At 36.2% G+C, this 72,089-nt stretch overlaps 4 protein-coding genes and 1 pseudogene across 4 annotated transcripts; 4 read left to right on the top strand and 1 right to left on the bottom strand.

Annotated features, from left to right (window-relative positions):
• Nucleotides 1-4,365: 4,365 nt before the first annotated feature.
• LOC109678608 (olfactory receptor 10A5-like) lies at nucleotides 4,366-5,373 on the bottom strand. The gene has a single exon (XM_020154107.1). The coding sequence runs from the start codon at nucleotides 5,362-5,364 to the stop codon at nucleotides 4,366-4,368; it is 999 nt and encodes a 332-aa protein (XP_020009696.1). The 5' UTR covers nucleotides 5,365-5,373.
• Nucleotides 5,374-26,524: 21,151 nt separating this feature from the next.
• LOC109678609 (galectin-1 pseudogene) lies at nucleotides 26,525-29,842 on the top strand (annotated as a pseudogene).
• A 20,646-nt stretch (nucleotides 29,843-50,488) lies between these two features.
• Or6a2 (olfactory receptor family 6 subfamily A member 2) lies at nucleotides 50,489-51,472 on the top strand. The gene has a single exon (XM_020154103.2). It carries the CDS (start codon nucleotides 50,489-50,491, stop codon nucleotides 51,470-51,472), a length of 984 nt encoding a protein of 327 aa, XP_020009692.1.
• A 7,044-nt stretch (nucleotides 51,473-58,516) lies between these two features.
• Nucleotides 58,517-59,461, top strand: LOC109678610 (olfactory receptor 6B9-like). Its single transcript, XM_020154109.2, has one exon. The coding sequence runs from the start codon at nucleotides 58,517-58,519 to the stop codon at nucleotides 59,459-59,461; it is 945 nt and encodes a 314-aa protein (XP_020009698.1).
• A 10,503-nt stretch (nucleotides 59,462-69,964) lies between these two features.
• On the top strand, nucleotides 69,965-70,936 carry LOC109693780 (olfactory receptor 6B9-like). Its single transcript, XM_020175335.2, has one exon. It carries the CDS (start codon nucleotides 69,965-69,967, stop codon nucleotides 70,934-70,936), a length of 972 nt encoding a protein of 323 aa, XP_020030924.2.
• The last annotated feature ends 1,153 nt before the right edge of the window (nucleotides 70,937-72,089 follow it).

The raw sequence follows: 72,089 nt of genomic DNA, 5'->3' as shown, positions 1-72,089 counted from the left end.
CCCATTGCCTGCCAGCAGGAGTTGCCATGGTAATCATGAAGGGAAGGAGGGGATGGAGTGGAAAGTGAGCAGAGAGTCCCTGATCGCCATGGGGTGGCTGCCCACCGGCCAAACAATAGTATATATAGATATAGATATACATGGAAATGTCACAATGAAACTCCATGTATAGCTATCTGAAACAAACAAAAATGTCTTTTTCCAAAAATAAAGTACAAGAAAGTAAAATCAGTCATGTCTTGGGGGTTCATACTTGTGGGAGTTGGGAGGATATAAAGAAAGTCTATAGAAGAGTGAATATCATAGAAATATTATGTACTGAAAATGGAAGAATGAGACCTGTTGTAATGATTCTAAGAAAGGGGGAAAGCAAGTTAAGGAGAATGACAGATGGGGTGAATTTAATGAATATATTTTGTAAGCACTTTTGTAAATGTCATGATGTACCCCAAATACATGAAAATTAAATAAGATGAAAATTAAAAAAATTAATTAGAAAAAATAAGAGAGTATGTGAAGTAAATAATTAAATCATGAACCTAAACAGCTTGGTATACTTTAGATATTAAATATCATATTTACTATTCTTACAAATTATGATAAAATGAAAAATAATTTATGATTAGGATTAAGACCTTTACATTCCTTACCCAATTTAGCTGTCACAATTCTGTGTAGAAGTTATCAATGTTATTTCCAGGTTTAGACAAGAAGCTACTCTTGTGTTTTATTGGGTGCCCATTCTCACAACCTTAGTTATGATATTAACCAATTAAAACAAGCATAAAGATGTACATGTAGTATAGCTCCATCAGTATGGTATATCAGATATTATTAGAAGTATGGTAAAATGGGGTATCATCTGTTTTTGGGTAATAATAATTTAGTGATTCTTTTCTTCTTTGTACTTTTCAGTTTTTTCCAAATTGGAATGAGAGCCATTGCTGACTATATAACAACAAAATTCTAATTATATAATTATATCAAAGATATCATTCAGAATAAATTAGAAAGAATACCCTGCATAATGATACATGAAAAGTGGTTAGTAAATTTCTTCCCTTAACTGTTTTGTGATAAAACTATTTACTTAATTTTTTAGAAGTTTATTTTAGAAAGTTCTTTATTGCATTGGTAACATGACTCACATTAATTTACGATGGCAGAACAGTATACTTGGTATCAGATTATCAGCTTTAAGTCCTAGTTCTACTATTTGCTCAAGGTATGATCTTTGGATTATCTGAATGTGTTTCTGCATTTAAAAATGAAAATAATAAATGGGATAATTAAAGAAATTGTGGCAGCATTAGTTTAAATAAGGCATGAGGTAGTTGGGAGGAAAAAAGAGAAGAAGTAAGGTAAACAGAAATTATGTATAGTTTCTGTGTGTTTATACCTGAAGAAAAAGAGAAGATATTGAAGCAAATTAGTGTTGGGGCTTGGAACTTTAGCATTTATTTCATGGAGGTGATAAATTGAGTCGAATTGTTTCATACTTCAGCGTGGGTCTCATTTAGGTTACACAATGTTATGTATTGAGCAAAAGTTGTGAAATCAGTTCCCTTGTAGAACAAGGTAGAGTTTCTTGGTTTGGGTTTATTAGTAAAGAGAGTCCCAGTTTTCATGTATTTCCAACATACATGTTTAAATTATTCAGATTCATAGCCAATTATTATGAGAATGTGAGAATTGACAAAAATCTATTCCTCCATATTGTTGAGCACAGAAGAGTGCTTAAAAAGTAATGATTTATTTAATTCTATCCATTTATTCTACTCCTTAATTTTGAAGACAACATTGAGACATCTATATTGTCTTCTCTGTTAGCCACATAGTTGAAGATAATACCTAATCTCTCTGTCTCCCTCTCTCGCTCTCTGCTTGTCATTATCCAGAAATTTATTATACATCCTGGTTCTAAACGCAAAGTAAAAATATAAGTAGCAAAAGTTTTGTGAACTTCTCAATAGACAGACAACAGCTAATATTAGTAGAATACATGATCTAATTTTGTACTTTAAGATTATATGTTACAATGGAACCAGAAAACACACAAAGACTGTCTTCTATCAAAAGTCAAGTTCTTCAAGGTTTATGCCTGATTTATTAAACAATACATACTTTTTTACAAATTCATGGAATTTAATATTTTAGAGTACATTTGATTGATAACAACAAGGTGACTAAGACATAGAATGATTAAGAGATTCAACTTTTGTTAAAATGATGAGGGCAAAATACGCATCTCCCTCCCTTCCTTGCCCTTATCCACACATCCCTCACTGTCTTCACCCATCTTCCTTTATTCTCACAAGACTTCTCATATCTAGTATTTTCTCTTGTCTTGCCTAGATTTGAACATATCCTTACCCAGTATGTTCTTAGCATTTTTTTACTTTATATTGTGAAAAAAATCAGGCTTTATTCCACCACATTTCAAAGGTAATGAGGATCCTGACTTCTAATATCACAGATTAGTTTTACATATTTTCTTAAAAGAAATATTGCTCATGCCTTCACTTGAACTCTTATGGACTCAAGGTCTGAAAATGGTCTGATTATCCTTTTATCAAAATTTTCCAGCTTTCTAGTTCACAAAAATGTGTCTTTAATGGTGGATATTCCAAATATAGTCTAATCATTCTGGCCTGGTGTGAAGCTATTTGTTTTTAAATCCCTATAAATCTAGTTATATTCCTACCAGTGCACCATAAAGTCATAATAAATTTATACTGTTCACATCTTTCTCAAATATACTAATTCTGACTCAAGTCTCTTCCATTCTGCTCTTATTAATTGTTCTTTTACTTAGAATCTGAATTGATTATTTACTTAAATTGTGCACACTTTGTTACTGAAAAATTTTGAACTAAATGTCAAGCACTTGAATTTTAGTTCCAACTATTTTGTCTGAATCTCACTTTCTTTAGCTATAAAATGAATTTTCTCTTAGCAATAACTTTCATCCGAACATGTCAATGTTAATTAAATTATTAACTTGTGATGGCAGTAATTGTGCTTTATTTTCTCTTGTATTTTCATATTAACAATATTTAAAAATTTAAAACTTGAAAGTACTAAGCACAATATAGAAAGTTTGTAAAGGACCCAGTAAGATCTATAGCAAGCCTTGAAGAAAACTGCACTAAGATAGAAATAGGAATTATGGACATGAATATGGAAATTACTTTAATAAGAGTTAAGAACTTAAAAATGAGAGAGAAGTAGAGACTCAGCCCATTTCACGAGGGAAGATGAGCTTGAGGAAGGAGTCAATTAAGACTGCTGGGATTGTAAAGTAGTATGTATGTGGATTTGGGATGCATTTTCTTTTATCTGTGCTAAATGCCAACAAACTTCAGCTCTAACATTGTCTAGCGGGCATGGGAAATAAAAATAGAGAACAAGAAGTGTGTATTGGAGGATTATAGGCTTTTTTTTCCCTGATGAGTAGAGTCAGACCAATCCAAAACAAAATAAAGGACTACTATCCCTTTTGGTAATTTTTGCTGTCTTTTCTAGTGTGTGTCCCCAAGTACACATTATAAACAGTTTCATACTATCTGCTACGTATGTCACAGCTACAAAAGTGGTTAAAATCTGTTTTTCCTGAGGAAAATTGAGTTTTACTTGGGCCCAGTTATTAACTAAAGGCAGGAAACTGATGATTGTGACTCCTGTTTTCCATAGAAATGGAAGGAATAAATAGACAGTGGGGAAAATGTAACCAGGACTACAAAAGGGAAAAAAATGCTAAGAACATACTGGGCAAGGATATGTCCAAATCAGGGCAAGACAAGAGCCAGTTTGCATGCTGACCAGTTATGCATCTTGTTACTCAAACTGTCATTTCCCCCTTTTTATCTACATGCTAAAGAGTTCAAGGTTAAGACCCTTTACTTTTCATTTAAGCCAGGCAGTCTTCTACCCATTATTTCTCTTTTACCACTAGAGGTGTAAACTGTCAGCCAGCACATACAGCCTCTGAGATGTGGCACCAGGGCACTTGAGGAACCAAGGCCGGCACCTCCTCTGGGACATGCATTTCATCATGTATGCAAACTGAGTCCCTGAACTCAAACTCCCATTTCAAAATCAGACTTTTTCTCTCAGAAGGGGACAACAGGTCTTTGAGAAGTTGACTGTCCCTGTCCTCTTCTTCATCTGATGAATAATAAACCTTTTTCCTTTTCCTCAAAACCCTCCTCTCATTACTTGTGAATTGAAATTGAGGCCAGAGGACTGACTTTCAGGTAACACATTCATGTCTACAACAGGAAGCACAGACATTTGGCAGAGGGTACCAATAGGTATAAATGACCTTTGGGCTCTTTTCTCTCTACTGAGCTTCCAGTAGCCATTTCAACAGCTGGGTTTCAGTCTAATGGATGTGTAAAGAGGAGAGAGGATGACTATGAAATGGGTTCTGAGGGTTAGGGCCTTGTGGAATGTTCTCCTGAGGGCATTCTTCACCTCATTGTTTCTCAGACTATAGATGATAGGATTCAACATGGGAGTCACAACAGTGTAGGACAATGATAACAATTTATTGCTTTCAGGAGAATTATTTGATTTAGGCCGAATGTATGTGAGACTTGTGGATATATAGAAGAGAGAGACAACAAGCAGGTGTGAGCCACAAGTAGAGAAGGCTTTATGCTTGCCTTTAGCTGATGGAATCTTGAAGATGGCAATAGTGATTCTAGTGTAGGAACACACGATCAGCAAGCAGGGTAACATGACAAGCACTATGGTTCCAACAATGGCATAGATTTCAAACAGGGCTGTGTCTGCACAGACCAGCCTCAGCACAGGTGGGCTGTCACAGAAGAAGTGGTTCACTTTGTTGTCACAGAATGGGAAACTGAAGAGCCATGTGGTATGCAGTGTAGCTATAAGGAATCCTGGAAACCAGGAAGCAGCAGCCAATTTGGCACGTGTCCTTTGGTTCATGATAACTGGGTAATGCAAGGGACTGCAGATGGCTACGTAGCGGTCATATGCCATGGTGGCCAGGAGGAAGCATTCAGCCACTCCAAAGAAGAAGAAGAAGTACATCTGAGTGGCACAGCCAAGGAAAGAGATGGCTGTGTCTGGGATAAGCAGAGTACTCAGCATTTTGGGCATAATGGCGAGGTTGAAAGCAATCTCCAAGAAGGACAAGTTTCTGAGAAAGAAGTACATGGGGCTGTGCAGCATGGGGTCAGCCAAGGTAAGCAGAATGATGAGGCTGTTTCCCATCAGGGTGACCAGGTAGATGGTTAGGAATGCCAGGAAGAGCGACAACTGTATTTCAGCAGGCAGGGAAGAGAAGCTCATGAGGATAAATGCATTTATTCTTGTCCAGTTTCCTGTAGCCATAGATATAGATATAAATCCGCAATGTGGTCATGGAGAGAAATTTTTGATTCTAAGTGTCAGATTCTGGAATTGTTATTTTTGATTCCTCCTTATCGTCAGGTAAAGAAGTAAGGTCAGGATCTGAAGAAGTGTGTTTAGTTGTCTAAGAATAAAGACATAAGAAAACATATCCTGTGCTTAAGCTTTGATGTATTAGATGGCTTATCTTTCCATAATCTTATTATTTTATGATCTGTTTTCTACTTTATGACCATTTTTGAAACAAATTTTAGCATTTTCATGCATAACCATTTTGCGCTACACCCTTAAAATACTTTGTTAATGGGGTAAAATGAATAGAGTACTGAGACAAAGGAGTGAAATCAGATGGAAAAGCTGTCGAAAATTTGCATTTACATATATTTTAAATCTCCCATAATGAAAGATTAATTGCTTTCAAGTTTTATCTCTTGCCAAAATTAATAGTTCCCAAAACAATTTGACAGAGTATGCAAGGAAAAAAGTGTGTTGTCTTACTATATTTTCTTTTGAGGTAATTTCAGAATAGGGAAATGTGGTAAAGGAATGCAGGGAAATGATTGCTACAAGATGTGATCAGTTTACTGCACAACTTCCAAACCAGGCAATGTAAGAACTATAGACTACTTAAAATCCATAATAATTAATCTTTCTTGCATACCCACGTTATAGGGAGCAGTCTTAGGCACTTCTGCTTTTGTTCAACAATGATGTAATTGACAATTGATTGTCAGTACTCACATATTCCAGTGGCTTTCAAAATTAAGATACTGAGAATTATTTAACACAAATAAATAATAAGTAAACACACTTATGGTGTTTTCAACTCTTTGAAGAAGGCAAAAATTAAAAAGTAGCTCCTAAAACATTTTAATAAATATTATGTGGAATATTAGAGTGAAACTTCAAAGAAAAACATCAATAATTAATGTGCACTTAGAGAAATAAGAGTTGTAATCTTTTCGAATCTGCAGGGTTGAGCTCAGGGCCTTGGGCTTGATTGAGACACGCTCCAGCTCTTTTTGCATTGATTATTTTGAAACAGTGCATTACTTTATGCCCAGCGTAGCCTGGACTGTGATCCTCCTATTTTTGCTTCTCTGAATAGGTGGGATGACAGGCACACACCACCATGCCCAGGCAGACCTTGAACTGTGATCGACCTGAGAAGCTAGGATTACAGGTGAGCTGAGCTACTCAAATAATCTTAATCAATCAATTATAAATCACAATGAAGTTCATGACATAAGAAACATATTGTTCATTGTCAGGTACGAGGGACAGGGACACCTAATGGAATTAATAATGCTTTTCAGGCAACAGCAATAGAGAAGGATTTGACAAATGGTGTACAAAATAGGTTCGATATATAATTATGAAAGTGTAACAAAACTGCAACAGTAGAGACAAAACTTTCACTGGAATTAGGAAAGCTTAGACTTGACTCTTAACGTAGAAAAATTAGATGATCAGGATTATAATGGTTTTCTACAAGTACAGAAGAAGGGGAAAATGGGAAATAGAAAACAGAAACCAAAGTAACAAATAATTAATGTTCCTAAAGAAGTCAGCCAAAAAAAGAATGACAGTAATAAATAATAAAACAGATGAGCATGATAGTAATCTAATAAAAGTCCATTTAATAATAATAATTCATTAAGCCACAAGCCAAATCAAAGAAGAAAGGCTAATAACCAATCATGTCCTAGTGAACAATATGGTTTTCAAAATATATTCAAACTTTATAGTATTTGTGCACAAAAAACTCATTACTTTAAAAAAAAATCTAAGCCTACTTTAAATCTATTTTTAATTATACATAAAATATAAAATTATGCATATAAAATTTAGAATACCAAGTGATATCTCTATACATGTGTCCATTGTGTAATGTTGAAAATTATTTCTTAAAAATAACACCACAATTACTTGTACACAATGAAATTTTACTCAGCCATGAAGAAGAATGAAATCTTATCATTTGCAGGTAAATGGATGGAACTGGAGAACATCCTTCTGAGCAAAGACAGCCAGGCTCAGAAGACCGAAAATTGTATGTTCTCCCTCATACGCAGACTTTAGATCTAGGACAAATGCAGCAATGTGGTTGGACTTGGATCACATGACAAGGGGAGAGCCCATACAGGAGATATAGGAATAGGTAGAAAACCCAAAATATGAAAGCGTTTGATGTCCCCACTCCAGAGGAACTAATACAGAAACCTTAAAGTGACAGAGGTTACATGAGAAGGGGATCAGGAACCAGTGTAAAGATCAATTAGAGATGAATCAACATGGGTCATAACACATGGGTACATGAAAGCAGTGTTAGGAATCTCTCTGTATAGCGACCTTAACTCAACTCGCAAAAACATTTTGTCTTCCTTATTATGCTTGTGTCTTTTCTTCAACAAAATTAGTGATAAGGGCAGAACAGGACGTGCCTGAACTGAGGGGGGGAGGGGAAGAGGAGAGGGGAGGGAGGCAGGGTGGAGAAATGACCCAAACAATGTATGCACATGTGAATAAATGAATAAAAAAAACCCCACCACATTAAACTTGGAATTCTCTGAAACACTAACAAGTAAATAAAACAAAACATACCAACACATATGATTTGATTCCAAAAATGGTTAGTGATGTCAGCATTCTATTTTATCTTTATTTTCTCAAGCTCACATACACAAAATTAATCCATATTTTTTAATGAAACCAAAGGATCTATGATAGAATAAATAGCACATAAAGTAGAAACTAGTGTTGTATTATTGGTGAATCCAGTCCCTGTATACAGAATATGTAAACCGAGTAAAGTCATGGAATATATGGAGACTGGAGTGTTAATTAATTGGAACTGTTTATGTGATCAGAGATGACCGTCTTCTAGAAAACTGGAAGTTATGAGAGCAACATGTAGGCATGTGTATCTTGTATTATCCATTACAACAAATATCTACTACTGAATTTTAATCATTTCAATATTAGTGTGTGATTGTGTGTTAAATTTCTAAATTATTCACCTTAGCTGGGTGCAGTGGATCATGCCTGTAATCCCAGGTATTTGGGAGGTGGAGATCGGCAGTATCCTGTAAAACTAACCTTATAATAGTAATTTCAATATTCAGAAAAATTAGAAGATATACTAATATTCCAATTTTAGATATATGTGCAGAGGAAAAAAAGGTGAAGGAATATGCAGAGTTTTAGCAGTAATCACCTTCATGTGCAGAAGAGGGGTAAGACTCCTTCATTTAATTTTGTGGTTTTCCAAACATTCTGCAGTGAGCTACATTTATTTTAGAGTAGCAAAAAAGTATAAAGATAAAAATGAAATTATGAACATATGTTGGGAATATTTACTGTATAATTGCATTATGTATTTTACACTTTTTTTCATTTTCTTCTCATATCAACAGTTAGGTTAGACATGATTACTATCCTGCGGATATTGCCAGTGGATGAACTGAAATTTAGAGAGGTTTAGTGATTTGGCAGTTAAAGAATTCAGCAATGTGTTTACACGGGCAGCAAAAGGCAGAGCTTGCACTAAAAGCTGTGATCAGGAAAAAATTTAAAAAAGAAATCTTTGGGTTTTCAGCAAGGGATAGAAGGTAGTCTTACCCTTACTTTTTATATTTGGTTTCTTGTCATCTAGACACCTTCATCTCCAGCACAGCTGAGCTTCATACTCTTTCTAAAACCAATTATTTCTTTTCATTATTCTATACCAGGAGTCAGCAAACTCTAATAAAGACCATATACAAAATTATTTTTGCTTTGTGTGCCAGGTGATTTCTATCCTAACTACTCAGTCCCTAAACTAATATGCACACACGATACACACATAACTGAAGCACTTAATACTTAATGTATGTGATATCAGTACACCTGTAAACAAGATCTATGCAAAGGAGTATGACTAAATTTTTGGAAAATTTATACATATCATAATATTCTTTGAGTCATATAATTTTCTGGTACCATTTAAAAATTTTTAAAACATTAAATAAATGTAAAAGCCATTTTTATCTTATGGACCATATTAAAGAGGGAGATAATCAGATTTAGCCCATGAAAAGGAGTTTGCTGATCCTCACATATACCATTTTTCATGATGTCCCCACTTAGCTCTCTGACTTCTCCTCTTCAGTGTCTCTCCTCTGTGAAGTTTTGAGATAAGGTTCTACTTGTATGCTTTAAAACATACTTTAGTTATTTAATTGTATTTTAATTATCAATTGACATCTGAATTTTTCCGGTTTAACCAGAAAATTTCTTCAGACCAGAAACAGAATTAAATAGGAAGAATATATTATTTGAATTGCATAGGAATTTACATAGAAATATATATAAGAATAAGCACAATGCCTATCTAGGTTATGCTACTAATATGTACTTTTGATGAATGAACACAGCATAAATACAGGAATTTCTAAAATGCATTACTACTGAAGTTTCCATTGGACTTCATATCCACCCACATCCTTTTAAGTCACTTTCACTAGAAACCCCATTTTGTGAGAGATGTTTATTGTGTGGTGCTGGTGAAAAAGATTAGATAGGAAGAAGGAGCAGAAGTGAAACAATGGCTGGATTTCCCATAAACCTTCTGGAAACTACTGGGGAGGAGGAACTGGTGCCCCGTCTCTGGTGTTAGAAACACTGAGAAACTTGTGCTCTACATCTGGCTCATGTGCTCCTTGTCAGTGTCCCCAGAAGTTCCCAAGGAACACCCCTTTGCACCGCTTTGACTGACTGACCCAGGAATAGGCATTCACTCTTCTAAAATGTGTATAAACAAAGAATTATCATAAGGAAGTAGTGTGGCCTGATGTCCTCTGCCTCATGAATACTTCACTAGGGCAAGTCTTTCTTGAGTTAACCAGAGGAAAATTAAGACCTGGAGGAGGTATGCATCCTGTGGAAACTCCCAGGAATGCAATTTTCCTGACTCAGGATTTACAGGAGATAATATGAAAAGCAAAATTCTGAGTAAGGTGTTTTATCTGTCGCCTTAGATCTCTTACTGTATGACATAGGCAAAGAAAACAGAGGCCAAGAGAAGAGAGGAACTAATGAGATATTCTCAATGTGGATATAGGAATAGAATGAAGATTAGGTGTCTCATGAAATAAATGGCCGAGCCTTGTCAAATTGAGCAAGTGAATCTGGAGAGGGACTCCTGTTTGCTTTGGCCCTTGGAAATGAGTCTTACCTGTGTCCAATAGGGACATCTTCCTTGATCAGCTCTGTGTGGCATTCATGCTTCATGCATGTTCTTTAGTAGTCTGAGAGCTCCGTTTCAGAAGGGCCAGAGGTGGAACCAGGGAAATCTTACTCCCTTTCCTCACTGAACTGTGAATGGCTGGGCCTGGAACCAGGCCACTGCCGCTTTCTGTGTAAAACATGCAGAACTCAGTGTGTGGGCTTGGCACGCTCCCTGCTCTTAACTTTGGGAGAGTTATTCCCAGCGGTTCCTCTTTTTCCTCAGGGCTGGTTGAAGGGTTGAAACCTCTTTTTCCCCCAGGTGTTTCTGATCTCATGTAAGCTCCTCTTTCCTCCCTTCTTCATGGGGACTTGACCTTTACAGAATCTACTGTCCTTTGAGGCCCATAAGAATTTCAGATGGCAAAAGGATGCTCTATGGATGTAGGATTTTGTAAACTAAAGCTCAACATTTTTAATTCTAGGTGACCAAATTTTAAAACCAGCTCTGAAGCCTGTGGATATAGTTCAGTGCTTACCTAGCATGAGAGAGGCCCTGAGTTCCATTCCCAGCACAACAAACAAAAAAACCAGCTCTGAAACATTCTGTCTTGTGATATTCAGTGACTTGTTAAACTTTGAGTTTCAGTTTACATATTCTTTAGACAATGATAGACTTAGGCTAGACATCTCTCAAGAGATAGAGGGCCTGCCTAGCAGACATGAGGCCCTCAGTTCAAACCCCACTATTACCAGAAAAAAAAAAAAAGATACTTAGACTTATTTTACAGAATTGCTATGATGAATGGGACATATTACTATTGATGTTAATATATTATGTTATGATACATATATAGCCCCAATTAATATTATGTTACTATAACCTGTAATATGGAAAATAACTCTTAATTTATTTAACAAATTTGTATTAAGTGAGGAGTACATGCCAAGCATAATTCCAGACCTTGTGTTACAAAAATGAACAAGAAAAGTCTCTGCACTCATAAACCTTACATTTGAATGGAGGAAGGCAAGCATTGCACAGGTATACAATTAACTGCCAGAGACTAAGTAGTCACTATAAGCAAAATCTAAGAGGGAACAAATGGGAAGCTGCTGGAAGAACTCAATTATGCAGACTTCCTTTAACATAGGGTTTTGTTGTTGTTTTGGCTAATCTTAGGCTGGTCATGTAACTGAATGAAATGGGTTCACATCATGGTACAAAGCCAAAACAAGCATGGCCAGGAAATAAGAGTGGATAAATATCTATTGCCTGCAGCAGGTAAGGTGAGCACAGGAGTTATTTCCAAAGCAATGTCCTCTCTGAGCAAAGGATGCATGGGGATCTTATTAGGGTAATCTGTACATATTCATATAGGAATGCACTTCGGGGGTACATGCTAAGATAAGGAGAGCATTCCTATGCATGCTCAAGGTTCTTGATTGAGAGGGAAAGATGGACGTACCTTTGGACATGCTTATCTCAAGGTCTTGGAGCACATGTTCAAAAGGTTAAAATGATGGACAGCAGTACCTTTGGGTACACTCAGGTGGCCTCATAAAGATGATGGGCAGGAATGCCCCTTGACATGCTCAGTTTTCTCCAAAAATTTTTAGCCAAAATAAAAGGAAAGGATACTTTGAAGTTGTGTTGATATAGTTTCCCCGCCAAAGTGCTTGCCTTGATTAGTGCCTAACAGTCATTGTCAGGGAAGATATGTAAGCAGAAGATGTAATCCTTTGTCCAAATCTCATGAAGTAAATTGAGGCTCTCAAAATGTGAAATGGCTAGTGAGCAGTACAAAATACAGAGAATTAGTAATTCAAGCTTTAAGAGTCATATAATTTCAGTGCCAGGAAAGATTGTGACTTTTTTTATTGTGGCATAATTTTAACAACAAAAGAATGGAAAATTACTTTGATTTTATCAATAGGGGACTGAGGAATAATTGTAGATTTTCTATTGGCACATTTGTAACTATGGCTATGAATTCCCAAATAAACTTTTATAGAAATGACATATACATATTTTTTATACTTATAAAATATGTAAATGTAAATTTTGGAAATATACATGTAAAATTGCTAATGGTTATGTTGGGAGCAGGAAAATGGTGAACTAAGGAGGTCAACATTGAGAGGAAAATCTTCTGGTCATATTTAACTTTTACTTAACTAATTTTATCATGTATATTTATTATTATTTTTTTTTTTGCAAAAAGGAAACGAAACCAAAAAGCACTTTCATTCTAGTTTCTCTTCCATTAGTGTTTATCTTAGTGACCTAGAAAAACAAATTAAAATTATTCCATGTCCCAGTGCTTGCTATGAGAAGGAAATGCAATAAAGTTTAGAAAATGTGTCACACTCTGGATAATGTCATATATGATAATGTTCTGTTATATTACTATTTGACTGGGACCTGAAGTTGTCATCAATGAGAGGAAGGGACATTCCAGTGTGACTATTTGATGACTATCATTACGACCACTACTGCCACTAGCAGTTTTTCTGTAATTACAGAAAATTTTTATTAGATTGGCTTCTTTCTTTTCTGAAAATGGACCAAACTCTTTTCTCTCTTAGGACTTTTGCATAGTTTTAATGTTTTCCTTCCTAATTCTTTTCATTTTCTTTTCAGTGTATGTTAATTGTACAAAGGGGTTTCATTATGATATTCCCATACATGCATATAAAGTACTTTGATCATGTTCATCTCCTTTATTACTCTTTCTCATTGCCTCCCTTTTGAACAATTTTAGTGAGTTTTGTTATTCTATTTTCATATTCTCCAAACTCTTCCAAATTCCTCCCATAAGCCTGTTCCAAATTTTTAAGCCTCACCTGGTCAGATTTAGTGAGAGCATTTACCAAACTTCTCTGCTACTTATTTTTTATTAGTTATTTTTGCTTAGGTATGACCAAGTACTTGACAAAAACAACATAAGGGAGGAAGACTTGTTTTGGCTCACAGTTTCAGAGGGTTTGGTCTATGGTTGGTTGGCCCCATGAGCTTGGGCAGAACATCATGTTGGCAGAAGTGCGTGATAGAAGATGGTTAATCACCACGTGGCACACAGGAAAGAGAGAGGAATAGGCTAGGGTGAAGATGTCTCAGAGAACCTGCCTACAGTGATTTACTTCCTCTAAATAAGCCTCACAACTTTAAGTTTCCAGAACCTCCCTAAATTAACACCACAAGCTGTGAACCATGTGTTCAACATATGAACCTATAGAAGACATTTCAAATTTAAACCATAATAGCAATGATAATAATACATAGTTATATATTTATTTGTGAACTGTTTGTTTAATTTTCTTTTCATTGGATTCTAGTGTTGTCGTGGATGGGGACTTTGTTTTGAGCATTTAGCAGTGTGTGTAAAGGACAATGGAAGCCATGAGAACAGGAGGAAGCTATTAAGACAACTCAGAATAAAGGCCTGCCTAGGCCAATGGCAGTGGCTATGAAAATGGGAATTAAAGATATGAATCAAAAGAATTTTTCCAAGGAAGAATTATCAGCATTTGGAAACTGGTTGAATACTTTGGTTATAGCATTATCAAATAGTGGCATTTTCTAAAATAATAGAGCACAATGAATGTTTTCATTTTATAATTATTTATTTCTCTGACTCATTACTGGGTCCATACCAACTAGATAGAAACTCTTTGTTCTTCATTGTGTCCTTGGGGTTTAGAATAAAAATGTTCCCTGATGGAACATAAAAATAAACAAGTGCAAAATCAAGTCTTTTAGAGGTAAAAAAAATTAATAGAAAAATGCCCAGATTTTGTGGCTGAAAGAACAAGTCTCTGTGTTTTATCTAAGCCTTGAATTCAGAATGGCCATCATGTATGTAGTCATGTTACACAAGGATGAGGGTTGTGACCTTCATCTCACTAGCTCATTGCTCTCTTGATACTCACCATTCTTGTACATGTTCTGAAAGGTTTGAACTTGTGTATTAATTATTTGACAGTTGCATCATTCTTGTCTTATTAGTTATATTCAAAGTGGCCTCATACATTTCATAACTACCCATGTTGGCATGCATCACCATACTAGGCCTGTGCTTTCTGGCCTGAACTTATGATCCTCCTTCTTTGCCTCCCAAGCAGCTGAGATTACAGGCATGAGCCACTATGTCCAGACTTCACTCTTTTCAATATTTTAGCATAAGCCCAGAATGCTATGTGTGAACAAAGATGAATGAAAACACCCTTGTCTAGAGGAATTAGAAACTTTCTATTAAATAAATTTTAGAGCTTGGCCTTATGGCACACCCCTGCAATACCAGAACTTGGGAGGCAGAAGCGGGGTGATCATGAATTCAAGGCCAGCCTGAGCTGCATACTGAGACCATGTCTCAACAAACAAGCACATTAACAAAATTAGACTTATATTACAAAAAAAATAGAGCCAGAGCTGGTTCTTGAAAGATATGTACAAGTTAATTTAGTGTTGGTGAATATGGCTAGAGGGAGGAATTTTAGGCAGAAAACTTGTGTTAATTTATAAAGGTTTAATAACAACTTCTACTCTTTACTGAAATACTTATTCTCTGGGTATTTGTAAGGATTCCAGAGAAATGGCTCACATGAGATCATGTCATTTCCAAATAAATTGGTCTTAACATTATTTTTGTTTGGTTTCAATTTCTCTATCATTCTGCTAATGGTTCTTTCAATCTCTGTGTTAATTTTTTTCTGTATTCTCCAGCTTCTAGTTCTACTTTTAAAAAAGGCATATACAGTACATGATATGTTGGATTGGACCTATACTGAATACTAACTGTGACACTTAAATAGCTGTGACTGCTAAAAAATTACTTATCTTTTTGAAGCAAGCCTCTTATTTCATAAATTTGATACTATCTTAATTGACACTTTATTTAAAAATAATAACTCATATTTGCCTATCAATAAACATCACATGTGCAGTGTAGACTGCTTCCTGGGAGGAGCTAGAGCTCACATGGATGTTTTGAAGAGGCAGAACTGATGTTTGAACTCAGAGCCTTGTGCTTGCTAGGCAGGTGTCTGCCACTTGAGCCATGCTCCCAGCACTTTTTATGTTCATTATTTGTTAGGGACTCACTTTTATGCACAGGCTGACCTGGAACACAGTCTTCTGATAAATGCTTCCTGTGTATCTGGGATGACATGTGTGTACACTATGCCTTACTTTTATTGAGATGGGGTCTCCTGAACATTTTACCATTTCTGGCCACAAACTGTAGCTCTCTTGATCTCTGTCTCTCAAGTAGCTACTGGCATCCAGCCTTTACACGGATTTCTCAAGGTATATTTACAGCAAATACTTCTGAGAAGTCTGCATAACTGAATTCCAGTTTGAATGCAGGAAATACTAAGCATAGAAAGGATCATTGACCACCACAAGTGAATTAGTTGACTTATATTATTGTTATCTTATTCTGTATTATTGTGCATCATATATTATGCAAACATTATGTAAGTTAATTATATTGCAATTGGAAATTAGAAAAAGGAAGGGTAGAAATATATTTATTTATTTTTGATGGTCATTTTAATTTTTATTAATTTTAATTATTATACTGGGGCTACATTGTGACATTTCCTAAAGTTCTTACACTATACCATAGTTGAATTCACCCCCTACATAATTCTCATTTATCCCCTCTCCCCCCATTCCTGGAATAGTTTCAACAGTTTTCATTATTTCCATTTTCATACAGAAGTATATAATACTTCCACTATATTTGCCATCCTACACCATTTCCTTATACCCTCCCTCCTCCCAGTGGTAACAACTCCCAGACAGAACTTGTTTTACCTTACTGTTCTCTGTTTTTGAGAAAAGGTATTTTTGTTTGTATAAGATAGCTATACAGGGAGTTTCATTGTGACATTTCCACACATAAACATATTATAACCCAAATTAGTTCATCCCTTCTATTTTTCCCCTATCTTAGTTCCTTTGTATGATGATTTCAACAGGTTTAAAAATTCTATATTCATTCTTGTATAAAAAGTACATCAACCATATTCACTTTCTTAACTTCCTTCTTTTACCCTTCCTCTCCCATTAGTGACCTGCCCTTAGTGTGACCTGGAAGGGTAGAAATTTAGAGTGATGGTATAAACTTGTCTTACTAGATAGTAACAGATACAGGATTTCAACTCAGGTGCTTAACCTCTATAAATTGTTAATGGGAATAAAAGGGACTACATTTAGAGAAACTAACAATGCATTATATAAGGGGAAAGAGGTAGTTTAGACTATTGTGGAATAAGTAAGTGAACAGCAAGAATTGAAATTGGAGGAGAGGATCAAAGATGGTGACTAGAGGGCAGAAGCAGACAGTGTGAGCCCTGTAAATCAAAAATTTTGCTGAGATTCTGGAGCAGATTCTTGGCAGAAAAAAACCACCAAGAAGAATCAAAACTCTGACACCCTGAACCCCCAGCCCATACAAAGCTTCTCCACACCATGTTACACTGAGAAAACAGGAGGGCTCCCATGTCTCCAGATACTGGCTCCAAAGCTGCTTAGGAGACACAGACAAATAGGTGAGCAAATAAATGGCACATGGTACTCCCACAGTCACCTCTGGGATAAACCAGCATAGTCCCCTGGACAGACTGACCCTCACCCTGCAAAAAAAAAAAAAAAAAAGAAGAAGAAACAAGGGACTGAAAAGGGACACACAGCAGAGGGGGTGAGGTGTTCTGAGCATACCTGAGAAGAGAGGAGTGGCAAAGAGCTGATCTCCATGTGAACTTTCAGTAAACAAAGACTAGAAAGGCAGAAGGGCTGACTGTGGGCAGGTGATAATCCACTGCCTTAAATAGGGCACATAGCTGTCCACAAAACTCATCTCCTGAGCAACATCCAAAGTCAAATGATGATGCAAAATTGAAAACCTGTCAGCAAACCAGCATAACATGCTGACAGCAGAGAGCTGGCTGATGGATCTCTGACCTTGCTCCAAAGAAAGGGTGTGAGGCAAAGAAACAAGCCCCCAATAAACCAACACAGCAAAAACCCAACTCCAAAGCAGGATGGTTAGTGGGCCACAGAGCTGATCTCCAGAACCTGAGAACAAGCCACACCTCACTGAGGGAGGAGCTGACTAAGCAGCTGCTACTAAAAGGGAAAAAAAGTGGCAAGTCTCTCCAACTACCTGGTGAGACTAACACAGAGCTTCTGCTTAAATACCAACACCAGGACTGGATGCCGAAAGAGGAACACCAAAACTACTAAGACTGAAATTCCATTATTCCTGAACCTGGATTTATTTTTTTATGTTTGTTTGTCCACCACTTCTCCCTGTTGATTTCTTTGGTTCTCTATCTTTTTTTTTTCTTTTTTTTCTTTCTTTCTTTGTTTTGTTAGTTTTAATATTGTAAGTTACCTAATACTAAATTATACACAGGCCAGGGACAGAAATGGTACCAAGTCAAGCAATGGGAAGACAAAAAGGGATGGAAACAATTCTTCCCTCCAAAATAAATTAATACAGGATTCAAAGGGAAATGAAGAAAATGGATATCCAGTTACAGACTCCAACAAAACAAAGGAAAACTTTGCCAAGGAATTCAAAGAAGCCCACAAGAACAACCTGAAAGAAAAAATCCTGCAAGAAATCACTGGGAATTTCATGGACATGTTACTAGACAAGGTCAACCAAAATGTACAAGAGGCATTCAAGAAATTCCAAGACAACAAAATAAAGAATATGAGAAAACACAAAAACAAATAAATGAACTCATAGGAGCCCTAACTAAACACCAAAGTCAAACATAGAACACCATAAATAGAGAGATAAATGAATTAAGGATGAAAATTGACAATATTAAAGAGGAAGTGACCCATGATATGGAAAACCTCAGAAAAAAGAATGAAACAGAAATACAAAGCACAATGGAAAGCCACTCCACCAGACTAGAACAAGCAGAAGACAGAATCTCAGAACTTGAAGATGAAATGGCAATTAAAGGAAAAACTGAAGAGCTATTAGTTAAACAACTCAAGACCAGTGAAAGGAATATGTAAGAACTCACCAACTCCATCAAAATACCAAACCTGAGAATCATGGACATTGAAGAAGGAGAAGAGGGGCAAGCGAAAGGAATTAGTAATATATTCAACAAAATAACAGAAAATTTCCCAAATCTAGAGAAAACTATGCCCATTCAGGTACAGGAAGCCTCCAGGATACCAAGCAGATGTGACGAAAATAGAACTGCCCCATGACATATTATCATTAAAACAACAAGAACAGAGAATAGAGAAAGAATATTGAAGGTTGTAAGAGAGAAAAAACAAATAACATACAAAGGTAAACCCATCAAAATCACAGCAGACTTCTCAATAGAAACATTAAAAGCAAGAAGAGCATGGAGTGAGGTCTTCTGGGCACTGAATGAAAATAACTTCAACCCTAGGATACTCTACTGAGCAAAACTATCATTCAAAATAGATGGAGCAATAAAAGTCTTCCATGATAAGCAGAAATTAATACAATGTATGACCACTAAGCCACCACTACAAAAGATTCAACAAGGAATTCTGCACACAGAAAGTGAAAGCAAACAAAACCATGAAAAGGCAGGCAGTACCAACCCACAGGAGAAGAAAAGGCAAGAATATAGAGATTAACATTGATTCAGCTGCACACAATCAAACCCTTAAACAACAAAAACAACTAAATGACAGGAATCACCACATACCTATCAATACTAACACAGAATGTTAATGGACTAAATTCCCCCATCAAAAGACACCACTTGGAAAACTGGATTAAAAAGGAAGATCCAACAATCTGCTGCCTACAGGATACCCATCTCATTGACAGAAGCAAGCACTGGCTTAGGTGAAAGGCTGGAAGAAGATTTACCAAGCCAATGGCCCCTGAAACAGGCAGGAGTAGCAATACACAGCTATGCCCACCTTATTTTTGACCAAGGTGCCAAAAATATATGATGGAGAAAAGACAGCCTATTCAACAAATATTGCTGGGAAAAGTGGTTATCTGCAAAAACTAGAAACATGGATCTGAAACTAGATCCATGTTTATCACCCTATTCTAGTATCAACTCAAAATGGATCAAGGACCTTAATTTCAGACCTGAAACTCTGAAGTTAGTATAGGAAGGATCAGAAAACATTCTGGAAATAATAGGTATAGGCAAGGACTTCCTCAATAGAACCCCAGCAACCCAGCAACTAAGAAAAGAATGGACAAATGGGATTTCATAAAATTAAAAAACTTCTGCACAACAAAAGAAATGGTCTCTAAACTGAAGAGACCATCCACAGAGTGGGAGAAAATATTTCCCAGCTATATATCAGACAAAGGACTGATAACGAGAATATACAGGGAACTTAAGAAACTAAACTCCCCCCAAAATCAATGAACCAATAAAGAAATGGGCAACTGAATTAAACATAACTTTCTCAAAAGAAGAAATTCAAATTGCCAAAAAACACATGAAAAAATGCTCACCATCTCTAGCCATAAAATTAAATGCAAATCAAAACCACACTAAGATTCCACCTCAACCCTGTTAGAATTGCCATCATCAAAAACATCACCTAAAACATGTTGGTGAGGATGTGGGGAAAAAGAACCCTTGTACACTGCTAGTTGGAATGCAAGCTAGTGCAACCACTCTGGAAAAAAATATGGAGGCTTCTTAAACATCTGAACATAATAAGGGCAAAATAGTTTCTGCCTGGTAGTGAGGGGATAGGGGGAGAGAGGTAGGGGGCAGGGTAAGTAAGGGAGAGGGCAGTGGGAAGGGGGGAGAAGTGACCCAAACATTGTATGCACATATGAATAAAGGAAAATAAAAACAAAAACAACAAAAAATCATCTAAATATACATCTGCCATATGATCCAGCAATCCCACTCCTGAGGATACACTCAATGAAATGCAACTCAGGTTACTCCAGAGGCATCTGCACACCCATGTTTATTGCAGTGCTATTCACAATAGCCAAGTTATGGAAACAGCCAAGATGCCCTACTACAGACAAATGGATTAAGAAAATGTGATACTTATACACAATGGAGTTTTACTCAGCCATGACGAAGAATAAAATCTTATTATTCTTAAGTAAGTGGATGGAACTGGAGAACATCATTCTGAGTGAGGTTAGCCATGCTCAGAAGACCAAAATCATATGTTCTCTTCATATGTGGACTTTAGATCTAGCGCAAATACAGCAATGTTGTTGGATTTCAGTCGCATGCTAAGGGGAGAGCACATACAGGAGGTATTGGGATAGGAAGGAAACTCAAAATATGAAAGTGTTTGATGTCCCCACTGCAGAGGAGCTAATAGAGAAACCTTAAATGACAGAGGTTAATATGGGAAGGAGATCAGGAACTAGTGAAAAGGTCAGGTAGAGATGAATCAACTTGGGTTGTAACACATTTGTACATGGAAGCAATGCTAGGAATCTCTGTATAGCTATCCTTATTTCAACTAGCAAAAATGCTTTGTCTCTCTTATTATTGCTTATGTCTTCTCTTCAACAAAATTGGAGATAAGGGCAGAACAAGTTCTGCCTGGAAGCAAGAGGCTGTAGGGGGCAGGGAGGAGAAATGGCCCAAACAATGTATGCACATGTGAATAAATGAATAAACAATTTAAAAAAAGAATAGAAATTGGAAAGGTGAATTAGAATTTAACTATAAGAAGACTTACATGACAGACATGCTAAGAACATTAGCATGCTCTTAGGTAAGTATGAAGGTGTTTTAAGCATGGTAATTACAGACTGCAACACGTGAATTTAGAATGTACTCTGGGCAGAGTATGGTGGATGGATTGGAATGAAATGTATGTGTTTATCTGCACTATTACTGAGGCATGGAAAATATTGTAAGGTTATACCTCTCACCAGTGGGAGGTATAAATAGTGCCCAAGTTTCATCTCCAAAGGGATAAGTTGTTGAACCCTGGAATGGATAAGGTGTCCAACAGATTGTAGGCAGGAGGAAAGAAGATGAGGACCAACAACTCCAAGGACAAGCGCAGTTTAAAAGGACTAAGAGAAAACACAACGGATCCACTAGATATGCAGGGCAATAGCAAGGGAATTCATGCTTCTGGAAGGGATGACAAGAAAATGTTTCCAGAGAAATAATCCACTTATAAAGCATGAAAGAAAACCTGAAGGGATAAATTAATGGAACTGGAGAACATCATCTTAAGTGAAGTTAGCCAGGTTCAGAAGGCCAAAAGCTGCATGTTTTTTCTATGTGGATATGGAACTATACAAGTATAGCAATAGTATTAAAAACAGGTCATACTGAGGGGAGGTCACATAGAAGAGAGGGAGGGTAAAAGAAGAAAGTTAAGGAAGTGAATATTGAGGGGGATCCAAGATGGTGGTTAGGGTAGGGAATCAGAATTCCTGAGCTCCGTGAATCCAGAAACTATCTCCCGATGTGGAAGTTACACTTGGGTAATTCTGATTGCTTCTACCAAAATAATAACTGCCAACACATTAGATACCCATAAAATTCAAGGACTGAACAGCTGGAAAAATCCTGGCACAGCATAGCCAACAGGCATGACAAAAGCCCCAGAGCTGTTTCTCCCCTTTTTGTTTTTCTTCCAATAAGCAGAAGACAGAGCATCAACCAGAATCAAACTCTACAACATCCTGGACCCTTAACCCATGGAAAGCCTCCCTATACCTGGTGCTGAACCCAGTTCACATAAGTGTCTGCCTTGAGAAAAGCAGCACACTGGCAGGTTTCAAAGTTGCCTGTGTAAACCCGCAGACCCAACAGGTTAGTAACACACACCAACTGTGATTCCCCTACAAATCCTCCCAATCCCCCAACATAATCTAGCGCAACCCCTGGGAAGATTGAATGCCGCCCCCCATCCCTCCCCGCCCCCGCAACAAAACTGAAAAGCAGAAACAGCAAATTCTAATCTGACACCAACAGCAGGTGTGGGATGGAACACTGAACCTGCCCACAGAATGGGGATGGGGCAAGAAGCTGAACCCTCAGTGAACAAACACGGGAAATGTAACAATGGCTGACAGCAGGGATGCACTGACAAGCCAACCTCCCAAAATGGGGCCATGGTGGATTGCTGAGTTAGTCTGGTGGGATTGAGGGCTGAACTCAAAACTGAATTGCCCCACATTGCTGGGGGAGGAGCTGACTAGCCAGAATTGTAGCTGTAAAGCAACACAGCTCCTGCCCAGTGAAAACAACAGATCTAACCACATTATATGAACTTGCAGTGAGTTGCTCAGGCCCCATTTACAGTCTACCCTGTGGACAGAAGGAACCAAATACTGATCACAAGCCAGTCACCTGGTGAGACCACTTCAGGGCACCCACTTGCAATGGTTGGCCCATAAGACCAAGGAAAGCAGACAGAGGAAAAAAAAAAAAGAAAAGAAAAAAGAAAAAAGCCTCCAGCTATCTCCACCCCAAGTCATCCAACAAAAGGGTCACAGCATTTCCCCACAAAGCCCAGAATACCAAGCACCAATACCAGAATTGGATGCCAAAGGAATAAGTCCAGAATTTTTACTGAGCAGACTGAAGCTTTTGTTATTGCTGTACCTGTTTTTTTCCTGCATTATCAACTTTACCATCACTATTTTCTTACCACTATTCTTTCCCCCCTCATTTTCCCTCCTTTTCTTGTGCTACAATCCATTGTTCTCCCTCCCAAATACTCTTTCTGCTCCTTCTCATCTACTCTTTCCCCCTGTCTTTGCCCCCCATCCTTCTCCAATCTGTCACCACACTACCCCTTCCTTCTATACACTCACCACGTGCTGACTAGCGTACTGTACCAACTGTACACACCCCAGCCTCCTGCAATCCCTGACACAAGCACCCTCCACTACAATGTCAGAAATATACTCAGACACACACAGGGGCCACAAAACCCAGCAGCCCCCAAACCTCCTCCCCCACCCCTCCATTCCATCTTCCCTTCTAGTGCCACCTTTATCAATTACTCAAGTTTCTATCCCTATCCAAACAACCATTACCCCCCTCCAACTCCCACTGTTTGTAGATATTATCACAGTGTACATATGTACATGGAAATGTCACAATGAAACTCCCTGCATAGCTATCTTAAGTAAACAACAATGTCATTTTTTTCTTTTACAAAATCAAAAAACAGGAGGGCCGCACAGGTCCTGTCTAGGGATTTGGTACCAGTGGGAGGGGGAGGATGTGGGGAAAGGGTGTAGGAGGTGAATATAGTGCAAATATGCAAATACTGTGTATACATTATGTAAATGGAAAAATGAGACCTGTTGAAACTGTTCCAGGAATGGAGGGAGGGAGAATAAAGGAGAATGACGGACAGGGTGAATTCTAGAGTAATATATTTGATATATTGTAAAAGCTTATGTAAATGCCACAATGTAACCCCAGCACAACAATAAAAAGAATAAAAAAATGAAAACAAACAAAAAAGAAAACCTGAAAGGAATTTGATCTCCTCAAGGATCTCAACCATGAGCTGGTGCAAGTCTAGATCACTTGGTTCTGTTGTTACTCCCTCTTACCAAGACCCTGGTCCTTCCACATCTCTATCTCCAGGAGCTGCAAAGGACCCTGGAGATCTAACAGAAAAACCTAAGAGTCTCTGCTAAGAGGAATTCACCGCTCCCCCACCCCTAATGCAGCTATACTTGGGCTGTGTTCTGTTTCATATACTTCTGTCCCGGGGTTGCAGAATAATGAATCTATTAATGAGAAGTCACTGGCTGTGTCCTCATTAAAAACTTGTTAATGAGATGCTCTGCTGCTGAGGGAGCACAGGGATTGAGGTTCCCAGTGGCCTATGCTGGGGCCTGGAGGGAAACTTAGATGAATAGACTGGTCAGATCTGGAGAGAGGGCTAATGACCCAGGCAGCAGTGCCACACCTTCTAATGAGCTAATCCTGGCAAGGGGCCACCTCTGAAGCACAAGCCTCTACTGGCCTGTGGGTTTGTAGGAATGGTAGCTGTACAGCGTAGCAGTGATTTCAGTCTGAGCTGACACCTGTCCCAATGCCTATTCTTTCAACCTTTTGTGATGGAGGATGTCAAATTTGGAAATTAAAAGTTGTCTTTGCTTTTTCCCAAATTTTTGGATCATGAGCTGTTGTATAAGCTGGAGTCCCTTTGCCACTCACTTTTCACACTGCTACCAGGGCAAGACTTCCAACATACAGATTGTTACCTCATGCTTAAAATTTTTTAATGGAAATATATGCAATAAAGTAATATTCAAAGTTCTTAGCATATAAGGTTCTTCAGTATTTTGCTCCTGCCTACCTCTCTCCTCTTATCTCCCTCCAGAATTTTCTCCTATATTATCACTTTTATTACAACTATTATCAGTACTACTATTATGAATATAATCAATATAACAAACATTTCTGTAGTGCTTAAGTGTCCCACACTGCATTTACACTCCACAATTATGGAGTGAAATAAGTGTTGTGATTGTAACCCACACTTCTGACATAAGCAACTAGGTTGACAGAAGTTCCCTTGATTGAGATGGAAACAGAGGAAGGGTGAGCACATATGGCAAAAGAGGCATGGCAGCAAGAAAGAAGTAAAGAATTCATTTTCCAGGTTCTCATAGAGGATGTAGAGCAAGAAAATTTAGTCCACTGGGGAAAGATGCTTGTAAACATTAGAAACTGTGTATAAAATGGCTACAATCTGGGCATGTTAGTACATGCTTGTAATCCCAGATACATGAGAGGCAGTGGTAGGAGGATTGTACTGAGAGGCTAACCCTGGGAAAAGGGCAAGACCCTGTTTGAAAAGTAACTGAAGCAGAAAGGCCTGTGGGTGAAACTCAAATGGTAGAGTGCTTGCCTAGCAAGTGCAAGGCCCCCATGAATTCAAATCCCAGTACCACAAAAAAATTTACTGATACTTAAAAGTGTAAAATTGTGCATATTTGTGGGATACCATGTGCTATTCTGATACACACACACATACACACACATATATATATGTATTCGCTGTGTAATGTTGAAATCTGAGTAAGCATGATTACCTTCTCGTTTTTCTTTCTTTATGGTGAAAACATTCAAAATCCTTTCTGCTTTTTGAAATACTCAGTATATCATTATCCCATTGCACAAGAGCATACCAGGACTTCTTACTCCTATCCTACTATAAATTAGAACCAATCTTATCTTTCAATAACCAATTTTTCATTGCAATCATTTTTCTCTGCTTTCTGCTCTCTAATTAATCTCTGCTGTGCATTTTAGTTATTTAATGGTAATATTTGTTAGTTCATTCCTTCTGCTCACTTGTATAGTTTATTCAATTTCTAATTTCCTAAGGAAGAATGTTAAGATATTTAAGATCATTATTCTTTTTGGATATACATATTTATATCTACAAATTCCTTTGAAACTTTATTAGCTATATCTCATTTGCTATGCTGTGTATTTATTTTCTTTCTCATAAAAGTACCCACCAATTCATGGATTTATTACATTTGGTTTGGACTAAGTATAGTTAAAAAAAAAAGAAATTTCAAAAACAAAATTTAAAAATTCTCACTCATGCATTATAAAGCTCTGGTGATACAAAGTTCTCAGATATTCCTGCTGTTATTGTCAGTTGATGTTTAAATTGTGTGATCTGCTGAGTGATTTTCCCACTCTTAGCTGGAAATTCTTTTTTTGTTTTTTGGCCATACTGGGGTTTGAACTCAATGCCTTTTACTTACTAGGCAGGCTCTCTACCAATGGAACCACTCTACCAGCAGCTTTCCTGTTCTCAAATTTGTGATAATATGCCTCCAAAAACCAAATGGTGCTCCAAAAGCAAGGCAAAAGTTATGGTAATCCTCCTAAGTCAGAAAGGGAACATATTGTGCTTAATTTGAATGATGAAGTGAAAATTTTGCATTTGTTAAAAGGCGGCATGTCTTTAGCGGAAGTTCAGTGGTGTTATGGGAAAAATGAATTAAGCATCTGCAGTATTCAAGATAAAGAGTATGGAATAAGACCTAGCTTTTGCTGAGCAGTATTAAGGTATATAGCAGGAATTTCTGTGACAATAATGTAGCCTACTCCATGTGGCTTCAAGTTATGGATGCTCAGGTCTACTATACATATGGATAGATATATTTGAATAATTTTAGAGAACTGAACTCTATGCATCCTGAGCATTTGTGGCTTTTCCTCAATGGTGGTCTTCTTGGAACAAGATACCTGTGACAAAGGGGCAACTATATTTCCTAAATTTCCTCTTTATTTCTTCTTTAGTCCACTGGTTATTTAATTGCAGCATTTAAAAACATCCTGAATTTTCTCTCATTTTCTAATTTCATTCTATTTTGGTCAGAGAATATACATCATATTATTTCAATTCCTTTAAATTAATCAAAACTTGTATGTGACTAAATATTGCCAATTCTAAAGAATGTTGTATATATACTTGAGAATGTGTAGTTTGTTTTTATTGGATAGAGTGTTCTATAATATACATTAGGACTAATTGGTTTATAATATTGTAGCCTTTCTTTTATCTTTCAACTGTTGTATTCATTATTGAAAACATGACATTAAAGTCTCAAATTATTATTATTGTCTGTTTTCCCCTTCAGTCCTCTCAATTTATACATTATATTTGGGGACTCCTTGTCATGTGTATATGTGCTTGAAATATTATGTTTTATTGATTTAATAATCTCATAAATATCAAATATCCTACTTTATTTTTAGGAATTATTTTACCCACAGTATATTATGTTTGATTTTATTTATTCATTTATTTATTAAATTTTATTAGGATATATTCATGATACAGGGGGGTTTCACAGTGACAATTCTGATTAGATTTAATATTGTATATTGCTTACACTGCCCCCATCATCTCTCCCCCTCAGCCCCCTCCATACTCCACTTAAAGCAATTGCAAGACATTTTCTATTTCTGTTTCATATAGGTATATGAAGACCATCTACCATATACCACCACTTAAATCTCCTTAGTTCACCCTTCCCCCTCCCAATAGTACCCCTCCCACACACACTGTGCCTATTTTACAGTCCAAGTTTTTATAATTAATATTTGAGTTGATGTTCAGAAGGTTTCTCAATGTATGCCCTCTGTGGGTTGCTTTACTTTGTTCTGTTTAATCCCTCAGAATACTCTTCCTTATCCCTTTACCTCCCACATTCTTATATCCTCTACCTTCACATCTTGTGGTATGTGATATTACTGTTGCTCTGTCATTCTCTTTTCCTTTCTCTCTTTCCCTGAGTTCCATAGAGTAGCTACAATGTTACAAAGATGTTCTACAACCGAGTTTGTATATGATGGTGTTTGTTTTTGTGTATATGTTTATCTTTGGATCTATCTTCCACATATGAGAGAAAGCATGCATATTTTGTGTTTCTGATCCTGGCTAACTTCACTTAATATGATGTCCTCCCATTGCATCCATTTACCTTCAAGATCCATGTCATTATTCCTTGTGGCTGAGTAATACTCCAGTGTATAGATACCATAATTTCATGATCCATTCATCAGTTGTAGGGCATCTGGGTTGTTTCAGAGCCTAACTATTGTGAATAGAGCTGTGATGCACACTGGTGTACAGGGGTATCTACTGTGTCCTGCTTAATGTTCTGTGGGGTAAGGTGCCTAAGAGTGGATCATATGGCAGTTCTGTCTCCAGTTTTTTGAAGAATCTCCACACTGCTTTCTATAGTTGTTGTACTAATTGCATTCCATGTTCTCATGGCAGCATTTATTGTTGTTATTGCCCTTGATTCTGGCCATTCTAACTAGGGTGAGATGAAATCTAAGTGTTGTTTTGCACCTCTTTTATAACCAGGGAATTTGAAAACTTCATGTTATTTACTGGCCGTTTGTACCTCTTCCTTGAGAACTCCCTGTTTAGTTCATGTGCCAATTTTTTCATTGGGTTGTTGATTCTTTGTGGGCTGAGTTTTATGAGTTCCCTATAGATTCTGGATACTAGACCCTTGTCAGATAAGTAGCTGGCAAAGATTTTCTCCCATACTGTGGGCTGACTCTCGAGTCTGGTGATTATTTCTTTTGCTGTGCAGAAGCTATGTAGTTTGATGCAGTCCTATTTGTTCATTGTTTCTCTTAGATGCTGAGCCTTTGAAGTTCTGTTTAGTTACTCATTCCCTATACCTATCTGGTCTAGTGTATTTCCTACTGCTTCTTGTTGCTGTTCCAAAGTTTCAGGCCTTATATTAAGGTCTTTGATTCACTTTGAACTGGTTTGGGTACAGGGTGAAAGACGGGGATCTAGTTTCAGTCTTCTGCATGTGGATATCCTGTTTTCCCAGCAGCATTTGTTGAAGAGGGTGTCTTTTTTCCATCATGTGTTTTGGGCTCCTTTGTCGAAGATCAGCTATATATAGGTTCATTGGCTTATGTCTGGATCTTCTATTCTGATACATTGGTCTTCCTGTTTTTGTGCCAATGCCATGTTGTTTTTATTGTTATGGCTCAATCAGGTATTGTGATGCCTCCAGCATTGGACTTTTTGCTCTGAATTGCTTTGACTATTTGAGGTCTTTTGTGTTTCCATATGTACTTCATGATTGCTTTTTCTACTTCTGTGCAGAATGTCATTGGAATTTTGATAGAGATTGTGTTGAACACGTAGATTGCTTTTGGTAGTATGGCCATTTTCACAGTGTTGATTCTACCAATCCATGAGCATAGGTCTTTCTATCTTCTGAAGTCTTCTTTGATTTCTCTCTTCAGTGGTTTATAGTTTTCATTAAAAAGGCTGGTGTCTTCAGACGGCTGGTGCAGCAGTTCTTGGGAACATCCTCTTGGTCTCAGTCATGGCTTGTGTTCTGGTCGCAACAACCTGAATCTCAAACATGGGGAGTGTCTCAGAGTGCGAGGCAAGGTGGCCCCTGATTCCAAGAGCTTCGTGCTGAATCTTGGCAAAGACAGCAACAATCTGTGCCTACACTTCAACCCTTGCCTCAATGCCCATGGGGATGCCAACACCACTGTGTGCAATAGCAAGGATGGCAGAGCCTGGGGGGCCGAGCATCAGGAGCCTGCCTTCCTCTTCCAGTCTGGGAGCATTGTGGAGATGTGCATCTCCTTTGACTAGGCTGACCTGACCATCAAGCTGCCAAATGGACACGAATTCAAGTTCCCTAACCATCTCAACATGGAGGCTATCAAAGACATTGAAGCCAATGGTGACTTTAAGATCAAGTGCATGGCCTTTGAGTGAAGACATCCGTGGCCCATGACATCAAATAAAGGGAGCTGCCTCTGTTCTTCTGAAAAAAAAAGTCTTTGGTTTCTTTTTTCAGTCTGTGTATTGTTGGTATATAGAAAAGCTACTGATTTCTGTATATTAATTTTGTATCCTGCTACCTTGCCAAAAGAGTTTATGATTCATAGTAGTTTTTTGGTAGAGCTTTCGGGGTCTCTTAGTTATAGGATCATGTCACCTGCAAATAGGGATAGTTTGACTTCTTCCAAACCAATTGAATCCTTTTTATTTCTTGCTCTTGCCTTAATGCTGTGGCTAAAAATTCCAAAATTATATTGAATAGGAATGGAGAAAGTGGACATCCCTGTCTTGTCCTGACTTTAAAGGTAACAGTTTCAGTTGTTCTCCATTTAGTATGGTATTGGCTCTAGGTTTGTCACATATAGCCCTTATTATGTTGAGGAACGTTCCTTCATTCCTAGTTTCTTCAGGGATTTTATTATGAAAAAGTGTTGGATGGTGTCAAAGACTTTTTCTGCATTTATTGAGAGGATCATGTGGCTTTTGTCCTTGCATCTGTTTATGTACTGTATTACATTTATGGATTTATGTATGTTGAACCATCCTTGCATCCCTGGAATGAAACCTACTTGGTCATGGTATATGATCTTTTTGATGTGTTGTTGGATTCTGTTTGCCAATATTTTGTTGAGAATCTTTGCATCTATATTCATTAAAGGTATTGGCCTATCATTCTTTTTTTTTGGTTGCATCTTTATTGGGTTTTGGAATGAGTGTAATGCTGGCTTCATAGAGTGAGTTTGGTAGTATTCCTTCTCTTTCTATTTCCTGGAAAATTTTGAGGAGTATTGGTGTTAGTTCTTCTTTAAAGGTTTGGTAAAATTCGGCTGTGAACCAATCAGGTCCTGGGCTCTTCTTTGTAGGGAGACTCTTTAATACTGTTTCAATTTCATTGCGTGTAATAGGACTTTTTAGGTGGTTAATACCTTCTTGATTCAATTTTTGTTGCATGCATTTAAGAATTTATCCATTTCTTCTAGATTTTTCAGTTTACTTGAATATAAGTTTTCAAAGTACTCTCTAATGATTTTCTGGATTTCATTGGTATTTGTGGTTATGTCCTCTTTTTCATCTCTGATTTTATTAATTTGGGTCTTCTCCCTCCTCTGTTTTCTCATGTTGGCTAAGGGTTTGTCCATCTTGTTAATCTTTTCAAAGAAACAACTTTTTGTTTCATTGATTCTTTGTATAGTTTGGTTTTGATTTCATTAATCTTGGCCCTGATCTTTGTTATTTCTCTCTGTCTGTGGTTTGGGGTTTGGTTTGTTTTTGTTTTTCTAGGAGCTGAAGGTGCATCATTAGATTGTTTGTTTCAGAGTTCTCTGGTTTTTTTTTTTAATATAGGCACTTATAGCTATTAATGTCCCATTAATATAGTTTATATTATATATTATATTAATATAATGTCCCATTATATCTACTAATGTCCCATTAGTATGACCTTTGCTGTGTCCCACAGTTTCTGATATGTTGTATTTTCATTTTCATTGGATTCTTGGAAGTTTTTAAATTCTTCCTTTATGACTTTGGTCACCCATTGAGTTTTTGGCAGTGTGTTGTTCAGATTCCATGTGAGTATTTCTGGGGATTCTTTTGTTGTTGAAGTCTAGTTTTATTCCATTGTGATCTGATATGATGCAGGAAGTTATTTCAATTTTCTTGAAGTCATTGAGACTTGCTTTGTGTCCTAAAATGTGATCTATTTTGGAGAAAGTTCCATAAGCTGCAGAAAAGAATGTGCATTGCCTAGTTGTTGGGTGAAATACTCTGTAGATGTCAACCATGTCTATTTGGTTTAATGTTTTAGCAGCTCTGAATTTTCTTTGTTTATCTTTTGTCTGAATGATTTATGTATTAGTGACAGTGCGGTATTCAGTTTTCCCATTATCACTGTGTTATCGTCTATCTGTGCTATTAGGGCCATGAGTTTATTTAATGTAGATGGGTGCCCCTGTGTTTGGTGCATACATGTTAAGGATTCATATTTCCTCTTGATGAATTATTCCTTTCATTCATATGAAGCAACCTTCAATGTCTCTTATAATTGATTTTAGTTTGAAATCTACTTTGTCAGATATGAGTATAGCTACTACTGTTTATTTATGGGATCCATTTGATTGGAAAAATTTTTTCCAACCTTTGACTCTTAGCCAGTATTTATTTTCTTCAGTTAGATGAGTCTCTTGTAAGCAACATATGATTGGATCTTTTTTTAAAATCCAGTTTGCTAATCTGTGTCTTTTTATTGGGTTCATTGAGGCTGTTTACATTGAGTGTTAATATTGAGAAGTGTGTGTTTTTTCCAGTCATTTTCATTCTACTTTTGTTTACTTTTACCTATTCTTTGTTTGTTGGCCTGCTTAGTCAAAAGTGTTCTTTTTCTTGAAATTTCCTATCTCACTCTAGTTTCTTCTTCTTGTAAAAGTCCTTTAAGTGTTTTCTGCACTGCTAGTTTGATAGTTGTGAATTCCTTTAGTTTTTCTTTGTTGGGAAAGGTTTTAATTTCTCCTTTAATTAGGAAGGATAGTTTTGCTGAGTAGACTAGTCTGGGTTTATAGTTGTTTTCTTTCAGGGCCTGGATTATGTCTTACTATGACCTTCTTGTGTTTAGAGTTTGAGTTGAGAAATCTGCTGTTATTCTAATGGTTTTGCCTTTACTCTATGTGCCTTGTCTTTTTTATTTTTTAGCTTTCAGAATTTCTTCTTTGTTCTGTGTGCTAAGCGTTTTGATTATGATGTGTCTGGAGGTGTTCTTCTTTTGGTCCTGATGGTTTGGTATTCTGTAAGCTTCCTGCACCTGAGTTACTCTCTCTTTCTCAAGGTTAGGGAAGTTTTCAGCTATTATTCTATTGAATAGATTGTCAATGCCTTTAATTTGTTTCTCCTCTCCTTCTTCTACACCCATGATTCATAGATTTTGTCTTTTCCTGGGGTCCCAGGTGTCTTGCATTTTCCATTCATATTTTCTTAGCATTTTTTCATGATCTTTTACTATTTGGTCTAATTCCTCTACTCTGTCTTTAGTTCCTGATACTCTATTTTCAGCTTGCTCCACTCTGTTTGATAAGCTTTCACTTGTGATATTTATTTGGGATATTGAGTTGTTTATTTCAGATTGATTGTTTTTCAGGGTTTCCATATCTTTATTGATTTCCTCTTTCATATCCTGGATAGTCTGCTTAATTTCATTCATCTGTTTATTTGTATTTTCTTTGAGCTCACTTTTTGTTCATTCATATTCTCTTTGAGGTCAAAAACTGACTTTTTTGCTTCTTCTTTGAGGTCATTAATCAGTTTTACTATTGTTTTTTGGAATTCATTATTTGATAGCTCTTCCTTTACACAGGTGTTTAGATCCTTAGTGGTGGAATTAACTTTTTAGGGAGAGTGGTTGTTTGCTGCTTCATTTTGCATTGGGATTTATGCATCTGAGTTGTTTGTAGTGTTCTTGCTGTGGTGCCAATTGCCTCTTTTTTTCCCTTAGCGAGAGGGCTGGAGTTCCTGCTCTTTGATGGGGACCTGGGGTCTCTCCTGCAGTTGCTATGGGTAGCACTGGGTCCCTGTGCACTGTGTGTGTGTGGGGAGGTAGGCCTCCTAGCACCAGCAAGGTAGTGGACTGACACTTGGTGGAGGATCTAGGATTCCAGCTCTTAGACAGTAGATGTGACTCTCCTTCAGGGAGGTGCAGTGTGAATTGCTGGGCTTCTGTGTACCTTGGGGGAACAGGGTTTCTGGTGCCCCCCAGAGAGTGGCAGGTTTTAGTTTTCCTCCGTTAGTGTGGAATCTGGCATTCTTGCTCTTTGATAAGGGAGCAAGGGCTCTCTTGCTGTCAGGAACAGTGGGGAGCACTGGACCTCCATGCTCTGTGGGGAGGAAAGACTTTTGGTGCCAGCAGATTAGCAAGGCGTGGAGCATGGTGTTCCCTTGGGTGTGTGATAGAAGGCTCCTGGTACTGTGTAGCAAGTTGAGGGTACCCATGGGGCAGCAAGGCCAGCAGGCTTGAATCATTTGATGCCCACCAGGCATCAGTGGCCCTGGGATCTACTTGTGTTGGGGCATGGGCATCCAGGAGCCACAGCAGCTGCAGCTGGTTTAGGAGCACAAAGCCTGCAGGCAGCAGGTGTTCCAGGCCCTGATTTCCTGCACAGGACTCAGGAAGTGTAGTTCTGTGGGACTGATGCCCATTTGGGAGACCTGAGCCAGCAGGTCGTGAGAGTTTTGGGGCCCAATCTCCTGTACTGGCTTCTGAAGTGCAATCTCATGGTGCTGCTGCTGGCTTAAGAGAACAAAGCCTTCATGTAGCCGGAGTTCTGGGGCCCAACGTCAGTTCTGTGGTGCTGCTGGAAGAAACAAGTTTCCAGGCTTGCTCCTTCTGTTACCTGTGGAGCTGTGGGACCTGGTTACACAGGGGTGTTGGTTTCCCTGTCATTTCAGGGTGAAGGTAGCAGGTTGTGTATTAGGGGAGAGCATGGAGCTCTGAGTTATTGTGTATTCTGGGCAGTGGGACTTACTGCCAAGTAATGGAGCCTGGAGCTGTGTGGCAACTTCAGGGGCAGGGGATTGGGAGTGTTGAGCTGTGGGTCATTCTTCCCACTCTTCTTGTGGTTAATAGTTTCTCTGTTTGCAGATTCTGAGAGGGTTTTGCTTCTCGCTGGTTATGGGACCCCATGGGTGATTTTTGGGTTCCTCTGATCTTCCTTTTTTGGGGTAGTTGGTCACTGCTAGTCTATGGGAATGTCAACAATCTGCCATCTTTACATTTGATTTTAATATAGCTATTCTAGTTCTCCTTTGGTCATGGATTGTGATATATATATATATGTATATATATCACCAACATTTTGCTTTTAATTTCTTTCTTTGAATCTAAAATATACTTTATAGAAGCATATAACTATATCATATTTATTTAATCCTTGTTTTTTATTATGCTGATTATGTTTAAATTTTGAATTGTGACATATATGTGAAGTTTAAAAATAAGAGCTCCATGACATACAAAAAAATAAAAGATTTGTAACCACCATCCACAACCCCAAATTATAACATCTCCCAATCCCACAAAATATAAAATATACTTTAAATATTGGTCTCCAAATTTCTAAATAGGACATCTAAAATATTTTTCTTGACATTAAAAGTTATGCACAATTCAGCAGTTCTGTTCCTACTTTCTGTAGAAAACAAATGTTTCAGCTGACTCCAAAAACTGAACAAACACAAATATTTTTACCCAGACAGAAATGTAACAGTTTCCATTCAATAGCCATGCAAACAATTGCTACTTTGTAGTTATGATTAATTTCTGTTTTGGAGAGACAACAAACCCAAAGACTTGTTTTGTGTTTAGTCCAGCAATTCAGTCCAACAACATTTTTCTTTTGCTACTACACATTTGTAATCCTACTTATTCTCTCAGTGACACATTGTATGAGAATTGAATAATCTTACACTTTGATTATACATTTTATGATAATACAAAATTGATACAGTGCAAAATATAGGATAAAATACCATTATATTAGTACTATATCTGGAAAATATTGACAAACAATAAAAAATTATTAGATCTATAAACATAAGATAGCAAGTGGTTGGATCCAAGGCAAATATACAAAAATATCAATAGCTTTCCTTAAAATAAATTTAAATTTTGTAATGTTCAAAGACAGTTTTTCTCTAAGAATGAACCACTTATATATAATTATGTTTCAATTACTATTTTATTTTCATAAAAATTATTACACTTTAAAGCTTTGAACAAAAGTTAAAATTTGATTACTTAGTAATTTATATTAATTTTACATGATCCCTTACTGTTCATTGGTTGAGGGTCTATTAAAACATTTATTTAATATATCAAATTTCCTTAAATAAAATTAATCCCATTTACAAAATAGATCAACTAAAATTCTTATAATGTGAATTATATTCACAATTATATAGTCAATTTTCACATATATGTGTGTGTGTGTGAAAAGAAAAACTAACAATTCTATAAGAGTGTTTCTTAATACTCAAGCAATTATTATAATAAGCCAAACTTTAAATATAGCAGATTAACAGATAAAGGACTGTTAGATATTCAAATATTGTTTTTTAAAGAAAAAACCCAAAAATTTAAAACAGTAAAACTATGACTAAATGTATCAAATAATTAAATAAATCTCCAACTTCTGTTTTGAAAGAAAATGATTCTCAAGTGGATTTAAGAGCTCAATTCAATTCATGTGTAAGAGAAACAACTAATGTACTAGGGCATTGTACTAAAATAAAACAAAAGCATAAAAGAAGAGAGCATGAGACCAGTTGAATGCAAAAATTCATCATTTTAGTTTTCTAAAGCCCTAATAAAGTGGGCTAAATAACTATGTTGTATTATTCTAAAAAATAAAAACAAGTGTAGAAATGTATGATAGCATTCTAGTGCTATATAGGGACAATAAAAATATATACCTGCAATAAGCTAAAAATTGTTAAAGTATAAATTAGAGAAATATATAAAAGTATCCAGAGAAAATTCTCATAGTGAAAATAAAAAATCACCTCTATGTTGTTTGCAGCATAAACACACAGCACAATTTAAATAGTTTTTGAAAATAGGAAAGCAAAAAGATATATGGAAATTCTATTAATAGCATGTAGCATGCAAGACTTCTATTAATAGTAGTAAAAACTGTAATGGGTCACAGTCAAAATGAAAGTGAGTGCACTAAAATATTGTATAAAATTACCTTCAATCTATGTGTACAAGGTATATATAAAACATAAACTAATTTTGTGTTTAGTCTTGGGTCCTATTCCCCCTGTACCTTATAATGTATATGAAAATATTCCTAAATCCAAAAGAATCCAAAATTTGAAACACTTGGTTCCAAGCATTTTGGATAAATGATATTCAACCAGTATAAAATTGACCTCATAAAACTAATTGTATCCATTGCCATTATTAAAGTTATAAAACAATACGAAAACAGAAATTGAAGAGACTGTAGAATGGATAAATAACAGTGAGTGGACAAACTTCTGATGACTTAACAACAAGAAATCATTTCATTTAAATCACATTTGGATTGTAGAGAAACTTAAAAAATTAGGGTTTTTTGAGCCATTGAGACAGTGGATTTTTCAGACAACATACAAGGTGATTCTTGAAGTAGTCTTCTTCACAATGATTTCTCTTCTTTAGGACTAGCTAATCAAAAATGGATTTGTAAGTTCCTGTCATTGCAAAAAATAGCACAATAAATGACCATACTTAAGAGCACTTTGACAGCAAAGGGAAGAAGAGAAGAAAAGGGAGCTTAGTGTGAGTGCCTATTTTTTCTTTTTTTCACACAGAAGTAACTTTTTACTCAGTATGTAAATATTTTCTTGAAAAATATTTTTTAAAATATTCCCTTTTTCTTTTTATTAACTTATATTGATGATACAAATGGATTTCATTGTGATATTTCCATAATTATGGTTATTCACTGTAAATTAGAAAACATCACCTTACCCCAGTAAAGTATTTTTATACACATTTCTCAAAAAAAACATATATTTTATATATCATAAGCTTTTCTTTTGAAAATAATATTGTTGTGGCCAACTAAAAGTAAGAAAATTGATTTTGTTGCAACTCAAAACTATCTCATCCCAGTCAGAATGGCTATCATCAAGAAAACTAACAACAGCAAATGCTGGTGAGGAAGCAGGAGAAAAGAACCCTACCTAATATATTGTTGGTAGGAATGTAAATTAGTGCAGCCACTGTGGAAATCAGCAGGGAGGTTTCTCAGAAAACTAAAAATAGACCTACTTTATGACTATGCTATTCCACTCCTGGGTATACACCCAAAAGAATCAAAGTCAGCAAGCATACAGTAGTGACACCCGAATACCCATGTCCACTGTGGCACTATTCACAATAGCCAAGTTATGGAATCAGCCTAGGTGAGCATCAGTCAATGATTAAGTAAAGAAAAATGTGGCATATGTAAACACTGCAATTTTATTCAGACATAAAAAGGAATGAGAATATGTTATGTGTAGAAAAATAGAAACAGATCATGATGTTAAGCAAAATATGCCAAATATCACATTTTTTCACATGTGTATAATCTAGATTTTTTAAAAAGACATGGAAATAGAAGGGGAACTATTTGGGAACTAGATGGGAAATACTGGGAGTAGTGAGGGGAACAAGTGAGGGTGATGGGGTGAATGTGATTAAAATATATTGCATACACACATGAAAATGTCATAATGAAACCATTTGTTTTACATAATTAATATATGCTAATGAAAAGAAAATTGATTTTGAAACTTAGCTACTGATTATAAGTGTTCTGACTGAAGGAGTCATAATCAAAATTGCTCATCTTAATTTTGTTAATATTTTCCACTTCAGGGATGTTGACTCCAATGTCAAGAGACTTATGGCTACTTTGCATGAACATTATTATTAACACAAACCAATATAAATATGTGTTTTAAATAGTCATTACTAATTTGTTCAAATAATTTCTTTTTTATTGTTGTACTAGGGGTACATTGTAACATTTACAAAAGTTCTTACAATATATCATAGTTGAATCCACCCTCTCCATCATTCTCCTTTATCTCCCAATATTTTGGGGGACATTACAAATATTGAATTTGGGTTTCTGTATAGTTTTGTTAATTTTATTGACAACACACTACATATGTATTACAATGCTCATTTAACAGTGAATGTTTTTTGAAGATGTATATTTACCTTGTAGTCTGCATTCCATATTCTTATTCCATATCTGTATTACTATTAATAGTATCAACTATTTTAAAAAGAATTTTGTATACCAGCTGTTCTTCAGTTTTTCATGGCATGATGATATCAAATTTATTCTTCCATAGTTTTCAATTTCTCTTTGGCTTGTGTACTTTAAAAAAATTTAAGCATTTTATTAGCATATATTAATTGTATAAGGGGTTTCATTATGACATTACCAAATATGTTTGTAATTCTCCCTTATCCCTTCTCTACGTCCACCTCCCACCCACATATGTACTATTATCAAAAATATTAAGTGTATCTGTTGGTGAGGATCAGAAAAGAGAACTCCAATATCCTGCTGGCAGGAATGTAAATTAGTACAGTCATTATGAATAACAGTTTCCTCAGAACAGATTACCCAAATACAAAATTGACTGACATGTCCACTGATTCAGAAGTAGAATCAGAAATGTGGTACATATACATGATGGAATATTATTCAGAAATAAAAAAAGACCTGGAGTTTACAATGTCATATAAGCCAGGAGCAGAAAGATAAATACATGATTTCATTCTGATGTGGAATATATAAAGGCTGAGTTCCTATAAGTATACAGCAGAAAAGTGGTTATCAGAAGCCTAGGAGGGTAGGGGAAGAGGAGAACTATAAAGAAATGTATTTCTGTATACTATTAATGAGCACTTACACATGGAAATTAATGGCAAAATAGCATTTACAGTAATTCAATTAAAAAGAAAGAAATACTTAGGGAGCATAAAGCTACCAAATCATTTATAAGACTATGTGCTGAAAACTGCACAATGCTGATAAAGGAAAAACAAAGAAAATTAAAATACATGGAGAAGCATACTATTCTCATGGACTACAATGCTCAACATGGTAATGATGTCAACTCCCTGCCAGTTGCTAGGCAAGTTTAGTACAATTTTTTTTTTCAGTACTGGGGTTTGAACTCAGGGCCTCATGCTTGTGAGGCAAGCACTCTACCACTTGAGCCATTCCGCCAGCCCAAGTTTACTACAATTTCTCTCAAAAATCAGATCAAGGGTTTTTTTGTCATAATAAATTAGATTATCCCAAAATCTATATATAAACCAAATGAACAAAAATAGTTAAAACAAAATTGAAGAGAATAAAGATGAATCAGTCTACACAATTCCATTCTTTACTACATAGTTACCAAATTGTGTGTTATTTATGGTGGCATAGGCACATAAACCAATAAAACAGAATAGACGATCAAAAATAAATTAGTCTCACTGAGTTTTGAAAAATGTGCAAAAGTGATTCAATACAACAAAGAAAGCCTTTTCAAATGGTGCTGGGGCATTTGGGCATCTGTGGATTTGGGGACACACAGGTGAACATTGATCAAGTCTCACACTGTGTATAAAAATTAACTCATGATGAATTCTTGAAGTCAAATGTAAAATATAAAGCCATAAAATTTCAAGAAAAATAGGAAAAATCTTTGGAATCTAGGATTAGTCAATGATGTCTTAGAAGTCACACCAAAAAATCCATAAAAAGGTAAACTGATAATTTGGACTTCATCAATTTTTTAAAATTATTTTGAGGATCAAAAGAGAAGCCACAATATAGAAACTGTTTGGAAACCATAGATAACTAGGACCAAGAATAAAGAACTCCTAAAAGCAGTTTATCTTTGTGAAGAATGTCATTGAAATTTTGATAGGGATTGCATTGAACATAGAGATTGCTTTCAGTAGTATAGCCATTTTCACAATATTGATTTTGCCAATCCATGTGTATGGGATATCCTTCCATCTTCTGTTTTCTTTGATTTCTTTTTTCAGTGTTTATAGTTTCCATTGTATAGGTTGCTCACTTCTTCAAATGTATTCCTAGGTATTTCAATTTTTTGAAGCTATTGCAAATGGTATTATTTTCCTCAGACTGTTCATTGTTTGTATATAGAAGTGATACTAATTTTTGTGTACTGATTTTGTATCCTGCTACTTTGTTGAATGTTTTTATGAGATACAAAAGTTTTTTGGCTGAGTTTTTAGGGTCTTTCAAATATAAGAACTTATCATTTGCAGATAGGGACAATTTGACTTCTTCCTTTTCTAAATGAATCCATTGTATTTCCCTCTCCTGTCTTATTGCTTTGATTAGAAATTCTAGCACTCTGTTGAATAAGAGTGGGGAGAATGGACACCTTTGCCTCATTCCTGATTTGAAAGGAAATGGTTTCAGTTTTTCCCTATTTAGTATGATGTTGGTTATGGATTTGTCATAAGCCTTCATAATATTGAGGAATGTGCCTTTTATTCCTAGTTTCTTCAAAGCTTTTATTACAAAAGGATGTTGGACTTTGTTGAAATCTTTTTCTGCACCTATTGATGTGATGATGTGGTTTTTATCCTTGACTCAATCTTAAAGTTCATATGGAAGCACAAAAGACCTTGAATAGCCAAAGCAATCCTGAGCCACAAGAGCAATGCTGGAGGTATTACAATACCTGACTTCAAATTGTACTACAGAGCCATAGTAGTAAAAACACCATGGTACTGGCACAAAAACAGACATGAAGACCAATGGAATAGATTAGAAGACCCTGACACAAACCCATGCAACTACAGCCATCTGATTTTTGACAAAAAGTGCCCAAAATACATATTGGAGAAACGATAGCTTTTTCAACAAATGATGTTGGGAAAATTGATTCCACCTGCAGAAGACTGAAACTAGACCCAAATCCCTCACCTTGTACTAGTGTCAATTCAAAGTGGATTAAAGGTCTTAATGTAAGATCTAAAATGGTGAAATTAATCCAGAAAAAATTGGGACCATACTGAACCACATAGGCATAGGTAATAACTTTATAAATAGAACTTTAATAGCTCAGCAATTAAGAGAAAGGATTGACAAATGGGACTTCACGAAACTAAAAAACATCTGCACAGTAAAGGACATGGTCACCAGTCTGAAGAAACAGCCTACAGAATGGGAAAGAATCTTTGCCAGCTCTTCATCTGACAAAGGAATAATGACCAGAATATGCCTGGAATTCAAAAATCTAACCTCTTGAAGAATAAACAATCCACTGAATAAGTGGGCAAATGAACTGAACAGACAATTATCAAAAGAAGAAATATAAATGGCCAATAAACACATGAAGAAATGCTCAACATCTCTGACCACAAAGGAAACACAATCAAAATCAAATGCATTGAGATTCCACCTCACCCCAGTCAGAATGACAATCATCAATAACCCAAAAAACAAATGCTGGTGAGGATGTGAGGAAAAGGAAGACTTCTACACTGTCAGTGAGAATGTAAATTAGGACAACCACTATGGAAAGCAATATGGAAGTCCCACAGAAAGGTAAAGTAGAACTACCACACAATCCAGCTATACCTCTCCTGGGCATATATCCAAAGGAATGAGTTCTGGATATGATAGAGCCACTTGCACACCCATGTTTATTGCAGCACTGTTCATAATAGCCAAGCTTCAGAAACAGACCAGATGCCCCACGACTGATGAATGGATTAAAAAAATGTGGTATATATGCAAAATAAAGTTTTATTCAGCCATAAAAAAGAATGAAATTATGTTGTTTGCAGGCAAATGGATGGAACTGGAGAACATCATGTTAAGCAAAGTGAGCCAGGCTCAAAAAGTCAAAGGTTGTGTGTTTTCCCTCATATGTGGGAGCTAGACCTGTAAGTTAAACAAGTTAAACATATAAATGAATACATGTGTGGAGATATATATATATATGTATATATATATTTGTATATTCACACATACATGAATATAGTAAGAGAGACAACTGAAGATTGTGTTAGTGAGTCTGTTGAGGGGACTATGTGAGGTGGGAGAAGGAAAGAAAATGTCAGAAAATGAAAAATATTGAAACAGCCCATGTATATATGAATATAATATAACAATGCACTGTAAACTGTTTAATATTAGGGTGGTATGGTGATAAAGAAAGAGTAAGTAATGGGGGGTTAATTTGATTAAAGTATGATATATATACCTGAAGTACCAAGATAACAATCCCTTGGACTATCAATATATACATAAAAAATGAAAGGCAGGAGGGTAAAATAGGTGTTTTCCAGGGGTGATATTCATGGATTGGCATAAGGAAAGGGTAAATATGGTGGATGTATTTTTTGTGTTCATATATGACGATAGAAAAAGGAAACCTGTTGAAATTATTCTAAGGAGAGGGGGAAGGGGAATGAGGGAGAATGATGGAGGGGGTGGATGTAACTAAGATATATTATAAGCATGTATGTAAATATCATAATGTATCCCCTGTGTAACTATTATATACTAATAAAAATTATTTAAAAATGCTAGCAGTCCAAGTCAAAATTTATATTTGACCATGTATCCTCTCTATCTTCCTGGATAAACTCAAGTATTGACTATCAATGACCACAGAAGGCAAACAGACATCAGTCTTAATAAATCTAATGTTTTGCAAACATTCCTCATTTAAACAATGCAACTGTAACAGTCAAATCAATGCTAATTCAATCAGTTATTACTGTTGATAGTTTTTCAATTAATAATGTAGTATGGCAATAATTAGATAGATAATTAGTGTTTTACTTAAAATAAGGTTTATTACAGTGACAATAGCATGTGGTTTTACTCAAAGTTAGGTCATTATTTTAGCTGCATTTGCAGTAGTCTGTCATGCTCTATCCTTTCTGCTGTTCATCATTTTCCTATAGCTTGCTCAATTTCTTTTTTTTTTCTTTTATTATTCATATGTGCATACAAGGCTTGAGTCATTTCTCCCCCCTGCCCCCACCCCCTCCCTTACCACCCACTCCGCCCCCTCCCTCTCCCCCCCACCCCCTCAATACCCAGCAGAAACTATTTTGCCCTTATTTCTAATTTTGTTTTAGAGAGAGTATAAGCAATAATAGGAAAGAACAAGGGTTTTTGCTGGTTGAGATAAGGATAGCTATACAGGGCATTGACTCACATTGATTTCCTGTGCGTGGGTGTTACCTTCTAGGTTAATTCTTTTGGATCTAACCTTTTCTCTAGTTCCTGTTCCCCTTTTCCTATTGGCCTCAGTTGCTTTTAAGGTATCTGCTTTAGTTTCTCTGCGTTAAGGGCAACAAATGCTAGCTAATTTTTTAGGTGTCTTACCTATCCTCACCCCTCCTTTGTGTGCTCTCGCTTTCATCATGTGCTCATAGTCTAATCCCATTGTTGAGTTTGCCCTTGATCTAATGTCCACATATGAGGGAGAACATACGATTTTTGGTCTTTTGGGCCAGGCTAACCTCACTCAGAATGATGTTCTCCAATTCCATCCATTTACCAGCAAATGATAACATTTCGTTCTTCTTCATGGCTGCATAAAATTCCATTGTGTATAGATACCACATTTTCTTAATCCATTCATCAGTGGTGGGGCATCTTGGCTGTTTCCATAATTTGGCTATTGTGAATAGTGCCGCAATAAACATGGGTGTGCAGGTGCCTCTAGAGTAACCTGTGTCACAGTCTTTTGGGTATATCCCCAAGAGTGGTATTGCTGGATCAAATGGTAGATCAATGTCTAGCTTTTTAAGTAGCCTCCAAATATTTTTCCAGAGTGGTTGTACTAGTTTACATTCCCATCAACAGTGTAAGAGGGTTCCTTTTTCCCCGCATCCTCACCAACACCTGTTGTTGGTGTTGTTGTTGATGATGGCTATTCTAACAGGGGTGAGTGGAATCTTAGCGTGGTTTTAATTTGCATTTCCTTTATTGCTAGAGATGGTGAGCATTTTTTCATGTGTTTTTTGGCCATTTGAATTTCTTCTTTTGAGAAAGTTCTGTTTAGTTCACGTCCCCATTTCTTTATTGGTTCATTAGTTTTTGGAGAATTTAGTTTTTTAAGTTCCCTATATATTCTGGTTATCAGTCCTTTGTCTGATGTATAGTTGGCAAATATTTTCTCCCACTCTGTGGGTTTTCTCTTCAGTTTAGAGACCATTTCTTTTGATGAACAGAAGCTTTTTAGCTTTATGAGGTCCCATTTAGCTATGCTATCTCTTAGTTGCTGTGCTGCTGGGGTTTCATTGAGAAAGTTCTTACCTATACCTACTAACTCCAGAGTATTTCCTACTCTTTTCTGTATCAACTTTAGAGTATGGGGTCTGATATTAAGATCCTTGATCCATTTTGAGTTAATCTTGGTATAGGGTGATATACATGGATCTAGTTTCAGTTTTTTGCAGACTGCTAACCAGTTTTCCCAGCAGTTTTTGTTGAAGAGGCTGCTATTTCTCCATTGTGTATTTTTAGCTCCTTTGTCAAAGACAAGTTGGTTATAGTTGTGTGGCTTCATATCTGAGTCCTCTATTCTGTTCCACTGGTCTTCATGTCTGTTTTTGTGCCACTACCATGCTGTTTTTATTGTTATTGGTTTGTAATACAGTTTGAAATCAGGTATTGTGATATCTCCTGCATTGTTCTTTTGACTGAGTATTGCCTTGGCTATTCGTGGCCTCTTGTGTTTCCATATAAATTTCACAGTAGATTTTTCGATCTCTTTAATGAATGTCATTGGAATTTTGATGGGAATTGCATTAAACATGTAGATTACTTTTGGGAGTATCGACCTTTTTACTATGTTGATTCTACCAATCCATGTTGCTCAATTTCTTATGACTTCCTCAGTACAATTTCTGCTCCAGTAGCCCTGAATTTGTTTCTATTTTGGGATCAGTGGGACTTACAAGCAGTACATTGATAAGATAATGACAACCTCCCAATTATATTTACTTTGTTCTTATTACTTAAAAAATTCCCCAAATACTTATGAGAATCTGTCTTAAACTCAGAGTCTGAAAGACACTTCTCTTAACTTCTCCATTATTCACACTCGTGTTTTCTCACTCTCCAATCTCAACAGATTAATACTCAACAAGTTCTGTGGTCTAGATACTGTAGTTCTAAGAAAGTTCCAACCACATGTGAATTCATTGAGTTTCCATGACTCTGTCAGATAAGTTTTAGAATTATTTCTATTTTACAGTTGAGAAAAAAGAAGCACAGAGAGTTTAAATAACTTTCCCAAGGTCACATATTCAAATACAAGTGATGTGACTCCAGAATCCATGTTATTAACGTCTACATTCTATGGCTTACTTGTGATTGTGCAAAACCTTTTCAAAATTTTTATTTTACTTAATTCTAAATACTCCTGAAGTATATTATCATCATTTTATGGAAAATTATGTGTATAAAAAAAAGCCAGATTAAGCAAAATATCATGGAAGCATGGAATAAAATCTAAAAATCCTAACTTTCAATTAAAGGCTTCTTTTCTGACATCATGGAATTAAGTAAATGGGTCAGGTGGTAAAAGTAGAGATGGTCCAGCATTGTTGAACCCTTGTCATGTTCCAGGCACTCCGTGTATGTTATACTCCTGTCAACAACCTTGTTATTGTATCTCATTTAAAAGATTAGGAATCTAAAATTCAAAGCAGTTAAGGAAATTGCCCAAGAGTATATGAGTGAGCCAGGATACTCAGACTGGCCTGACCCAAAGCCTGTGGCGTTCCTTTGAGCATGAGTATGGCATGAAAGAGAGAAATGAAGACTGCCAATGAGAATGAGAAGGCAAAGGGAGAAGCCACATAGTTGTAGGGTTATTGTAACACTCTGTCCATAAACATCAATTACCTGAGTTTCACTTTTCCTGTTCTCTAACCTAGTCTTTTTTTCCCTTTTGGGCTCTTGGGATCCTATCTCAGTGCCATCCCAAAGCATCAGAAGGAGGAGGAGAAAATGAGGGCTAAAGAAGGGAAGTGCAAGATAAAGGAATCTTTTCTCATTTGGCACAGTCCTCTGACCATGGAAGGTAGAGTAGATGGAGTCTCCATAGCACTTTTTTTGTTGTTGTTCTGATGCTCATCTATCTTTTACATATACCCCTTAAGTCCTCTCCTAGCCAACCTAGCCATCTTGAGAGGACCCTGATAAGTTAATGATATATGGAAAAAGTAAGTAGAGTATTATCTGCTGATTCCTCTTCAGGCACTTTCCCATGCTTTCATTATTTCTGTCCAATGCATCCATATTCCTATTACTCTCTATATCCAATAAACCCTAAAATCTCATTAATATTACTAACATCTGTTTCATTTTGTTGGGACTCAAACCAATAAAGCTTTATCTTTTCTACTTATAGCTGGTTCTTAATTACTCATATTCTACCAGCCCTCCTTACAGCCTTTATGATCTTTCATTACTTACCCATCTTTTTCATATTATAATTATCTTCACCTAATATTCTCTCCTTGAATAGATTGTCTATACAGCAAGTTCAACCTAAATATCATACATTGTATCTAGAGAAGTTCCAGTCTTTCCATGCTTAATCTAATTTTCTCATGATTTATCTAATCCCTAAAGATCTGTCAGTCAGTGTATGTTTTCAAATATGTCAGATTTTTGATAATCTATTTAAATTATCCATGGCTGAGCATTTCTATCCAAATCCTTTATATATTCTTCCTTTAATATACTCTTAAAATTCATGTGTTCTGCCCATATTGTATCTTTCTTCATTTTTCCATTAACCCATGAATCCTTATAGCTGTTATAATACTTTTTATAATCAGTAACTAAAAGTGAAATACTGTCAGAAGGAGAGAAAGGCATACTAGTAAATAATCTATCCATGTAGGACGTGGGTAGTTTTGAAGGGGTGAGAGCTAAGGGCCTGAAATGTGAAAGATAAATAAGAATTCCTGCGGTCAGGATTGGTGTTCTACAGAGAGAAATATATGTAACAAGTGACAGAGTGACAGAACATGACATGTTTAGATAAAGGAGGGTAGTGAGTAATGACTGATTTTCTGTGGAACAGTTAAAAGGAAATACATTTTGATTTTTATTGGAAGATTTTATATGTCTTCTCCCAAACTGCATACTCTTAAGGATTTCTACATAAATATCACTATGGAAATGAGAAGATATTAGAATTATGAGCATTCAGGCTGGAGGAAGAAAGACAAGTTAAGAGGCTCCTGACATAATTAAATTAGGAAATGGCAAGGACTTTATATACAAGCCTATGAGGAAGACAGTGAAAGTAGGACAAGAGAAAGAGGACAAGCACTAAAGATAACTGTAAAAGTATTTTAGAAAGTTCTTGGACTAGGTGGGGGTTGTATGTGGGGGGGGAGGAAGATGAGTAAGAAAGATATAGAAAACTATGTCAAATATCTGACAGAGGCAACTGCATGCAAACTAATGCTATTCATTGTGATAAAGAAATTGAAGGCTTGGGAAATTCTAGACATACTGCATTTGAGAAACTTATGTGACATCCAGGGAATTATGTTCACTATTTGCTATACTAGTAAGGACATATAGGACCACTTCAGTTACAAAGCTCCTCTCTATGTCTCCCTGAGCAATGGCAACAGTGATATAGAAAGTAAAATGATGTATAGGGTTTAATAGGAGTGGTAATGAGAGGAACCCCACAAAATAAAGGAAAAAGGAAAGAAAGAAGAGTAAGTAATGTTCACATGAGGAAATGCCACCTGAAGCAAGCTAGCTTTCCTACTTGAAGAATAAATAGGAGCCAGCCATGCTCATGGAGAATGCAACGTGAGTGGAGCTATGCAGTCATTTTCATAGTGTGTGCTAAGAGTTGCAAAGTCTAAAATACAATGCAGATTTGGCAAGAGGTAAAGTTTTGGTGAGAGCAGTGACCAATCTTGAAGTAGGTTTTGTTAAATAGTTTGAACATTATTTATTTTGGCAGCATTGGGGTTTGAACTCACAGCCTCTCATGCTTGCTATGCGGGAGCTCTTACTGCTTGAGCCACTCCACCAGCCCTAATATCTTGAGCATTCTTGTGTAGCAAAATGGGCCACTATGAATGGGTTTTAAATAAAGGAGTAAAATGGTCATATTTGAGTCTCATAGGGAGAGACTATAGGCAAAGATACCAATTTGGAATTCCCATGTGAGCATCAAATATGAAGATAGAAAATATTAAAAGATAAGCATGTAGGACTAAGGCCAAGAGGGTCAAAAGAACAACAAATGGAGTATGAGACAGGTATTGAGGAGAAAGGATCAAGGCTAAGGTCATGGAAGACAATTTAAGAAGCTATTGTATGACATAGAGATAGGTACAAGAGTTTAAACTCTAAGGCCTGAGAAGATAAAGCTATGTCCCTAGTATGAGTATGAGCTCCTTGAAGACTTTTATTATCCTTCTATGTACCCCAACTTTAAGCCTATCTTCTAGAACATAACTGATCCACCATAGATTTTGAAATAAATACTATTATGAATGTGAATGGTGTGAATGGAAGTAATGGATGATGCAAGCCACGGACAGAGGCATTTTATGCTTGCATTATAGTATTCTGGCAGTGAGAGAAATGTCAAGGACTCAAATATTGACAGCAGAGCATAATCAGAAGAGAAATGCAGGATAAAATCATCATCGGGGTAAAGTTTGTGAGACATTCTTTCCCTGCTAACCTCACGGGAACAGTTATAAGTGTAAAAATGCAAGGAATCTTCTTGGAGTAAATGGTACTCAGATAGTAAGTGGGACCTACTCCATTTTACTTTCTAATCTCTGTACTCCCTCTCAATGTTATGGCCTTATAGGAGCTGGGGATAAAAATAACCTTTTATTCATATCAACTACCCATGTGGAAATGCCGACTTCTATTCCACATCAGACTCAGACAAGGCTTGAAATTCTGAAAGGTAAAATTTTATCTGATATCAAGGCAAACAGAGAGAGTGCTCAACTAAATGTGTGCTTTTATATGGGTATAGACGCTAAAGGAAGGTGCTTTACTCTCATTTCAGGAGACTTTTCACAATAGTCAGAACTGACAAGATTCTCAACACTTCTGCCATACAGCATCCACTTCATAACTTAATTTCAGGCAGATCCCAGGTCATCCTCTTGAGTACTGAATACGTAGGATTTTCATTCTTCAGTTGCTGTAATCTTTAGTGTTCTGTGTTGGTCTCCCTTCTTGGTAGGAGAGAATTGTTTCCCTAGCTGAACCCAAGATGTTCTGTTCTGGATGTAAATCCAAGATGTATCTTGTATTCCAAAATTCCATGTAATCTCAATAATTTTTAGGCTCTGAGGTCCTAAATTCCTGGTTCTACCTCTTACAATCTATGTGATCCAGAACTGATAATTTAACCTTTTTATACCTCAGCTTCCTTAGCATTAAGTGGGTTTATTAATAGCATTAAGTCACAGAGTTGTTCTGAGGATCAAGTGATACCGCAAACATTTAAAAACATTGCCTAAAACAATAATGCATGATAAATACTCAACTATATTATATATTGTTTTATTCTTCCGTTCCATAATTTATTTCATTAAAACAGAGTAATGGTCCTGCTAATTATAAATTCTCACTTTAGAGAAGCCCATACTCTTACTAATTTTGGTTTGGGAGGGTTGTTTATTTACTTATTTTTCCTATGAAAATTTATTGCTAGTATGTTTTCATCACCAAAATTTATGATCTTGGTCATTTCTTCTTGTCATTATATAGGAATAAAAGAGAGACACTGGAACCTGTTATTTTTCCTGGTGAGGAATACCTGAGCAACACATGTTTCTTTAAGGACTAGAATAGACTCCTATCCTGTCTCCAATAAAAAGCCATTTATTTGTCCTTTTTTGTCTCAGCTGAGTAATTAATTATATGTACTACATACATTGCATCCTATCAGCATGAATTCACTAAGATAAAAGCCTCCTGAAGACATTTCATTTTTTTCTCCTGAAGACCTGTAGACAATACCTATAACATGGAGCAGAGGAACCACAGTGGGCAAGTGAGTGAGTTTGTGTTGCTGGGCTTCCCAGTTCCAGCACCACTGCGGTCACTGTTGTTTTCCCTTTCTCTGCTGGCCTATGTATTGGTACTGATTGAAAACATACTCATCATTGTGGCAATTAAGAACCACCCAACCCTCCATAAACCCATGTATTTCTTTCTGGCTAATATGTCCTTCTTGGAGATCTGGTATGTCTCTGTTACTATTCCCAAGATGCTTGCTGGTTTTATTGGGTCCAAACAGAGTCATGGACAGCTAATTTCCTTTGAGGGCTGCATGACACAGCTCTACTTTTTCCTGGGCTTGGGTTGCACTGAGTGTGTCCTTCTTGCTGTGATGGCCTATGATCGCTATGTGGCTATCTGTCACCCTCTCCACTATCCTGTCATTGTCAGTGGCCGACTCTGTGTGCAGCTGGCAGGTGGATCCTGGGCTGGAGGATTTGGCATATCTATGGTCAAAGTTTTTCTCATTTCTCGCCTCTCTTACTGTGGTCCTAACACCATCAATCACTTTTTCTGTGATGTCTCCCCATTGCTCAACCTCTCATGCACTGACATGTCCACAGCAGAGCTTACAGACTTTGTACTGGCCATATTTATCCTGCTGGGACCACTATCTGTCACTGGAGCCTCCTACCTGGCCATTACTGGTGCTGTGATGCGGATCCCCTCAGTTTCTGGACGTCATAAAGCCTTTTCTACTTGTGCCTCTCACCTCACTGTTGTGATCATCTTCTATGCAGCCAGTATCTTCATCTATGCTCGACCTAAGGCGCTTTCAGCTTTTGACACCAACAAGCTGGTCTCTGTACTCTATGCTGTCATTGTACCATTGCTCAATCCCATTATTTACTGCTTACGCAATCAGGAGGTCAAGAAAGCCCTACGCGGTACTCTGCACTTGTACCAGGGCCAAGATACTAACCTCAAGAAATTTGACAGAAATGGGTAGAGGGGAGTGGTGAAGTCTAGCAAAATTCCCTTAAATGTAGGTTGGATTTATTCTAAGAAGTCAAGTGGAGTTCTCGGGGCCCAAGTTGGGGACTAGAGTTTCAAAGGCATCACCAAACTGGGAACACTTCCTATATTAGTCCAGGAGGAAGAAGCTGGAGGTTGGATTTCTGCATGTTATGGTTGCAAAATATAGGCTTGAGGCTGGTCCAGTATTGTCTGCACTATAATAGTTTACACAGTCCTGGTTCCATTCAAGGAAGTAGAGCACAGGATTCATTATAGAAATGCAACAGGAGATGTCTGGGTGAGATAATTCCAGCCACCATCCACTGACTGTAGCCTATGAGACAACAGAGGGCCCAAGAGGTGATCATTATGGTATGAGTTACAAAGCAAGGTGATAAGAAACTAAGAATTTTGTGTTGGCAAGATTCCTGGACTGCAGGGGTTTCTGGTTTCATATCTTAATTTACCAAGATCATGCCCACCTTGAACTAGTGTATGAATGCAGTTGTTTCTTTTATCTTCTGTCTCCCTAATTAGACTATAAGCATCATGGAGATAGGATCACATTTGTTTGTACATAATTTGATTACTGTAGCCCAGAACAGTATCTAGCATATGACAGCTATGAATAAATTCAGTAAATTAATATTTTTTGTAGCTATATAGGTAAGACATGCATACCTAAGGTGGGGTTGGCAGGTACAGGCATTAAACCCGTCAGACTTTACTAGGATATGGGAAGGTACAAAGTGGCTTAGTCTTGCTAGAGGAAAATTCAGCAATATGTATTACAAACTCTGAAATATTGAAAAGATTTGAGCATATATTAATTTATAAGATAAAACATGGAAATATGCTTAACTTCCACAAATAAGACATTGTTTAAGTAATGACAGACCATACAATAAATGGAATATTATGCAGTCATTGAAATAACATAATCTAAATAGAGTTAATGACAGAAAAAATCCTGATAGGTGAAATGATTAGGTTATGTAACAGCATCAAAACAATCAGCCTTATTTGTTTGTTTGTTTGTTTAAACTTGACTAGAAAAATTTTGATTAAAATGTTAGCTGGAACTATGCAATGGACCTCTTTTTCTTATGTTGCATTCTGCAGCAACCATTGTGACAGGCATATTTATTTAAACAAACTTCTCTTAGCCATTACAATACACAACTTTATTCACCTGAACAGAGAGCTAATGAGAGGGCAGAGCATTATAATTTTCAGACACTTAGATCTTCCTGTTTCTGTCAACATCCCAGAACCTTGAAGACAAAGACATCTCTATCTTTACATGTGGCATCCAACTGTTGTTGTCTTTTGTAGTTGTTTGCTACTTAATAAAGTTCATGAAAGTCTACTAGAAAGTATATGATGCAGTTTTCATTTTTGAAATGGGGTCTTGCTATGTTGCCTCGAACTCCTAGGATCAAGCGATTCTCCTGCTTCAGCCTCCTGAGTATGAGCCCAGCTACATCATGCATTCTTTTCTAGTGTATACTTACTAAAATTTTAATAAATATAAATATCTATTTGTGCCAAAATAATTATGTAAGTCTATAAGTATTTTGTTATAATACGTTTTAAAATGACTGAATATGAAATTTATCAAAAGTCTGCTTCATAACTGCCCCATAGAATAAGTTTCTGAATGGGGCAGTGATCTGGAATGGGAGTGTCCTCCTCTGGGTAGCACAATTGTCATTATTGTATGAATGTCCCTTAAAGGTTTATTCAAATTACTAGGAAGTAAAAACAAGATGTTGAATTTCTTCAGTGTGATTTCTTTATTTTCTTTTTTTATAATAAAATGCATTACTATTTCAAGTTAAAGAAACACTTCTAATTCTGACTTTAAAATTTGAAACCATAGAAGTGATGTTTAGCATAGTGTCCTATGTATATTCATATTTCTATAAACAATGACTGAGGAGACTGTTTATTCTATGTGAACTGTGATTGGATTGAGGCCTCTATTAAGGCTTGAATTTTGAAAGTCATGTGACTTCATGACTCACACTGGATTTGAGATCAATAAAACCTCCTAAGATTTTCCAAATGAATATTAGTTACATGATTAAGTTTTCTCCATCTTCCACTGACATGACTGATTTTTCACTCAAACATGGATATAGGATTTTATTTTGTCTCTGTTCCATTTGATGCTGCCTGTTTCAGTTCATCTTCATAATTTGTCTATTTTTCAAACTGTTGCAGAGACAATGTGATTTTTCACAATTCCACTTTGTGTGGGGACCACCAGTCTCTCCCATCCATACAGGAAATAGGAGAACTGGATCCACTTGGGCTTTTTAGCCAGGACAGTAATTCAGAGTGGCCAGAGGCAGCCACAGGCAAGCGAGGACCAACATAGATAATTTCTTTATTTTTTAAATTACTTTTTAATTAAAAAATGTTTTATTATCATATTATTGTTGTACTGGGTATGTTGTGACATTTACAAAAGTGTTTATAATATATATTAGTCAAATTCACTGCCTCCATCATGCTCCTTTATCCTCCCTCCCCCCTTCTGGAATAGTTTCAACAGGTCTTATTTTTCCATTTTTATACATGAGTACATAATATTTATGTGATAGTCACCTTCCTTCTCTTTTCCTCTATGTCCTTCACCTCCCACTGGTATCAAACCCCATACAGGACCTTTTGTAACCTTCCTATCCTTCGTTTTGGAAAAAACAAAAGACAATTTTGTTTAAGATAGCTACATAAGGAGTTTCATTGTGACATCTACATATATATATGTATTAAATCCCAAATTGGTTCATCACCTCCATATTTCTCCTTTCTAATTAGTCTCTCTTGTATGCTGATTTCAACTGGTTTAAACAGTATAAATAATTTCTGGGCTCAAAATGTCTAGTGGTGTCCATCAATGTTGAATAAACGCCAAGGTTTTTGTCTTCCTTTCAGGGTTTCTTCACAATGTACTGTTGACTTTTCTTTTGGTCTTTGATTTTTAGTCTCTTTTGCACCATAAACATTGTGCAGATGGATATTAATTGTGATTAACAGTATTTAAGTTAATAGTCCAATATACTTTACCATATGCTAGTATTTAACATTGAACAAAGTCAGAAATTATCTCTCAAGCTTTCCTGGATAGAAAAATGATAAAATCTGAGTAAAATGATAAAAATTTAATAAGAATATATCAATAATGGGAATATATTAATTTCCATTTCTTACTTTCAACCAGTACACATGGAATAAAAGATGATTATTTTAGGGGAAAGCAAAAACTGGGTGAGGAATATATGAGAAATATTTTTAGCAAATTTGTAATTTCTTTGTAAATCTAGTATTACTCCAAAATAAAAGAAACATTGAAAAATCACTAGTTTTTTTTAGACCAAATAATTTAATAGGGATGGTATGGAATGTATATATGAATCGAAACATGACATGGTACCTCATAAATATGTATAATTATTGTGTGTCAATTAAAAATATAAAAAATAAAAGTAAAACATGGGTTTTATTTTTAAAAAATAAGCAAAAAGCTGCATCTGTTGTCTTCTTAACACAATTGCACTGTTTTTGAATAATTTCTTATTGCATCATAGGAACTTATCAATGGATTGAGATTCAGTTTTCTTGTCCAGGTCCCTGGACATAGACTTGGAACACGGAGTTCCCCTAGGGTCAGGACAGACGGATGTAAGTGAGTCTCCTGAGAAAAAGACAGGGGAAAAAGGTAGGTGAATGCTAAGTGTGTTCTCCCATCTTTGCTTCTGTCTTCTTGCTGGAGTGCTGCAGTACCTACCATGCAGTCTAAACAAAGGCTACACATTGATTTTCAGATAATATGAACACATGAAAAGCAGGCTGCTTTCCTACTATCAGTGTAAATGTCTGAAGAATTTTCCATCTTTAGAAAGGGCACATGGACAATGGAGACGGGTTGGAGGTACTATGTGAAACTGGTTGATCTCTGAAGAAAGCTCCAAGGAAAATGAAGAGGAACTTGGTAAGATGTCAGTAGGCACCTTCCTGGGCAGGAGAAGGCTACTGAGGGAATTAATAGGGAAATGAAAATTCAGAGTATAGTATATCAATACCCAAGTTTGAGGAAATTTGGGCAGGTGCACTATCTCGATCATGTTCCTTGTTCTTAAAGAAACCTATTAGGATGTGTAGTTTTTTTGGGAACAAGCACACGTAGGACTTAAAAATGTTCTGCAGTACAATGATATAATTTCTTTCCTTAGATAACTGGAAGATCTCAAGGTTCAGTGCTCTTAGTTTGGAAAATAAGAAACTGTGGAAAATAGAATTCTGCATTCCTCCAGGCTTTAAAATAAAGCTTGCTGAGAGGCACATTTGTGACAAAGAATGGAGGAAAATATGAAGTGGCAAAGGTATCCTTGAATATTTGAGAACAATTGATTAGAATGAAGACAAGGAAGAAGGCATAAATGTCTAAACTTAAGAGCTCTTCAAAGGTGTTATAATTTCCTTTTCTCCAGGAATTCATTCACTTAAATACCTAGAATATAACAGGAAAAAATAAGCAAACATGAATTACTGAATTTATATTTCACATATTAATGAAATCGCATATGATTGAACATGTGTGAATGTAGTGATACATAATATAATAACAGTTAACACGGAGAATAACCATGAACCAAGTCCTCGTTGAGTGGTCTTACATTTTTATACTTACTTCTCACAACAAACCAGCTAAGTAGGCAACTGTCATTCCCAGTATAGAAGAGAATATTCAAGTACATAATTGCTAATAATCTGTTTAGGATGACACTACTACTAGCTTTGTTCTGACTCAAAAGTCAGTGTTCTTAAATTCTCTGCATGGGAGGATGTGGGGGAAAATTGCATGGCTGATAACTAAAATATGGAATATACCTGAAGAGGTGGAATCTCTACATTGGTGCTTCTTCCTATGGGGGCTAGAACATGGGAAACTCATTACTATGATCTCAGATCCAGTTGCTATCCCCAGGAAAGTATGTGGTCAAATACATCAAAGAACTTGGCCAGGAGCTACTTACTACATAACTACTTTAGTGGTGAAGGTGTTGTTTACGAGTAGGGAGCAAGGGAAAATCTCCTTCCAACCAGTATGCAATGCTGAACTCCAGCAGTGAGTGCTACAATAGAAAGGGTTAGTGGTGCCAAAAATATGCATTCCAGCACCTCGTCCTTTTTCATGAATAATAGTCAGAAGATCTCTAGTCTAATGGCATAAGAAGTTGAACCTTTGTTGACTATTCAAGGTGGAAGTGAACAGCATGGAAGAAAAAAAAGTTTGGCAAAAAGTGTGAGCAATTATCTGAAGCCAGAAACTGAATCTAGTTTTTATGGGTGAGGGTGGTATTTAATGGGGGTACATATTTATTCATATTATTTCAAGGGATGTCCAATGGTAAACTACTTCCTTGAACAAAGACTAAAATAGTCAGAATATCTCAGAAAAAATTTTTCCTTAAACTTTACAAGATTGACCTGTCTTTGTTCTGTGAAGCCCTCCTGCTTCTCCTCATCCCTTTGGATCAGAACCTGAGACAGAGGCTGGTATTTAAAAACACTAACCTGCCGAGAAAATGGATGCCCAGGTTGAAATCTAATTTCTCAGTCCTTTTATATATGATTTTCATGAAAGTAACTTGGGAATAAAAGCTGTAGATGTGTGAAAAGTGAGTAGCTTGATAGATATATGCCTCCTGCCAGTGTTGACCCAGAGACCTCCTTAGCTTCTAACCTATTTCCTGTGTATTCCAAAGCTGCAAGGGATTTATAAACTCAGATGTTAATCCATATTTAGTTAATATCCATGTGTTTGTCAGTCACTGCTCTAGGCATATAGGTCATAGTCATGAGTCTTGAGTTTGAGATGATTGCAATGTTGTGGAGAAATATCCAAGCATGAGTAGGTGTATACATTGGGAAACAAATGCAGATGAGGTATTTGACCCAGTTTTTGGAGAAGTCTCCTAAGTAGAAACATGGATCTTGAATTACCAGGTAAAGATGGGAGAAAGGGTGCAATAGAAAGATGGAATAGTTTGCTAAGCCATGGGAACAGAGATATTATAAAATTCTTGGGGAGAAAAAATAAGTTGAGTATGTCTGGAGCATGGAATGCTATTTAAAGCATCGTGAGAGATGAAGCTGGAGACATAGGTAGAGCTAGAACTATGAAATAATTCCTGTGGTTGGTAATTAAAATATTTGCATTTTATGTGAAGTCAATGCAGTAGTCATTAAGGAATTTTACAATAACTATTATTTCAAAAATTTTTTGAACTCTATACTGAAGAAATTATTTTCTTTTTTTTTTTATTATTCATATGTGCATACAAGGCTTGGGTCATTTCTCCCCCCTGCCCCCACCCCCTCCCTTACCACCCACTCCACCCCCTCCCTCTCCCCCCCACCCCCTCAATACCCAGCAGAAACTATTTTGCCCTTATTTCTAATTTTGTTGAAGAGAGAGTATAAGCAATAATAGGAAGGAACAAGGGTTTTTGCTGGTTAAGATAAGGATAGCTATACAGGGCATTGACTCACATTGATTTCCTGTGCGTGTGTTTTACCTTCTAGGTTAATTCTTTTTGATCTCACCTTTTCTCTAGAAAGAAATTATTTTCGATTGAACTATGATAGCTACTTTTGAAACTTTCTGACCTGATGCTATTCTTCTTGTTTGCTTTTACGGAGGAATACATGTTTGTGAAATGAGTTCCAAATTAAGAAGAGAACTTGAGGCAGAGGGAGAATGAGAGACATTGTGTCTATTTTCATAGAAAGGGAGCTGTGAATGAGAGCGAAATTCAAATCAGTGTCATCAGGGGTGGAAATGAATTTTGTTACAGGGACAGTTTTGATAAACTTTGGTGGAATTTATGCTTCATATTTGAAAAAGAGTCTCTACTAATGGAAATTATTTTATGAGTCTTATTCACAGGAAGACTGAACTATCAACTTATTTTGGTCTCTTGTCTGATGCCACAGACATCTTCATTATCTCCAGTGGTTAGCCATGCTGGAGATGAACATCACTCTGGTCAGTGAGTTCATCCTGGTGGGCTTCCCCACTGTCCCATGGCTGCAGGTCCTGCTCTTCTTCCTCTTCCTTGTGGTCTACCTGCTAGTGGTAGCAGAGAATCTTGTTATCATGCTCACTGTTTGGGTCACTAACTCCCTTCACAAACCCATGTACTATTTCCTGAGTAGCTTGTCTTTCCTGGAAGTCTGGTATGTGTCTGTCACAGTCCCCAAGATGCTGGATGGCTTCCTCCTGCAGAGACGGCACATCTCCTTCACAGGTTGCATGACCCAGCTCTACTTCTTTATTTCACTTGCTTGCACAGAGTGTGTGCTCCTAGCAGCCATGGCCTATGACCGCTATGTAGCCATCTGCCATCCTCTCCGATATCCAGTCATCATGACTACAGGTTATTGTGGGCAGTTGGTGGCTTGCTCCTACACTACTGGATTCATGATCACTGTGATTAAGGTATATTTCATTTCACATGTAACTTTCTGCGGCTCCAATGTCATGAACCACTTTTTCTGTGATATTTCACCAATCCTCAAACTGGCATGCAAAGACATGTCTACAGCTGAGTTAGTGGACTTTGCTTTGGCAATTGTCATTCTTATCTTCCCTCTCATCATCACTGTCCTCTCCTATATCTACATTGTGTCTACCATTCTGCGTATACCCTCTACCCAGGGAAGGAAGAAGGCCTTCTCTACCTGTGCATCCCACCTTACTGTGGTCATAATTTATTACACAGCCATGATTTTCATGTACGTCAGGCCCAGGGCTATTGCATCATTTAACTCCAACAAACTAATCTCAGCTGTGTATGCAGTCCTTACACCCATGCTAAATCCTTTCATCTACTGCCTAAGGAACCAGGAAGTCAAGAATGCAATCAAGAAGACCCTGGGAGGTGGTCAGTGCCTCCTGCTTGACTGATTCCTGCTCCTTTGAGAAGGAGATACTGACTGATGCAGCACGTCATGACATTTACCATAGTCTTCTGTATTATTAGCACTGCTCCACAGATTTAGATTCCCAAAGAATTAACAGTAAGGTAAAAGTAAATTAAAAATTATGTCAGGACACATACTATGCATTGCTTTAACTATGAACTATTATTTGATGCTAGATATACTTAAGTACTTTAAAATGATATAAGAATTTAATATATTAAGTTTTTTTTAATACATAGTTATTATATATATAATTACATGTTTAGTGGCTGGAAGCCTGGCTCAAATGGTAGAGCACTTGCCGAGCAAATGCATGGTCTTCATTCAAACCCCAGTACCATGAAACAATTATATGTTTAATGTATTTTGATACATGTAAGGAGTCAAAACACAGCTTCTGCTTTCAAAAATATTCACTAGTTCCCACCAACTTTGATTAAATTTCATGTTTTCTTTTTACAGTTTGCAATTTTAATTTAATAAGTTGAAAATCACATTTCAAAAACTAAAGTTTAACATCTGAAAAAGATGTTTCTCCCTTTGGATACTGGAACATTTTATTTAATAAAGATGGGACCTTGAAGTTACTGGAAATTTATAAAAATGATTCAGTCCATCCTGCCTTTGAATCAAGTTTGAAAAGGCCATGGAGTAGAGTGACTGCCTTTGTTTAAAGAAGTCTAGTCTGAATATAATTAATCATATACATTAAAATTTAAATATGTATAACATTTGGCAATCCTGTTTTGGTACTTTAGGCAAACTTATTTTACTAAAGGATAACTTCTTCCCTCCCAAAATTTTGAGTACTTAGTTCGTACAATGTACTATGCATTTATGGAGAAAAAAATGACATTCATAGATCTCATGTTTGAAAAGGTAAACTCAAATATTTTTAACATTCAAAAGCTTAAACATTCAAATTGGTGTAAAATATTCCAATGTTAAAAATGTGTTTTTGAAATTCCACATTCTCTAGCTTTCTTTTCACATTTCTTCATAGTTTGGTCACAATTATTGTTGCTGTTTTTAACTTCATATCTTGCCCATGATGAAGCTGTATAGATAAATATTCGGTTACAATTAACAATATTTTTTAATCTTGAATTTATGATCCAATATTTTTTAGTATTTGCTAGCATTTCACATTGAGTAAGGGTCAAAAACCATCCCCCAAACCATCTGGTCAAAATGCTTTAAAAATAGTAATCCTTCTGCAGTTCTGAAAACCCTAATTCTTTTCATTAAAATTCCTTACAGCCAGGTATGGTGGTGCATACCTAAGAGTTCAAGGTTATCTTAGTGAGACCCAGTCACAAACAAACAAACCCTTACAGTTGAAAAAATATACTCTGAATAAAAAATCTAGGAAAAATAAATTGATTAGTAGTGAAGCATCAGATTTGGTTTCTTGTTTTGACAATGTTATGTCATACTGTAATATGATATTAAGGGAAACTGAAACTGAGTGAGGGGTGTATGATAACTTTACTATTTTTGTAACATTTTATAAATCTAAAATAAAACCTGATCTTAAGAAGTAAATGCTTTGTGCTATTTATTTTTAATATTTTTTATGAAATAATTTAGCAGAAATTTGTCTGTTTGCAGTGGCCTCCATACTGAAAGTGAGTGTGTTGACCATTCCCTTTTGGTTGAGGATGTGTACAGGAAACACTTCATTCTTCTGAGAAAACTCTTGAATTTTTACATGGATGAAATCTTATGAAATTTATATATGTATGCTTTTAAATTTAGTTGATTGATAAAAGAGTTAAAAAATAATTGGTGTATAATTGCTGCTTTATACACTTATCACTGAAAAATTATATCAGTTCATTTAGAAATCACAGCTGGGTGCCAGCAAGCATGAGTGTTCCATATAATGCAGAGAACTAGGACCATGCTCTTCATTTTCTCTTACAATTGTTCCTCAGGGGCAGAACAGGTTCTGCCTGGAAGTGAGGGGGGAAGGGTGAGATGGTGGGGGAGGGGCTCAGGGGGACAAATGACCCAAACAATGTATGCAAATGTGAGTAAATGAATAATAAAAATTTTTAAAAAAGAAAATCAAATAAGATAATTCTAAAAATAAATAAAGTTGTTCCATTTATTTACCTTGATTATCTTAATGTTAGGATAACATAGTACTTTAAAGCAGTGATCAAACTTCAAGCTCCCTAACTCCATTATGGACATGAACAAAATTGCCCTGTCAGTATATAACACTGGCATCCTCAGAACATTTTTTTCTGTAGTCAAGGCGAATCACTTTTACTTCCTGCTTGCCTTTTCTGAGTATATTCACAGAAACTAGAGAGAAATAGTCACTCAATTCTCTTTGCTAGAATTTGCTTGTAAGAGGAAATAAAATAAAAAAGAAAAACCAAGAGACACACTTTTCTTCTAAAATATTACCCTTTAACAAAGATGGACTGAGCAAATATTTATTATGTCATTTTGCCATACCATTTTAGCTAATACTTTAATTTTTAAAATATATGATTGAATCAGAAACTGCTATTATAAAAGTACTAACATCTAACATGCTTTCTAATTCTCAGGAATTGAAATGAAATTTTGGATCATGATTCCAGTTTTTCTACTAGATGTAGCATGTACTAAAACAAATCACATAAATTCCCATGGTCTCAATTTCCCCATATGTAAAATGATTCTATCAATGTCTTCTCTATAATTCATGCACTGCCATTATGATCAAATGAGGCAATGTTTGTGAATTTGTGAAAGCATGATACAGTAAAAAGTATTATTATTATATGATTATGGTTTTAGCATCTTCCAAAATTTTTTCTGGTTTTAAAAATGTGATGGTCATAAACATCTTAAAATCATGTTTCATAGTTGACTGTGAAATTTTCCTTATGAGTTTCATAGCTTGGATTTTATTTTGATGTAGTAAACGAGCATAATTAACTTAAAAAAAAAGCAATTGTTCCTTAGGGTAAGATTACCTTCTCTGACTTTCATGTTTCAGTCTCACTTAATGAAGCCTAGTGGTCCTAGCCTCTACAGAATTAGTGTCAACTCCATTTATGCCCTTAGACAAAGAATATGAGTGGAGAAGGATGGAAGAGCTGTGTATACTCTCTTCCATCAAATTCCTGTTAGTCACATATAGACTAATTCAGATCCTTGAGGACTGGACAAAGTTTCTCTAGGAGTTACATTTTTTCAGGTTGTTGCTTCAGGTCCTCTTAGCCACTTTCAGTTACTCACCTAGACACAAGTATATCTAACTGGGCCTTCATTCTTGCAAAACTTCTCACAGTGGAATCTAGATTTTATGGTTGCTTGGGGCACTGAGACGCCAAAGAGCTCACTAGGCTGTAGACAACTTGACAGACAAAAGGTTACCCTCCCTTCCTGTTCTTAGCACACAGTGCACAATTCAGAGCTTTCATTCAATGACTGAATCCTTCCTGGAGTACAGGCAGTGGGTGTGACCTCTAGTCACCGCAGAGGCTTCATTATTCTGTCTTCTCAACTTTTGCTGTTATTTCTCTATATTCTTTCCTGTGCTAGTCCTTGTAAACTGGTTAACACTCTAACCTTGTTCCTACTGATCAAATCCTGTCTGTAGCCAGGCACCGGTAGCTCACACCTGTAATCCTAGTTATTCAGGAGGCAGAGATCAGGAGAATCATAGTTTGAAGACAGCCCAAGCAAATAGTTTGTGAGACCCTATCTCGAAAAAAACCCATCATGAGAAAGGGCTGGTGGAGTGGCTCAAGGTGTAGATACTGAGTTCAAGCCTCAGTACTGCAAAAAAAAAAAAATCCTGCCTATAGTTCATATTGTAACACAGATAATATTCCGTATTTGTATAGTCAGCACAAAGCAGTTTTCTAAATTTTTGTTTTTAGAACTTTTCATGTCCATTTATATGTGGAATTTGCTTATAGTTTTCCCTTTTTAATCCCAGCTTCATTGAGGTATGAATGGCAAATAAAAATTTTATTTATTTGATATTTACAATATGATGATTTGACATATATATGCGTTGTGAAGTGATTGCCACCATCAACTAATTACCATACCCTTCATCACTTCACATAGTTACTCTTGTGAGAACACTTGACATTGACTCACATGACAACTTTCAACTAGAAGTTATTGACTGCAGTCACCATGCTCTGCGTTAGATTCTAAGAAATTTTTCATATTAGAACTGAAAGTTTGCACTGTTTAATCAAAATCTCTGTTTCCTCTCTGCCATCCCCAGCCCTGCCAACCACCATTCTACTTTCTGTTACTATGAACACAACATTTTTGTCAGATAACATTTGTATTTGTGTTTCTGACTTATTTAACTAAGCATAATGTCCTCTGATTGATCCATGTTGTCATGAATGATAGAACTTCCTTTTTAAAGAGTGAATAACATACTATTGTAACAGATAAACCACATTTTCTTTATGTATTCATCTGTTCATGCATGCTTAGTTTCATTGATCTTTTTTTTTCTGATTTCTATTTCATTTCTTCTGATTTCTATTTCTTCTTTGTTTCCTTTCTTCTATTGACTTTAAGTTTAGTTTGTTCTTCCCTTTCAAGTTCCTTGGGATGTAGTGGCAGTTTATTTGTGATTTTCTTTTTTCATAATATGGACATTTATTGCTATAAACATCCTCTCAGAACTGTTTTTACTGAATTCTGAAAGTTTTAGTAAGTTTTATTTCCATTTTGCTTACCTCAAGATATTTTTTCCTTTTTGATATCTTTTTTAAGTATAAAAGCATTGATTTATTGTAGCTAAAATATATAGTTTATAGACTTATGCAGTGTTCAGGAACATGTTGTTTAGTTTCCACAAATTTGTGAGATTTTTAGTTTTCTTCTGTTATTGATTTCTAGTTTCATACCATTCTGGTTAAAAAAAAGATGCTTCACATGATTTTAATGGTAGATTTGTTAAGACTTTGTCACATTATATATATTATATGTTGTCACATAACACAATACATCACAAAAAATGTTCAGTGTGTGCTTGAGTAGAATGTGTATTTGTTTTAAAATCCATTGTCAAACACGTTGAATATAGTTGACAATAAATAGTATGTTGTATATTTCAAAATCACTGAGAAAGTAAATTTTACATTTCTGCAATGAACGATGATACACATTTAAGGTGGTAAATATGTAAATCAGCTTGATTTAGTTATTCCACATTGTACTAAAATCATAACATCACTTTGCTTTTACCCCACAAATTATACCACAACACTTTGTCAATTTACAATAAAATAAGAAAAATTTAAAATGTGTGGATGTGAGGTTGTCAATATGTCTAGTAGGTTCATTTGGACAAAAGGATAGTTGAAGTCAATAGTTTCTTATTGATTCTGACTTCATGATCTATTCATGGTTGAAAGAAGGGTGTTGAACTCCATTAGTATTATAGTGTTGCTGGATTTTCCCCTCCCTTTAGGCTTCTTTTATGTATTTAGATATTCTGATGTTAGATTTATAGATAATGACAATAGTTATGTATTTGTAATGAATCATTCTATTCATTATTTTCTGATGATATCCTTTGCCTCAAATTACAGTTTTTGATTTAAAGTCTATTTAGCTTCCTGTGCTTCCTTTTGGTTTCTATGTGCATGGATAATCTTTTTTTCAGATCTTACTTTCAGAACAAGTGCAGCTTTTCAGGTGAAGTTTCTGTTGTAGGCAGGGTATAGTTTTGTCTATTTTGTTAAATCACTCATTCATTCATTCAATTCAGCCTTTCTTGGTCTTTAAACTGGAGAATGATTCCATTTACATTTTATGTAATTATTGATTGTAAAAATTCACAATTGCTGTCTTGTTCATTGTTTTCTAGAAACTTTGTTCCTTTATTCCTCTTTGTCTTCTCTTAAGATTCAATCATTTTCTGAAGTAGTATTGATAACTTTCTTTTTTCTTTTTGTGTATCTACTGTAGATTTTTGTTGTATGGTTATCATGAGGCTTCTAATAAAATATCTTATGGTTATAACAGGCTATTTCAATAACTTAACTTTGATCACAGGAAAAAGCTCTGTACTTTTACTTCTCTTACACAAGTTTTCTGATTTTTCTACATGATTAAGTATGCTACTAGATTTCTGTTTCATTTTTCAGTTAAGGCATTGTATTTATCATCTTCAAAATTTTTGTTTGGTTATTTTAATGTTTTATCTGCTTCTCAGACCTCTCATTTTTCCTTATTATTTTTCTAATTTTGTTAAGTTGTTTATCTGTGTTCTTTTATAGGTTGCCAAACATTTTTAGAACAATTAGTGTGAATTCTGTGTCAGACAATTCATGAGCTTCCATTTTTGGGTTGGTTATTAGACATTTGTTGCATTTCTTTGATAGTATATTGTTTCCCCAATTTTTCATGATCCTTGCTGTTCCATAGCTATTCACACATTTGAGAAAAGAGCTGCCTTTTTCCTGACTTTATAGACTGGCTATGGTGAGGAAGTACTCCTATCTACTGGAGGAGGCACAATGGAGCATGCTATGGGTCTGAGTCTAAGGGTATAATGAGCCAGTATATGTGGTTACTCTGGGTGGGAGGCAATGGTGTATTTTGTTGGCTTGGGCAGCTGCAATATACAACATCAACAACTACATAGCCCCTGGTCCACAGTTGCTGTGAGAGCTGTTGGAGTCCTTAGCAGTGTTACTTTAGTCAGTAGCAAGGCCTAGGACTACAGATGGGGTGGCAGAACTGACTGAGAGTGTGTGCATGGATGCTGGCATTATTTATGCATGCAGTTACAAGGGCTAGGACTAATAGTGTGCCTGCATGGATGTAGGGACCAGTTTTGGATGCCTTCATGGTAGTGGAGGCTTGCATAGGGTCAGAGCTGTAAACCAAAATTTTTTTACTATAATACTACTTCCAAACTGTCTTCCTTCCATGAGTCTAGAATAACATCTGTTTGATTAAAGCTTTTTTCAGTTTTCTTGGTCAGAAAGGATTTCTGCCTCCTTAGAATACTCAGAGCATTTTGTTTGCATCTCTCTTATGGCAAATTTCATGTAATCACATGGTCAACTTCTTATTTTATTTATACCATCAAAGATTATTCCAGAGAATGTATATCATAGTACTCTATACATAGGGAGAGATTAGTGAAAACAGGAAGTGTATTTCATATGAAGATGCAAAAATAAATACCTCTGTTACTTTTTAAGCTCCTTAGTCTTCCTATTGTGATTTCTGAGTAAATTTGATGTTATATCACCATGCATATAGTGGAAAGTGAAAAGACCACACCAAACCCGTAGATATAAATAAGTATGGTCCAATAGTAAAAAGAAATTGAATAGTAGATGAAGAGTTACCTTCCCAGGTACCTTGAATATAGTCTTGGGAGTACACACCAACCTTCCCTGGAGCTAGAACAAAATTAATATAAGTTGGCCCTTGGGAAGAAGACATGGGACAACCATAAGCAAGCCCTGAATATATTATAATATCTCTTCTCTTGTCTTCTTGCCTTGGAGCTATGGCAGACACAGAGGATCAAGGATCATACATGGTTCTTTAGATAGTATAAGAATCTTCAAACCAGTTTGCTTTTCCATATCAGTATAAATGCCTGAAGAGTTTTCCATTCTCAGAGTAAGGCAAGATGGACCATGGTGAGTTGTTGGAGAATACCAATAGAAACTGACTGATCCCCTAAACAAGCTCCAAGAAAGACAAGGAAGGACTTGAAAAAATGGCTACAGGTACCATTTTCAAAAAAGAGAAAGGATATTTTGGGGAACAAAATGGGTAATAAATATACAATGCATTGTTACTTAAGGTTGGGAAAATTGGGGTTGGCCAAGATCTTTTAGGTGTTAGATAGGGATCCTAATGATATGTTTCTTGTTCCAGAAGATGACAGTCAGTGTTAATGTTGTCAATTTAGGACTATAAAAAAGAAGTTCCATATCATAGTGAAAGGATTTGCCTCCCTTCCTCCAGGCTACCATTGACAGCCCAGCACTAAGTGCTTCTGCTTCTACAAGAAGGATAAGAGAATGAGATGAGTCTACATTTCTATATCTTTCAAACTGTAGCATACTGGAGGTACACTTGTTACAAAGATTTTGGGAAAATATGAAGGAAATAAGGGTGCAATTTTTTTTGGAGTTGTGAAGTTGTGATTTTATTTTATTCTTTTTTTTTGTACTGGGGGTATATTGTGATGTTTACAAAATTCTTACAATATATCATAGTTGAATTCATTACCCTCCATTATTCTCTCCTTTATTTTTCTTCCTCCTATTCCTGAAATAGTTTCAACAGGTCTCATTTTTCCATTTATATACATGTGTACCTAATATTTCCACCATATTCACCTTCTTATACCCTTTCCTTATATCCTCCCCCCTCCCACTGATACCAGCCACCCATGATAGGACCTGTTTTACCTTCTTGTTCTCCATTTTTGTTTGTTTAAGATAGCTACACAGGGTGTTTCATTATGACATTTCCATATATATGTATTATAACCCAAATGGTTAATCTCCTGTATTTTTCTCCTTTCTATCTTAGAGTGGTGTGGTTAAGTAATAAAAACAATACATCAAAAGTAAATTAGGAAGAAAGTATGAGTGAGCTGTAACTTGGAGGTTTTTTTAGCTGTTATATCATGTTCTATAACAAATTTGGATTGTTGTATTCCAGAATATAATAGGAAAAGTGTTTAAAAGGGGGAATGAGTGACTTTGTGTGTTTGAGTACATGTGAATGAAACTATGTGAACACATGCAATTGAGTAAACATATATTAGTCCAGTGTGACATAATCACAGTTAACACTTATAGAGGATAAATATGGATCAAGCCCTTTGTTAAGTGCCTTCCATGTATTGTCATATGAAATTCTTGCAACACAGTCTAGCATGGTTAGTGCTTTATAAACCTTTCTCTTATTCTAAAGTCAAAACACAAATTTTATTAGAGCTAAATATATGATGAAGTGATGATGGAATTGTGGTTTGTAATACATGGCCTAAGGAATAGGAGCCTCTGTATTTGTGATGCTTCCTACTGGGGCTACACCAAGCAGGCTTTTCTTTCCTTGTGTAAAACATTTGGCTAAAGTCATTGAAAAGCTAGGCTAGAAACTCCTCACTAGTGAACTTTTTCAGAGGTGAAAGTATAAGTAGAATCTATACTCTACCCAGCAAAGAGTGCTGTGCTATGCCAATATGTTGCTACTATGGAAAGACGATACTGATGCCACTAATCTGTATTTCAATACTTCATCCTTCAGTCACTTGCTATGAGCTTGGGCAACAAGGTCTGTAGTTCAGTGGGACAGCAGAAGGAACTCCTAATGACCTACCACTTTCTTTGTGCCAAGAGAACAGCACTGTGGGCAGGAATTTATCAGAAAGAGTAGCAACAGTTTAAGGCAGGACCTGATCACCGGCTTTAAGCATATGTAAAATATCTCTCTTTCCCCCCCGTTCTCCTCACCACACACAAACGTTGCCTTTCAGCTTTATAAGATACCTGTGCTTTTATTGCACTTATGTGCTTTCTTGCCTCTCCTCTTCCTCCTGTACCAGAGCCTGACACAATGGATAATATTTAGAAATATTAACCTAATAAGTGAACAGACACCATGGCTCATTTCTAATGTTCAGATTTTATGAATATGTTTGTGATGAAAGCATCCTGGAAGTGCAAGCTCTGGATGTGTCAAAGACATGCAGTCTGATTGATATGTGCCCTCTGTCAGTAGAGGCCCAGATATCTTTCTTCTGCTATTCACCTATGTCTTGTGAATCTCAAAACTACCAAGGATTCATTAATTCACTTGTTCGCCCATATTCAGGTAATATCCATGTGGTTGTCAGTCATTGTTCTCAGCATTCTGTTTTAGAAGGTTGCAGTATAGTAGCGAGAAATATCCGTGCATGAGGGGGATGTGTAGAGGGAAGCAAATATTGATGAGGCACTTGGCCTATTTTTTACAATTGTCTTCTAAGAGGACTTTTCCAATAGTTATTATAACTTAAAAATATCTTCAGAATCTAATTTGAAGAATTTGTGCTGGTCAGATGACTGTGAAATCACTAAAATATTAAAATTTTAGAAGATTTTCTGACCCAATGCTATCTGCCATATTTCATTTCTGGTAGGAATAAATGATTGTACAGTAATTTCCTAATTAAAGAGATAAATGGACTCAATATCAAAGAGACAAATGGGCTTATCTTCAATAATAAAGAAGGTAGAAATGACATGAATATTGACATTTCAATCACTATGAATAGGTGAGTGAGAGTTAGGGTAGATGTGAATTTTAATTTAGGAAGTATTTTTAAAGAAAATATTTTTATGGAAAATGTGTATATCACATTAGAGTCCTTGTTAACAGAAATTGTCTTGAGTCTTATTCACAGGAAGACTGAATTATCAACTTATTTTGGTCTCTTGTCTGATGCCATAGACATCTTCATTATCTCCAGTGGTTAGCCATGCTGGAGATGAACATCACTCTGGTCAGTGAGTTCATCCTGGTGGGCTTCCCCACTGTCCCATGGCTGCAGGTCCTGCTCTTCTTCCTCTTCCTTGTGGTCTACCTGCTAGTGGTAGCAGAGAATCTTGTTATCATGCTCACTGTTTGGGTCACTAACTCCCTTCACAAACCCATGTACTATTTCCTGAGTAGCTTGTCTTTCCTGGAAGTCTGGTATGTGTCTGTCACAGTCCCCAAGATGCTGGATGGCTTCCTCCTGCAGAGACGGCACATCTCCTTCACAGGTTGCATGACCCAGCTCTACTTCTTTGTTTCGCTTGCTTGCACAGAGTGTGTGCTCCTAGCAGCCATGGCCTATGACCGCTATGTGGCCATCTGCCATCCTCTCCAATATTCAATCATCATGACTACAGGTTATTGTGGGCAGTTGGTGGCCCTCTCCTACATGAGTGGTTTCACAGTCTCTGTCATCAAGGTCTATTTCATTTCACATCTAACCTTCTGTGGCTCCAATGTCATGAACCACTTTTTCTGTGATATTTCACCAATCCTCAAACTGGCATGCAAAGACATGTCTACAGCTGAGTTAGTGGACTTTGCTTTGGCAATTGTCATTCTTATCTTCCCTCTCATCATCACTGTCCTCTCCTATGTCTACATTGTGTCTACCATTCTGCGTATACCCTCTACCCAGGGAAGGAAGAAGGCCTTCTCTACCTGTGCATCCCACCTTACTGTGGTCATAATTTATTACACAGCCATGATTTTCATGTACGTCAGGCCCAGGGCTATTGCATCATTTAACTCCAACAAACTAATCTCAGCTGTGTATGCAGTCCTTACACCCATGCTAAATCCTTTCATCTACTGCCTAAGGAACCAGGAAGTCAAGAATGCAATCAAGAAGACCCTGGGAGGTGGTCAGTGCCTCCTGCTCAGTTTATCTGTGCTGCCATGCAGCATGTCATGAAATTTATCTTGATCCTATTTATTTTCAGGACTGCTCCACTGACTTGGATTCTTAAAGAAATCAGAGAATACAAAATTTTTTTAAAAAATAAAGGAGAGGTGACACTAAATATTTATGACTTTAACTCTGTACTATTATTAACAAACATGGTGTATATTTATAAGTATCCTGAATTGATTTAACAGTAATAAATAAATATATAGTGTGCATAAGCTGTTGTTAGCACTTTTCTTGTAATGAGAGATTTTCTAAGATAAATCGACTGCTAGATGTCACTGGGGCATCTGTTGACTACATAAAGAAATGTAGCATACCAGAGAGAATTTTTTAAAATTTCATTAAGTTGAGATTAAATATATAATAAATAATCAGGAAGAGCCATTCTGTCTATATATCCTGACCCTTTTAATCAGGGCTCCTAAATTGTTCTACCATTTAGATCTAAGCCATCCTCAAAGTTAGTATATTATATAGTGCTCTTATAAGTTAGTTTACTGCATAAAAATTCTTAAATTAAATTGAACCTGCTCATTCTATTTGTTATTAAAATTTTGGAATCATTCTAGTGTTTATGAATATTAACAATGTTTTCTCCCCACATGCATGTGGTTTACTTATCCACAATATGAAACATCCATTTTGATGATATTAGCCACCTGAGCTACTCAATAACAAACCAGTTCTTACATTGCTTGACTTATTAATTCATTTATTATATTTTGTGCTCTTATTCCATGGTAGTTACTGTAATAGTCTATGAGGATATAATGATGAATAATCTAAAGCAAAAGTCACATATTGTTACTTTTAATAGATTAGAAATGAATAGTGACGATATAAGCACCAATACATTATGTATTATAAGTACAGGATACTGTGGAAGTAAATGGTAGATAGATGGCAAAAATGCTCAGAGAAAATGTTCTAGAAGTACTATTATACTAGTGTTTGAAGTAGTGACAGATGAAAAATGGTGGGAAGTAGTGAGGGTCAAGGGTTGTGGGGAGAGGAAAGAGGAACAGTCAAGAGAGAGAACAACACATTTAAAAAATTGAAAGATGCTTGATACATCTGGAGTGTAAACTGACACAAGGAAGAGAGGAGTCACATGAGGAAGTAAATCCATCTTTACCAGTCAGAAAATTGCAATTTG

The sequence above is a fragment of the Castor canadensis genome, chromosome 1 (assembly GCF_047511655.1).
Source record: "Castor canadensis chromosome 1, mCasCan1.hap1v2, whole genome shotgun sequence".
NCBI classification, from domain to species: Eukaryota; Metazoa; Chordata; class Mammalia; order Rodentia; family Castoridae; genus Castor; species Castor canadensis.
This window is presented reverse-complemented; position numbering and strand designations above follow the sequence as displayed.

Coding starts and splice junctions, on each gene's coding strand:
- LOC109678610 (XM_020154109.2), top strand. CDS start 58,517: ATGCTGGAGATGAACATCACTCTGGTCAGTGAGTTCATCCTGGTGGGC.
- LOC109693780 (XM_020175335.2), top strand. CDS start 69,965: ATGCTGGAGATGAACATCACTCTGGTCAGTGAGTTCATCCTGGTGGGC.
- LOC109678608 (XM_020154107.1), bottom strand. CDS start 5,364: ATGGCTACAGGAAACTGGACAAGAATAAATGCATTTATCCTCATGAGC.
- Or6a2 (XM_020154103.2), top strand. CDS start 50,489: ATGGAGCAGAGGAACCACAGTGGGCAAGTGAGTGAGTTTGTGTTGCTG.